At 41.9% G+C, this 64,845-nt stretch overlaps 2 protein-coding genes and 1 long non-coding RNA gene across 7 annotated transcripts in view; 1 reads left to right on the forward strand and 2 right to left on the reverse strand.

Moving 5' to 3' along the window:
- The window catches only part of dbn1 (drebrin 1), a 48,499-nt gene extending 27,740 nt beyond the window's left edge, over positions 1 to 20,759 (reverse strand). The window contains exon 1 of one of the 5 annotated variants that reach the window (XM_025008199.2): positions 20,578 to 20,759. In XM_025008199.2, coding sequence (XP_024863967.1) covers positions 20,578 to 20,660 — 83 coding nt within the window. In that variant the 5' untranslated portion in view covers positions 20,661 to 20,759. Of the gene's footprint in view, positions 1 to 1,733; positions 1,759 to 20,577 lie in introns of those variants that run through there. The other 4 variants (XM_025008201.2, XM_017426835.3, XM_025008200.2 and 1 more) reach the window with 4 other exon arrangements.
- LOC119617594 lies at positions 3,439 to 8,929 on the forward strand. Its single transcript, XR_005233929.1, has 3 exons — positions 3,439 to 5,050; positions 5,141 to 5,308; positions 6,994 to 8,929. It is a non-coding gene; the product is annotated as an uncharacterized LOC119617594 (long non-coding RNA).
- A 6,584-nt stretch (positions 20,760 to 27,343) lies between the features above and the next one.
- Positions 27,344 to 50,860, reverse strand: zgc:77151 (uncharacterized protein LOC337153 homolog). Its single transcript, XM_017426848.3, has 12 exons — positions 50,728 to 50,860; positions 41,968 to 42,120; positions 40,900 to 41,007; positions 36,648 to 36,852; positions 36,217 to 36,447; positions 35,273 to 35,379; positions 34,773 to 34,920; positions 34,163 to 34,215; positions 33,837 to 33,934; positions 33,216 to 33,435; positions 32,700 to 32,897; positions 27,344 to 32,453 (listed from the first exon to the last, which is right to left on the reverse strand). The coding sequence occupies exons 1-12, from the start codon at positions 50,746 to 50,748 to the stop codon at positions 31,278 to 31,280; spliced, it is 2,718 nt and encodes a 905-aa protein (XP_017282337.1). The 5' UTR covers positions 50,749 to 50,860; the 3' UTR covers positions 27,344 to 31,277.
- Positions 50,861 to 64,845: the final 13,985 nt, after the last annotated feature.

Genomic DNA, 64,845 nt, shown 5'->3' on the forward strand with positions numbered 1-64,845 from the left:
ACGGTCCAGAACCAGAACCAGAACCTCAGAGAGCTGAAGCAACGCTGGAAAGAAGAGTGGGCCACAACTCCTCCACAACCAGGAACCACAGAGTTCTGCTGCTGGAGGAGGTTCTACAGGAGGTGGATCAGGACTCACAGCTGAAACAGTTGAATAAATAATGACTCAGCAGAATCTGTTGAGCATTTTGTTCCCTTCAGGTCCGATTTGAATCGTTTTAGAACCTGATGACCCGATCAGTTTTATTATGTTGTGGACTTTCTTTTGTAAAAACATTTTTAAATTTAATTAAATTCTGACGTTAAATATTTGTCTTCTTTTAAAACAGATCAGTTTAAAACTCAGTGTTTTCCTCGGTGAGCCGTTCGGTTGTAAAAACCGGGCTCCCGCTGTTTGCAGCAGGACCGCACAGCGAAGGTTTAAGCGCCGACTCCTCGCCGAGATAAGAGACCCTCCTGCTGCTGCCGGAGCCGAAGAATCTGAAAACAGCTGAAAGGGTTTCCTGGTCGTTGGTTCTGAACAGAGCCGGAGGTTAACGAGGCGGCGCTGCAGGAGTCGGAGGTTTATAAAAATCCTCTGAAGGGTTTGTTATAAAATCAGGAGAAGGTCGCCAAAATAAAAGCCCCTGAGGCTCCGAGCCGACTCAAAAACTTTGGCTGCGTTTGTAGCTAAAACCCTCAGAAGTTCGGATCAGATGAGACAGAAATTGAACTTTTTGGCCACATCTGGTTTGAACCATTGAGCTGAAAACGCCACAGTGAAGCACGGCGGCGGCAGCATCATGATGAAACACAAACGGAACGTTTATCTGACAGAAGAAATCAAAACTTAAACAACAAAATAAAAATAAGAAATGTTTTTATTTTTGGTTTTATTGTGAAAGAAAATCCAGATAAAGATTTACTGAAGTTTTCCTGTTTGTTGCAGCTTCACTCCTTTAGCTGACTTTGTCCTATTTTAGCTGTTAATACATCAAAGCCTTCGGCTCGTTCAGCTGATGGCTGCGCTGACGTCTGGTTTTTGTAACTTTTACAGTTTTCAAAATATTTAACTTTATTTATAAACATTTTACCCACAAAACCACATTAACTGCCTCCGTTTTCGTCTCTTCTGCTACTTTTAGCTTTTAGCTACTGTACTGCTTCTTTAAGCTAGCATTTTAGCTCCTTTTACTGGTTCGCCACCATTTTGCTACTTTGAGCTTTAGGCTACATTTAGTTTCTTTTAGTCTGTAGGTATCACTTTGTTGCTTTTATCTAGCTTTTTTCGTCTTTCTGCTTCTTTTAGCTTTCAGCTCCGCAGACTGAGGTTCTTCGGCTGATGTCAGCCGTGCTTCAGCTGTTTTTACAGACACTTCTGTGGTTTAAATGTTCAGCAGCTCATAAAAAGCCTCAGATCGCTGAGATCTCAGGATGTTGGAACAGCAGCTAAAATCAAGCTGATACGAAGCAGAAAACAAGTTCACAGCAGCCGAAGGAAGGCAGGCGAGACTCGTTAGAGTCAAACCTCCAATCAGCAGCCAGGAAGTCTGCGAAGAACCTCCTGAAACAGCAGAACCCGAGCAGAACCAAATCAGAACGTCTCCACGGCCTCAGCTTCAACCGTAACTCAGGAAACAATCTGAGGTTTAATCTGCAGCCGAAACCATCAACACACACACACACACACACACACACACGGCCTCTCAGTTCCACAGGTTCTGAGGTTCTACAGGAGTTAATGAAGGTTCTTACCTGATCAGATGGAACGGCGTCGCAGGCAGAAACAGACATGGAAGAGAGGAGAGAAAACCAGAATGAACAGTTTATAAAAAATAATTTATTCATTATAAATTCTCAGTTTGGATCTGAAGCCGGTTTCTGTCGAGGAAGCAACAAAAATATGAAACGTCTCAGTTCCTGCTCATTATTTACAACATAAACTAGAATTATTCCTCTCTTTCATCTGTTAGAATTAGTGTCCAGCCGGTTTTATTCTTTTTATTTAATCACTTATGTAACTTCATAAAGAGTTAAAAATAAAAGAATAATTCACAGAAAGGTGGACCGTTAGTCACCACAGCTTCATCTTTTCCTCCTAATTCACCCGAAGAGAGAAGCTTAATTATGAAAGCAGCGGAGTAAAACGTAGGCGGATGATGTAGGCGGAATATCTGCCTGAAATCAGCCGAACTCATCCAGTCTGAAAAGAACGAAGGTTTTAGCAGAACTGAACCGAGACTTTTTACACCAACCGCCTGCTGATTCATAACAACTGTTAGTAAAACTGACGGCTTAAAATCAAACGTTCATGTGTGGAAAGTTCATGTTTTCATGTTTCGAAATGAACCAACTGCTGCGGCACTTAGCTACAAAACTAGCTTAAACTTTAGCTCAGAACTTGTTTGTCCGCTCCACGTATGAAACATCTAAAAAAAACTTCAGCAACGACTCAAAAATGCTTAAATTTAACAACTAATGTAAATGAAGTATTTAACGAAAAGGACTTTTTGTTTCATTAGCATCTGAGTGACGCTAACGTTAGCAAACAGCCTGTTAGCATGTTTGCTAGCTAGCAGATTTACAAGCATTTCAGTAAAATATCTTATCAAATACTGAATAAACTGTCAGAAAAAGGTTGTTTCATTACATATTCATGGTTTGAACATTAAAAACTTTGATGATTATTTTAATATAAGTCAGAGTTTGAAACAGGAAATGAAGATGTTGTTTGCTAACTGCTAACTTCCACATCTGATTAGCTGACACATTTTTAGCTAACTGCTAGTTTCAGTCTTCATTAAATGACTCTTAAGCTGCTCAGAAACATTAAAAGGATTACTGGTTGTCCGTACTTCCTGTCTTAGCTGAGTGTTTTATTATCGCCCGCCGCTGAAAGGCAAAGGGCGATAATGTTTCTGCTTTGGGCTGTTTTGGTCTGTTAGAGTTAAGATTAGCAAAATATCCCATGAACCGTTATAGGACTCTGATGAAACTTTCAGGAAGTAATTGTTGGAGGAACATCTACGAGTAATTAACTTTCGGAGTCAACCTCATTCAAGATGGCCGCCACACCCAAACCATGACCCTAACCATGGACCTGGACAGGATGATGAATTTACGCCCCACAGATCTCATGAACAGTCGAGCGGATGGTGAGCAGATCTAAAACTACATATTATGTTTTATTTTTTGGACTTCCCCTGAAGCAGGAGGACCGACACGTCGATCGACGTTCGCACCTCGGCCCGCCATACGACACCAGTATGGACATCCTCGGAGCCATCTGGCCTCAGTAAACGTGTCAAATCATTTTTCCAAAGACATTTTAGCTCAACATCGCTAAACCCGCCGTAAAACGTTCAAATCAATCGCTTTTTTCCACATTAGAGCGTCCCTTAGGTTCAGCTGCAGCTGCTGGATGTGAGGTAATAATTCATGGCCGCTGAGGGAAGGAGAAGCCCGGTTATTCCCCAGGCAGGACGGAGGACAGGAGACAGGAGCTAAGGAGGCCCGTGGCCAGAAAACGAGAGAATGTGTGTCGAGATGTTTTCAGCGGGAGCAGAAAGAATGAGTCAGCTGGGACATCACGTCTACAGACAGGAAGAGGAGGTCAACGAGAGGAGGAGGGATGTTCCCCCTCGCAGGCCGATATTCTGAAGGTGGAGGCCGTCAGCAAAAGAAAATCAGTGTTTTTGTCTGACTGCAGATTGGAAGCTGTCATCATCGCGGCTGAGCTGCGTGCCAGGACGCCACATGGGGTCCCAACATGCTGCTTCTTCTGCAGACAGACGGCAGCGCTCTGTTCCTTACAAAAGACGGAGGGACGGATCCTGTTTGTTTTCTGTCTTTACGGCTGTAATTGTTGACAGCGAGGAAGACGAAGAGCAGCTACTGGAAGGAGTCCAACGTGACGAAGTCCTGCGACGCCGGCTGCTGAATCAGAGCGCCGACAGATTTCTGTCGAAGCAGAAGAAAAAACTTGGCTGTCATAGTAAAAAAAAAAAAAAATATGGTGGAGCCGTTTCTTCATTTTGTTGTGACGTTAGTTAAGTTCATTGCAGGAACTTTAATTAAATATTGACGCTCTGTGGCCCTGCAGTGAATGTCTGTAACCATCATATTTAGTTTTTATTGCTGCTGGTCACCCATGGATCTGACGCAGTCACTGAAATCAGGATCTGAGAGGAGACTCGGGAAATCTGGAAAACATGCGACGGTTTCCAAATATCTCATTGTCATCACTCCGCTCCGTTTGTGTCATCATCACAAACCTGACAACTCTAGTCCTCCAACAAACAGACCAGCTGTCTCCTGTAGCTCCAGGAGGTACTGGAGGGTCCCAGCCTGCTGGAGTCCTGGTCCCAGCCTACTGGAGTCCTGGTCCCAGCCTACTGGAGTCCTGGTCCCAGCCTGCTGGAGTCCTGGTCCCAGCCTACTGGAGTCCTGGTCCCAGCCTACTGGAGTCCTGGTCCTAGACTCTGTCCAGTTGGTATCAGATGTAGTGATTCTAGGACTAATCTGCAGGGACTCGTCAAACATTCGTCTCCAAACGCAGGTAGCTGCTGTAGTCCAACTGTAACCTTCACTGTTGTCTCAGCCAGGGGAGGACCCACCACCTGGGTCTAGAACAGAGTCCAACTGGTCCTGGAGGAGTCCTTGGCAGCAACCGAGCAGCAAGGCACCTCGTATTTATTTACCATCAGGAGGAATTTCTTTTGGAAGAGAACCAGAATCAGGTCATATAGGACCCCAAGGAAGTGCTGAGAGATCCTCAGAGGTCTCTCTGTGACCTCTGTTGGTCTCAGGTGGTCTCCATTTGAGTCTGTTGGAGTCTGATGGTCTCTGCTGGTCTCAGTTGGACTCTGATGGTCTCTGATGGTCTTCGTTGGACTCTGTTGGTGTCTCAGAGTCCCTGTTGGTCACAGAATGTGGTCTCTGTGGTCTCTGAGGGGAGCCATGTTGACTGTTGGTTCATCAACGAGTCGTCGAGGTCAGGAGTTCCCAAAGTCGGGTCAGACCTGAATGTTGGTCACGAGTCACCTGAGGAGGTCGACAGGAATCAAACAAATGTAAGAAAATCTTTGGTAGAAACATTTTTAGCCTCAGCTGTTGTTTGTTGGACGATGTTCGTAAACGTCTCGTCTCTTTGGTTTCATCAGAGGTGGAGGTCCATCCTGAAGAGTTTCTGTATCCATCAACCAGAGACGGAGCTTCTCCACAGAAACATTTCAGAGTCCGCTGAGAAATCTGGACGAGTTTTGGTGTCCAAACGGTCTCTGTCCTCTGGAAGACGTGCATCTGGTCTCCAACTCCATCAGCAACATGAGGTTTGTCCTCTGCTGCGCTGACATAAGCTTTAACTGCCATTTAAAGCACAGAGGAAGAAGGAAAGTGGGCGGAGCCAATGTGGTTTCAGTGTTTGATGGACGCCGTTCCTTTAAGACCTTATTTGTTCAAAAACAACTTTTGGCTTTTTATGTCAAATAATTTATCCTAACAGATAAAAAAAGAGGAAAAAAGCCACTAAAGTCAAATTTCCTTAAATAATCTGATTACTCACCAATAAAACTTAAACATTTACAGGAAGTGGGCTGCCGTCACAGCGAGACGCTAATTTAAAACAACTTTTGCTTTAAGTGCTCAATTATTCCCAACAATGAAGAAGCTGAACTAAGTGAGGAACACGAGGAACGTTCTCCGGATGAGCTCATCCAGACTTTTCCAACCACACGACTCTGGGCTCAGCTGGATCCTCCCCGAGTTCAACCCATGATTTATCAGAGGAAAACTTTCCAATTAGAAACAGACGATAAACTCTGAGGAGTGTTCGGCGCTCCCCGGACGTCAGAGAGGACAGAGACGGAACATCTGGAGCTCATCGAGGCTCAGACCTGCGACCAGAACCAAACATTTCGGATCCAAACGATTTTATTCAAAGAAAGGGTCAAACAGGCTTAAAACTTCTGCACAGAAATAAAAACTCACTTTTAGGATCTGATGCATCAGAACTTTAAATATCAGGTTCTGTTGTTCCGTCGTAACGTCCAGGAGAACATGTGCAGCGTGTGTGTGTGTGTGTGTTCTGCCGGACTCTATGAGCGAGACAACGAGACAAAACCGTCCAGAACCAGCTCCGATCTGCAGCCGGACAACAAACCAAACAGCTGAAGACTGTCTTGGTGTCTCAGTGTCTCAGTGTCTCAGTGTCTCTGTGTCTCTCCCTGCTGCTCTAACATCTGCTCGTCCCGTCCTGCAGCTGGAAACGGGTTAAACCTGAGGACCGTCGGGACGCTGAGTCAGCATTTCTTCTGTTTTTCTGCTTTTTTTTAATGTCCTAACTCGTCCTTTGGACTCTGTCCTTATTCTACATCAAACCTTCGGCTCGTTCAGAGACATGGACATGTCTCCAGTTCTGTCAGAAGCTGCTGTTTCTGTCCACTCCTTTTAGCTTTTAGCTGTATTTAGCTGAAAGGAGCAAAAAGCAGCTAAAAGGAATGTTTCTGTGTATTTATGTCTTTTTCCTGTTCTTAAAAATAGCAGCTTTAGCAGTTAGCAGCTAAATGCTAGGCTAGCTGTCCGCCATGTTTTAAACTTTCTTCAGCGCAGATAAAGAAACGACCTTCGAGCTGCGGAACGTTTACAGGAGAACCGTGGAGTTGGGTGAGAACAGAACCACGAGGCCCGGTTCCTGCGGACAGGAAGTGGAGAACGTCTGCAGAACGACTCTCAGCTACTACCACCTCAGATCAGCTCAGTGTCTCCAAACAGGACTTCTGTGTTTGCTGCGATCGATTAGCTGTGGCGGCCATCTTGAATCAGTTGTAAACAAATGTCCAATGATTTCAGTCAGATCTGTTCCTGTAGTTCCTGAGATATTTTGCTAACAGGCGGAATCAGGTAAAAACATTATCGCCCGCCACCTCAGGAAGGAACGAGAAGCAGTTTGAGGTTCTGTTTGGTGTTTATTATTAAAATAAAGCTTCATTTTTAATTATTTCTCTTTTTTTCTCAGCTTCTCCTGGATTTTGAGTCGATTTTTTCATCTCTGGAACCAAAACCTCGACGGTTCCTTCCTCTAAAAACCACAGAGAACGTCCCGGTTCTCCTCAGGAGGACGAAGGAGACAACAGTGAGTCTGAACGTCCTCCTGAACAGGAAGCTGCAGGTTTTATATAACAGCCTCTTCCTGCAGGATTCCAGCTCCTTGTTTAGCCAAAAACAGGAGAAAAAAAAACAAAAAAAGCTGCTAATCCGTCTCAGCGAGGCGGGAGCTTCATGACGCGACGAGGAGACGTTAAAGGAGCCGAGGGAGACTTTCAGAGAAGTTTCACAGAGAAGCAGAGGAAACGTTTCTGTCCGAAACCAGAACTCAGGTGGGAGAAAAGAAGCTCCGAGAACAGAAAAGGTTACAAGTTTAAATTCTGATGATTCATGATTAAAATCCTGATCTTCGTCTCCTTCAACAACATGAATCAGCAGAAAGGTTTTCAGGAACGACAGCGAAGAAAAGAAAAATGGAGTTTAAAGAAGCGATAAACCGGGTCGAACACGGGAAGGAAGCGCAGATTAAAGCCGCCGTTCAGGAGTTTTAACAGACAGCAGTAGCAGCTAGCTGTTGCTTCAGAAAGGTTTATAAAATAAGGTTTGAATGAACAGATTTCTGAGACTCAAATTCAATTCAAACTTCTCTGAAGTTTCTGTTTTACAGTCGAACCATCAGAACGGAGAGGATTTACAGGGATTCAGTTTATTATTAACGTTCCTGCTGCTGCGTTTGGAACGTGACACAAACTTCACTTTCATTCTGGGGAAAAAGGACTTTTAGACATTTATATTCCAGTTTTAGGATCTCCGGCTTCGTTTGTTTTAGATAAAAAGCTCCCAGTTTTGTTTCAGGTTTTTCCTTCTTCTCATCGTTTCGCCTGAATCCAAACACGTCTCAGTTCCCCGTCCAACACAAAGGACAGGAAATGCAAATATGGACGTTAATAAATATTTATTTTTAGAACACAAACCCTCAGGAGCGCTTCAAAAGCTCCAGGTTTTATTTGGAGTGTGCCGTTTTTAACGGTTCAAACGTCCCACAGCTGCAAATCTTAGAAGTTCAGCTTTGTGTGAAAAAGGTCTACAGCGGCAGCAGCAGCTGGCTGTAGCACTTTGAATTAGATGACCATTCTTCCTGAGCTGAAGTTTATCAAAAAACGAGCTGATCTGTTGGATTCTGAAGGAAAAAAAAAAACGACTAAATTTCACAAAAAAACCAGAGAAGTTCGGCTGACAGGACAGGAGAAGTTCTGACGCTCAGCGTTTTACGGCCCGGCCCGGCCCGGCCCGAGGCCTTCGGCTGTCAGGACCCATCCTTCTCAGTCCTCGTTCAGCTCAGTTAGCGCCATCGTTTCCGATTTCCCACAAACGCCACTCGAGTCCCGACAGGAAGATCTTCCACCCGCCTTCCTCACCGATCTGCTGTTCCCGAACCGAACCGGAACAGAACGTCGGCTCTGGGTTTTTCCCCTTCGTTGGTCCGAGATCGGAGCGTGAAGATGATGATGGAGAGGAAGATGGAGGGAGCAGCAGGGTCAGCTGTTCGCCTCCAGATGGTCTGAGAACGAAGTGAGGAACAAGAACGGACCGGAGAGCCTCGAAAACACAAACTGGACTAAACCAAAGAAAATACTAAATAAATACAAAAATAAAAGCCAAATAAATATAACATGATGCCAAATTCTAACTAGGTTTCAAAATGTATTTAATCCTCTAATATTAATGTTTGCATTTCTGTTAATTTTAATTAATTTCCTCATTTATTCTGATCTTAAATTAGTTTTATTTAAATTAATCTAACTTAAGTTTCCTCCTCTTTGTTTGTGTATTTATGTCTTTATTTCCTGTTCCTATAAATCAAATCTCTTGTTTTTACATTTCTGTATGAATTCAGTTAGCATTAGCCGCTAACGCTAACTGCTAGGCTAGTAGTCCGCCATGTTTTCAACTTTAAATAAATTTATATTTATTTCTTCATGATTTATTTTTCTTTTTCATTATTTCTCTTTACTATTAAAAATCTACTATCTTGTGCTACTGCTAACCGCTGCTGCTGTTAGCATTAGCAGTTAGCTTATCTTGTATGCAGAGCAGAGGACTAAGAGTCGTCAGCTGTTTAACACATTTATTCTCTAAAAGCAGCAGAGGAGGAAATAAAATCTGAAGACAGGAGGGAAGAGCTGCTTGTTTCCAGGCAGACAGAGGAGCTGTGAGCGAATTACCCACAATGCCCCTGTGGTCTGCTGTTATCCGCCGCCCGCCCTCACGCCAATAAAGGCGAGTGCTGAACTCAGCACGCTGCGGGCCGAGCCGCCATCACTCAGGCTTTAACTGCGCCGAGGCGTCCAGAGGACACCAGGAGCTCCACACTGCAGCCGAAGAATCGGCTGAAAAACAGCCGAACATATGAACATCAGAGGCTTTACTGTCAACCAAAACCTCCTCACCGGATGAACGTCTACAACAACCTGATTAAAGATGGCTGCCGCAGCCCTGACTCTGGTGGTCGCTGACAGGCCTCCTCAGCAGAACCTCTGAGCACCAACAGGTCCGGCGGGCGATAAGCATTCCTCAGAGGAACGCTGCTTTTTAACATGTCAGCTGCAGCTGAGGGGAACAAACAGAACCAGACCAGAACCGGGCCTCAAACAGAACCACAGCTGCAACATGAACGTGCACGGCGGGCGAACATGTAAACACAGAGCAGCTCAGCTTCGCCCGTCGCCGAGCGAGCGGAGAACGTGTTCTGTATGAAATCTGGTGTCAGACACACACCCACACACACCCACACACACGCACGTCTGGGATCAGCTGTTTGGATGATGCAACGACACTCAGAACCACCGACCAAATCAGGCAGATTAACAAACTGATGTGACCCAAATACAGAACCAACAGGGTTCTGTCTGCAGGAACCAACAGGGTTCTATCTGCAGGAACCAACAGGGTTCTGTCTGCAGAACCAACAGGGTTTGATATTAGTTATCAGCAGGAGAACCTGGTTCCTGGTTCTGATCCAGTCAGATAAGAACCCTTTAAAACAAAACTCTGTTTCCTGACAGACGAGCCTCCAGAGAACCCTGAACCTGGGTCGTCAGCCCTGTGAGGAGGGTGTGTGTGTGTGTGTGTGTGTGCGTGTGTGTGTTTGTGCGTGTGTGTGTGAGGGAGGTCTGCGGCTTATTTCAGGGGATTTTGGCTCATTTTTCCACCTGGAGCTCATTTCTAAACACGTCCAGATCGACGAGGACTCAGCTCCTGATGAGGAGTCAGGACGGAGCTCCGAGGCTGATCTGAGGTCAGGAGGAGGAGGAGGAGGAGGACTGAGCTTCATCGTCACCTCTGAGTCACGAGCCGCTCCACCGCTCGCTGCGTCTCATTTAAGATCAGATGAGTGTTAAAAAAGTTAAAAAAAACAAACTTCTGACGGCCTGAAGACGCTGAGAGGACTCAAACCGACGGGATGGACGGCTGAGGAGTATTTATAGGTTGTTCCCAAAAAGAAGACGGAAGACTTTCAAAATAAAAGCCTGTTTTGATGCTGACAGCCTTGTGTCGGCTGATTTTTTCTCTACATTGTTTTGCTTTTAGCGGCTGAAGGAGGAGGAGGAGGAGGACAGCAGCTGCCTGAGTTGTTCCGTCTGAAACCAAGTTAATGTTTGTTTTGGCCGTTCCGCAGCTGAGAGCAGAACCTGTAGATGAGAGGAACATTCAGATCTCGCTCTCAGACGTTTCCACTTTGGGTCAAACGGAACCGACGGTTGGACTCGTCTCGTCTTTGATGTTTACGGCCCGATAAACGGGAAAGAACAATGATATCCATCAAGCCAGCCGTTATCTCTGCAGCCGAGATGAAACCGTCCAGAACTAATCGTTACCACGTCTTCCAGGAAGAACACCGACCCCGCTGCGATTTAACAGCCGGACACGCTGAGAGTGGGAGAGGCCGACAGAAAGAAGAAAAAACCTGGAGAACCGAGGAAACGCCGGGCCGGATCCGGATCTGGATCCGGCTCCGGCTCCGAGGACAGAAACGTCCCGACGGCGTTCATGAGCGGTCTGATGTGAGGAGCGACCCGCCGGGCTCGGACAGAGCAGAACCCGCAGTCAGACGGTTCCTCAGGTTCTTGTGAAGAACTGATAACGACCGAAGAGACTTCCTGAGGTCAAAACTCCAACAAGGAGGTGATTTTATGATGCAGCCTGTTTCTAAAAGTAACCAAATTATTAAACTGGGAGGATTTAAAGGAATAAAACAGATTTAATGTTTCTGACATCACTTCCTGTCCTTAAAAAACCCAAAGAGACATTTACTAAAACAGAGAACGGAACCAAAGTGATCTGAAGATTCAATCAAACCAGAATTTAAATCCAATTCAGTCCAAAACATTCTGGTTCCTCAGTGACTCAACATTTCAGGAGTTTATGGATGACAATAAACCACATCAAACAGGAAGTGATGCGCTCTCAGTCACCTCCATATTTGGGACTTCCTTCAACGGTGAAACGTTCGTTCTGATCCAAACATCAGAGTTCAGTTAAATTCAGAGAATTTACAGAAAACAAACCGGATGAAGCCAAAACAGCCTAAAAACAAGATGCGTTAAAAGGACTACAAACATGTCTGCTTCCTGGGGGAGGAGGTGTGACATCACAGCTGGTTTCAGTCCTTGAAACCCTGAATATAAGAGCTTTATTTTGAAACTCCACGTTAAACCTTCTTGTTTTTTTTAAATATATTTTTTGTCTTTAAACACTGAAGTCCGTCTGAACAAACAGGATCTACGCTGTCCCAGAATCTGCTGAGTCACTGGTTGCCGTGGCGATCCCGCCTTTTCCAGCAGAGCAGAAAGGGGAGGGGCATCAACAGGACCGGGTTCGGAGCTCGCTTCAACAGATTTCCATCGTTTTCTACGTGAAAACGTTCTTCGGTTTGTTTCTCGTTTCCATCCGCTGCTCCCAAAGATCCATGAATCCCGACGGAGCGCCATGTTTACGTGTTTTATCCAAGTTTTCCAAAAATAGGATGGAAAGGGAAGCAGTAAGAGTAAATGGGAGAAAGGAAGGTAAAAAGTCCAGAATGATGTGAATCTGTTCGACCGGTGAAGGAAGCGTCGTTTAACCAAAGATTTCTTCTCGTCTTCATGACTTCATGATGGTTCAAGAAGCAACAGATCGACCAATAAAACAGAAATGTGAAAGAGTTGAGGCTGGTTTGACTTCCTCCCCCTCCATTGACCTCTTTAGCTACTAGTTTCAGTTTCTATCCCCAAATCCTCATCTGCTGCGTGTAAATCTGCTCCCCTCCCCCATCGCTGCTCATCCCTGCCTGCAGTTTTTACCTCCTTTCATTTATTCATGCTGAGTCCGCAGACCGGAGCTGAAGATTGGTGAAGGGCTAAAATACAAAGATTCCCTCTGAACGATTCCTGGTTGTGGTTTTTCTCCTTGCGTGATGAAGACCGTGGCGGGAGAAGTCAAAGCCTCGCCGTCTCTCAGGGTGACTTTATGTTTCTGTCAACAGTCCGTTATCCCCTGAACGCAGCGCGGCTCTTATCAACGCGTCCATGTGGCGGCGAGTCACGATTTCCAGGATTTATCAGCTCAGCCCGAAGCCAGCGGGTCGGTCTGTTTGCTCCTCTTCATCACCAGCAGAACTCGGACCACAGATCGTGTTCCTGTCAGGAGACGCAGGTTTAACGTCACACATTTCCAAACAGAACCGAGGTCAGAAATCCAACATGGCTGCCCGTGACGTGGCTGCCTCCAGGTCCACCGACGTCCAGATAAATCGACCCGGACCGAACCGGACCAAGACAGAGTTCAGCTTTCTGAGGGAAACTGAACCCAGAACCAGGTTCTGTTTATTTCCCAGGGATCCGGTTTAGTCTTGGCCCGGTTCAGACGGGTCGTTCCGTCCATCTGTCCCTCTGTCCGCTCAGTGTTTGGACAGGATGAGGGCGAGACGACAAGAAGATGACAGAAATATAAATTTACTGGAACGACCGGAGGACAAAGGACAGGAAGAGGTGGGAGAGACTAAAAATATCTGATTTTCTGACTGACAGACTCGGCTGAAGTTTACAGAAGAAGCCGAAACAGAAAGGAGCTAAAATCTCCACCGATCAGGACCCTGATCCGGGTCAGAACCAGAATCAATCATTTCTTCTGAGAACCCGAACATTTCCTGAAAGCTTCGTCCGAATTTTTCTAGTAAAGATGGAAAACTGCCGAACAAAACCAGCTAAAAGCTAAACGGAGCAAAATGTTTGATGAAAGTGTCAAAATGCTAGCTGACAGCTAAAAAAGACACAACACTCGCTAAACACTAGCTAACAGTAGCAAAAGGCTAGCTAACAGTTAAAAGTAGCAGAATAACAGCTAAAAGGAAATACGCCGACACTGATTGATCTCCGTGTAATTCAGTGGGTCAAATATCAGTAAATAAAATTAAATATTTTGAAAAGTATAGAAGTTAGAAAAGCCAAAAGTCAGAGCAGCCGTCAGCTGAACAAGCCGAATGTTTTGCTGTTTGAACAGCTGAAGAAGACCGCCGCCCGCAGCCGCAGGAGGAACCGAAGAGACGATGACTCAGCGTTTCTACGGCTGCTGGTTCGGAGCAAACTGAAGTCATCGAGTCGAGACCTTCAGACTTCCGCTGATCTGAATGTCTCTAAACACAATCAACAGATCCTTTCATCAGGGGTCAGAGGTCAGATCAGGACAACCGAACCTCTCTGACCTCTGACCTTCAGAAACAGGAATCGGCTGCGAAGCGTCTGAACTCGATCAAAGTTTAGTCAAATAAAAACCTGTAAAAGATCAACTATTAAAGCGAACTTCAGTCACTGATTCAGTTTTCACACAAACTACCATTTTCTAGAGTCACGCAGAGGATGAGACTGTTTCACACCACAGCTTCACTTCGGCTCCTGTTTCGGCTCCTCGTTTCGGCTCTCAGTCTGCAGCGCCTGAATCGGACCGCCTCGTTTGGAGAACCCTGGGAACACCTGAACGCTCAGTTTGGGTTGATAGCTGCTATCGCCCGCCGCTGCTTGTCTTCCTGTCTGTTAGCAAAATATCTCCCAAACCACCGGGCGCATTTCAATGAAACCTTCAGGAAGTTAGAGCTGGACGAACGTCTACGACTCTTGGAGGTGTCGCGATTCAAGATGGCTGCCACAGCTAACCCAACTCGGCGTGCACAGAGCTCGACTCCGAGCACAAACTGGTTTTATTCGGCTGAACCCGAACCGAATGAAACAGGCAGTTACAAACCGGTTTGACTCTGGTTTAGACCGGCAGGTTGTTGGACGCTCAGCCGCGGGTGTGACCTAAACCAGAGTCAAACCGGTTTGTCTGACCGTCCACACTGAGCCACCGACGCCACATTCAGACGCTTCTGTCAGAAACGCCCTGGAAACAGCCGAAGGTTGAGGCCGAACGTTCTGGTTGTGGTCGAGGCGGAACTGAAGGCTCTGACTGACGGCTTCTTGCAGCGCTCACAGATTTCAGGAGAATTAAGGAATAAAAACATCACTTCTGGCTGCAGAAACACTCCAACGTGTGAAATCTAAAAATAAAAACTTTTTAACACGTTCAGGTTTTTTTCTCCTTCCTGGTGAATTTATTCTCGTCTCCAACCTGAACCGTTAAAGAAGAGCTGCTGATGAACTCCAGCCCCGGTTCTGTTCGGCTTCAATCGGACCACAGAACCGGGTCAAAGTTCAGGTTTCAGATAAAACAAAACATCCAGAATTCCATCATGATGGATGTCTGTTGGTTTTTACTTATCTAACTTCTGTAAACTTTGTCCTGTTTTAGCTGTTCGTATCAAAACATTCGGCTCGTTCAGCTGATCGCTGCTCTGACTTTGTAATTTTCAAAATATTTCACTTTATTTTTATAAAACTCCAACTGAAACACGTTTGATCTGCTTCAGCTGCTGGTTTGAACTAGTTACCTCAGCTTTTAGCTTTCAGCAGGCCTTTTGCTAAATTAGCAAGCTAACTGCTATTTTAGCTAGCATTTTTCTACTCTGTTTTGATACTTTCAGCTTTTTGCTGCATTGAGCTTTCAGCTCATCTTTTCTACTTTTAGCTAAAACGTGTTAACGTTTCGGCCACAGGAAACAGAAATGAATGGGAAGCAGGAGGACCGGGTGATCAGCTGGGAGGAACTCCATCCTGAACAGCTGAATAAATCTGTTTCTTGCTCGCCGCCTCGCAGAACGCTGCCAGAACGTCTGAACAGAGGAGGGCTGGAATCTGCATCCATCACTGGCTGAAGACGGAACTCGGGTCGGGTCCAGAACCCAACCAGGAGGTCCAGGATCAGGTTCTTCTCTGGACACAGAGAACCGTTTTAGTTCCTGAGCTGAACCTGAATGAAAACCATCTTTAATGATTTCATTCAGCCCAAAACGTCCGTCCCTGAAACCTGAATAAACGACAGACTTAGCTTGACTCACAGGCTCCGCCCCCTCCCTCTCTGCTGTGCTTTACCTCCACCTTCTAAGCCCCTCCCACTCCAGAGAGAGCTGTAACTGTTGCCTGTAACCATGGTAACTGATCTGTTTAAACAAAGAAGATTTATGTTTTTATTTTTCATTTTCCAAAACTAGAAACATTTATTTATTTTAGTCTCCAGTTTTCTGTTCCTGAAAGTAGCGTCTGCTGCTGACGCTCATTTCTGTTAAACAGAAGCTTCCAGTCGGATCTCTGAAGGTTCGATGTTTACGATGTAAAATAAAAACGGTTTCAGGTGTTTTCCTTCAGGCGCAGCAGCCGAAGGTCAGAGTTCAGGAAATGCTGAAGATCAGCTGCACTTTCGGCTCGTCTTCAGCTGGATGCTCGTGACGTCAGGGATGTGATTTATATTTAATCTGGCTGCAGAGCGGCCGTACCACACGGCGTCGGGGACAGTTCTGGATGTAAACATGAGCTCCCCGAGGAGGAGGAGGAGGAGGAGGAGGAGGTGAGGTAAGATGAAGAGCAGCGACCCGGTCAGCTGTCAAACATCACTTTTCATGATTTATTTTAGCTTTTATTTGTAAAGTTACTCCCCACACCAGCATGAACCCAAACGGTTCTCGAGCCGAGCTAAAAGCAGCAAAATGCTAGCCAAAACCTGAAAGTAGCTAGCTACAAGTAGCAAAGGGTTAGCTAAAAGTAACAACAAACTAAAAAATGAAACTAAATGTTTTTGAAGGAACAGAAGAGATCTCCATGTGTGTCTATGGGACAGCAGATATTTGTAAAAAGTATAAAAGTTACAAAAGCCTAAAGTCCCAGCAGCCGTCTCCTGAATGAGCCGAAGGTTTGGCTACAGAAACAGCTAAAATAGCACAAAGCCGACTGAAGTAAAAAACAAACAAACCAGCAGAATAAAAACTCACTTTAAAGCATCTGAACTGTCTAATAAATAAACAAGCAACAAACTTTTCAATAACTCGACAGACTCCATGTTTCTCGTTCACTCAGGGGTCAAAGGTCACCTCCCTGGAAGCTTCTGCTCAAATAAATATTTCAAAGGGAGTAAAAGAAAAAAGCTGCTTCAGAAAAACACCTTCGGGCTCCTCGTCTGAGAGCAACAACAAAAGAAACCCGAGTCCGGACTCGGCTGCTCTGCCACCATTTTGACTCGACAGGTAATGGCTTCCCCCGGCAGCTGGAGGGGTCAAAGGGTCACACCACAGCAGCCTGCAGCGACCGAGCGCCCTGCATTCCTGAGCGTCTGCAGAGGCTTTGATATCAGATAACGCTCTGTGCTCAGCATCACCCGAAGGAGCCGAAGTTCGGCTTGTTTAAACCCTCCTGCAGCTAACAGCAGAGCTGAGGTCGATTATCAGGTCGGCCATCACCTCACCGCCGACTGCAGCCGAAGTCACCCTGCAGGAACAGTCAGCATCTTACCTGCTGTAGATGGCTCTTTGACAAACACTTTAATTCTGATAAAACATCGATAAATTCCAACAACTAGACATCGGGACGGAACGTGGAAGTTGAAGCTGACAGAAAACGAGCGCCCTCTAGTGGCTGGCTGCCATCGGAGCTGAACTCCACGTAAACAAATCAAACATTTTCCTGATTAAACAACAGAAAAAACACAACATGGCTCAGGTGTTGAGTTACCGAGGTCTTTAGAATATAATTAACTGGAATTAAACAAAAACACCATGACTGCGTTTGCCAGGGAAGGCGGAGCTTATAGACCCACATTCCAAGAGCGCAAACACAACATGGCGGATATTTCCGACTTCACTTTTCATACGAGGACAGGAGGCGGAGCTAAACTTCGCCCGTCTTTCTTTAAAACAAACATCCATAAACTTTCACGTCACGTTACACAATTATTTACCTCGAATTTTACAGCTACTTGCAAATGCAAACAGCAGCAGCTAGCTGTCCAGCCTGACGACACTTCCTTTATAGATATCCTGACAATTCTGCCAGAAAAAAGTGTTTTTAATAAATAAAATAGTAATAATGAAGTTGTTTGAAGACAACAGTTGGCTCCAGTCCGACTAGCTGTTAGCTCATCTACGACAGGTAAGATATTAACTCTTCAAAAGACCTGAACTATTAAATTAATGACAGATAAAGCTACCGGATGTTTCCGCAGGTCTTCGACGAGCTCAGATGTTTAAGAGGATAAAATAAAAAGTTAAAGACGTATTTTTAACCTAAAACAAACAAACTGAGCGTCGTAGATTTGTTTTTATTTTAGGCGTAATTTTTTTTAAGTTCCAGAGTAAATATTGTGAATTTAGTTGTTTTATTCTTTAACTTCTGAATCCTGTCTGAGTAACTTTGTGAGTTAAACTTTAACATGTTGTCAATAATTAAATTTTGTCCCTGAACGTTTGAATCCATCAGTTTTTATCTTCCCTGCGGTGCTTTTGTTGCCGTTCGGTGTTTTCCTGTCCTTGTTGACGTCGTTCGAAGGTTTTTAGGATCGCTCAGGTTGTTTCTTGCTTTAATCCTGACAATCCGCTGCTAGATTTACTGTAATTGGCTTTAAAAGAGGAAGCCGGCGGGCCAGAGGGGTCGTGTTTGGGGGGAGTTTCCCGTTGTTCGGGGTCAGCGGCGTTTCGACGTCTCTGCCTTTGTTCCAAACCCGTCAAGTGTGAAAAACAGGGGCCGGCCCGAAGGCCCCCGAGCGTCGTCTGTCTCCGCTCCGCCACATCGACGGGCAAAAAGCAGGAAAAGATCTGAGGACACGAAGCGGCGCCTCGTTCACACGTTTATACTTTCAGAGCAGGGGGGGGAGCAGCATCACGATGGAGGTTCTGCCTCCATGAAGAGCTCGGCGTCAGACCGCCAGAACCAACACCTGGAAATGAGTCACGCGGCTCGATCCTCAGGCTGAAAAAAAAGGTTCTGTTTCGGTACAAAGCCTTCAAAGGTTGGTGTGGATCCTCAGCCATCGGAACGTCCTGAAGCTTGAAGACAAAAAACCCTTCAGCCCGTCTCACCGGGCTGCGGCGGCGTTCCCAACATTCCCAAACGTTTGAGACGGTTCTCAGCGTCTTCGCCGCCGTGTCGCAGGAAACTAGTCCGAGTCCTCACCCGAGACGCTCCGCTCTGATCTGACGTGTCCTCTGCGGAGGCGGGCACGTCGGACGGCAGAATAATGTGCGCGACCCAGAATACAGTTCACCGCGACGTGCGCACAAACCCAGGCTGTGATTTAAATCACAATATGGTGGAGCAGAACATGTTTGCTGGTCGCTAACGTGACAAAAACGTCCAACTTCTCTCGTCTCCAGCAGCTGGAGTCCAGTGAGATTAAACCTGATGAAGTCCCTCTCCCTCCCCTCCCTGCTGAGGGTCATTAGGGTCCTCGTAGACCTGGTCCACGAGGGAGATCTGCTTTCCATTTGAGAGAACTCCTCAGAAGAAAAGCAGAAGGCCTAAAAGACTTCCTGTTTTCCTTCGCAGGACCGACCAGCGGCAGACGGCAGCGTAACCACGGCGACTCACGGCTGATTGACAGAAGGTCCCTTTAATGCTCCCAGTCAGACCTCACCAACCTGAAGCTGCTGGAAGCACGAGGAGGACAGGAAGGACGTCCCTGAGGTCCACAGCACCACGAAGCTGGAGTCGTTGGGGGGGACGGGGGGGGACGTCCAACCGTCAGGATTTCCTGCTTTTCTGCGTCCAAACCCGTCCTGAGCCGGTTCTGGTTCTGACCTTCCTGTTCTTCAGGTTTGCTGCTTTAGCTCCCAGTTTGAGTCCAGCTGAAGGGTTTTGTTTGTTTAAGCTACTTTAACTTTGACCTCCGAGTCATTCAGGCAGAAAGAAGCTCCTGAACTCAACAGACGAGCTGAAGTTCTGTCCACACATAAAACTAAAACAAAAATTATTTTCTGTGAGCGCCGAAAAACAGCTGAAGAAGCTGAAACTGGGTTGTAACAGCTAAAAGAAGAGGAACACTGGCTGAAAGCTAAAAGGATCAAAACTCTAGTTGAAGGCTAAATGATGCAAAATGACCAAAAGAAGCAAAATATTAGCTGGAAGCTAAAAGTAGACAAACAGTAGCTAAAAGCCAAAAGTAGTAAAGGGTAGCTAAAAGTATCAAAAGACCAGCTAGAAGCTACAAAATTGGAAAAAGGCTAACCTAAAGAAGCATTGAGCTACAATACAGCTAAAGCTATCAAAAGGTTAGCTAAAAGCTAACAGCAGCTAAAAGTAGCATAAGAAGCCAATCAGCTGAAGCTGATGTCAAAAAGACCTAAGTTTTTCAAAGATTTGAAGTAATTTCCACGGAGAAAATGAAGTTAAATATTCAGAGAAGTTTAAAGGAATAAAACCTCGTCTGTCGGCTGAACGAGCCGAATGTTTTGGTGTCCGAACAGCTAAAACAGCAGAAGTGTTCAGATTAAATCAAAATAAAAGCCGTGCTGCTGAGTCAGCCTTCAGGGACCAGAACAGGAGACTCCCTGAGGGACGGGGGACCTTAGAGGACACTGAGACATCCGTCCTCTGCTGGAGACACACGTCCTCCTGAACCTGAACCTGAACAGGACCAAGAACCGGACTGGAACCGGGTCAAAAACAACCCAAAGTCCAAAGGAGAACTTCAGAGACCCCCCTGCCAGACCTGCTGATCAGAACCACGTCAGCAGGACCGGATCAGGACTTCAGGACCGGACTGGGCTCCCACATCCTGATGGAGGCCCTCCACCCCCTCTCCACCCCTCCACCCACCGGCCTCGCCCCTCTCCTCCATCAGGATCTCCGGACCGGGCCCGCCGAACCTCAGCCCTCACACAAACCAGAACCCCGAAACCGAACCGAATCCTGCGGGTCCGGACCGAGTCCAGAGACCTGGTTTGGGGGGGGATGGGGGGACAAACGGGTCAGCCCAGAACTAACTCTGTGGTTCCGGTCCGGGTGGATTAAAGCGGAGGATGCGACCCGGTTCGGTTCGGTCCGGTCCGGTCCTACGTGTCCTCACCGAGAAAAGCAGCCGAACACGGAGACGGGGACACAGAGGGACACGAGGGGACACGAGGGGACGCGGAGGGACAGAGGCCGGCGGCGGGACTCACCAGTCGGTCTCCGAGGTCTCGTCAATGACGTCCTGGTAGGCGGTGAGCAGAACCAGCCTGTTCTTGGAGAGATTGACGGCCATGTTTGTGTCCCTGCGAGCATCCAGACCGCTGCTGATGGAGAGAGACTCGGACTGAAAGACAGAGAGGACCGGGAGGAGGAGGAGGAGGAGGAAGAGGAGGAGGAGGAGGAGTAGGCTCCCAGACAAAGAGCCGAGGAGGAGGCGGCTGTCCGATGGGTCCTAGAGCCGGACCCCGAACACTCAGAGTCCAAAACAGCCAAAACAGGTTCGAGTTGTCCGCTTAAACAAGAAAAAACATCCAAATAAAACCTGCAGAGGTTCTCTGTGAGGACGCTGAACCGCCATTAGGCTTTTCTTTTCTTTTTTTCTTTTTTTTTTAAGAAAAACAAAAACAAAAAACCCCAAAACGTCACTTCCATATACTCAGAAAAGACCACGCCCTCTTTTGGAAGAACCCAAATTCTGTAAAAGTGGACAGGTCAGCAGGTTCAGTCATGCTGCAGGAGGCATTATACTTTTATATTAGTAGAATTTTAAATATGTCCAAGTGATTTTAAACGGTAGGATCACTATTTTTCAACCAATTTGATGCTAGTTATATGTAATGATGCAACTAGTTTACAGTTGTTTCTGTATAATCAGTATTATTGTTGGGTCCTTTTGATCTATAACCAGATTGGGTTATTAATATTTGACAGAAACTCCCAAATGTTTACTATGAAAAAAATAAATAAAGGTCAGAACTCTAAGAGAAGACTAAAAACAAACACATTCAAGACATAACTAATAGAAAAATAAATCTAATGAAAAAAAAACAGGAACTTATTTAGTTAGAGTTAGGCAGCACAACCTCCTGCTTTTGTTTAGGGATGGAAATATAAAGGTTAAAGGTCAAATGCATCAGATAATAATGCTCCAATTAATAAAATCACTAAAATGTGTTAAAAAATTACCCTAAAACCAACTTTTAGCCAGTTCTTTATCTGAGTTTACATTAGCAGTTATAAAGTTTCTACACACAGGAAACCATCGTCATTAAATCAAAATAAACCAGTTAAGATTTAAATTGAGGAAGTCAAGGTGAAGTCTTTGTGCAAATTAAAAGTAGGCTTTAATTTTTTTACAGAGACTTAATTCTTTGGGACTTTCAGGCTGGATTTGCAGATTAAAAAGAGTCGGTGAGATCTGCACAGCTCCGAAGTGACGGGTTAATTCTTCCGTTTAGTGTCAGCTTGCTCTGCAGGATGGGGTCTCCTTCAGAGGGCTGAACTTCCTGACCAGCTGCTCTGACTCTCAGCTCATCACGCTGCCATCAAGAATCACCCGTTTGATGAAACATTTTCATATTTCTCTACATATAAAGACAGTCATGTTGCTGTTATTTCACTGAATCTGTCTTCTGGACTTCATGGTGGGAATCTAACCAGCGTTACTCTGCTTTAAAAAGAACCCATTTGTATTTAAATAAGTAAAAACAGGCGGTTCAGAAGTAGCCAGCGAAAATCGCCAAATAAAATCTTCATTTTTGTCGACTACTTTCGGTTCATTGACGTAAAATATTCCGTAAACGTTTCCCTGATCTGCACAACAATGCAAATTAAATTTTATCTACAATAAACGGTGATTTTCTTCCTCCCAGATTTTTTGATCATTTTTGTTGATCCATGGGAGCAGCCATTTTTGAGGAAGCTAGTGTCATTGTTGTAACACCACCCCTGATTGGACAAGAGTTGTCATTTATCTGCCGAGGCTCCTGATTGGTCGACGTTGAGGGCGCTGCAGGGTTTTCCAGGCAGTGGTACAGTTGAGTTGTGTTGCGTCATCTGATAAACATTAATTTTCTTAATGTTTTGTTTTGTGGTTTCTTTGGTTCTTTGCAGATCTGGTTTCTCTCTCAGCTGAGTGGATTCTACCAACCAAGAAGAACGCCAAGACTCTTCAAACACCCAACCAGCCTTGTTCCAAATTATTTCTGATGTTCTGAATTTCACATTTTTCTGAGGAACAGCCCCAAACCCCCCCGGTCGATCGCTCAGTGGATGGTCGGCCTTCTACTTTTTCTAAAAGCCTCCCACTCCTGAAACTTTTGAACCCGCTGACAAATATTCTTCATTTGTTCTCACAGAGATCAGAAAGAGTAAAGATAACATCTCAGAGTGAAATAAAAGTGAACATTTCCTCTCAGCCGGGACACGGTGATCCTCACAAGTTGAATCAGAGACATTTCACTTCTTATCTGCTGAGCTGGACTGAAAACAAATTGTTAAAACTTTCTTGAATAAAAACAGAAGACCATATGACTTTGATTGAACTTGAAACGATTAAAACTCGACTTATTTCACTGACAGAAACACACTAAGAAGTTGTAGCTTCGCTGCTGGTTGATTAATTACAGTTTATTCAGCATCAGGTCATTTTTTTAAACCAAGTTTAAAGACATTTCCTTCAGCCTCTACCATGTAGTGTTTTCGTTAATAACAGACCAGAATATTAAACTTAAAACTGACCCAGTGTGTCAGACCTTTAAAAGCACGAGGAGTGAATTATTTCAGTGTGAGGTGGTGAATAAATACGATTTCTTGACTGAACCATGAGGAAGACCTTCAGCTTTAAGGTAGATCTGCTTTTCAGAGGAAGCCTGGGGTCAAAACAAACAAACTGTGGAGGAGTAAATGCAGCAAGATGGTGGCAATAATTGAAGCTAACCATTAGGTAAAAGGAGTTTCGGCTGCTTCGGCTGCTTCGGCTCGGGCATATTGTTGTTGTTTTTTTATTTGTGCCGATTAAAGAGCCCACCAGCATCACCTTCCCACCTCTTTTATCCTCTGGGCCCCGAGAGCCGAGGGGAAGGTATGTGGGCTCAGCGCCAGCCGCCGGGGCCCGGGAGACAAATACTGGGGCTAACGCCGCGGCAGCCTGGTTACCACGGCAACCACCAACCGCTGCCATGCGGGGGGAGAAAACCTAAATGTCAACTTTTCCGGGAAACGAGGAGAAAAGAACCTCATTTTCAGTCCATTGCTTGCGAGGCTCACAAAAGCTGGACTAAAAAGAGCCTGAAGAGGAATTCCTGGACCGTTAGGTCATCAGACGTCTTTATTTCTTCCACAAAACGCATCAAATGCTGCTTAAAACTCACATTTCAGCCTGTTAAGGTTTTGACAAAATGCTGTAAATAATTAAACTGAAACCAATTAAGTGTTAAAAAGGGTTTTCAATCCTCGTGTCTCGTGTCTAAGTAGATTTAATTACCCACAATGCAACCTGAGCGTGCTCTTAGTGCTGCAGGTAAAGTCCGATAAGTTTTAAAATGCAGATCAGTAAATAAAGTTAACGGTCAGGATTGTAGAAAGTGTGTGAGCTGTAATCTGAGCAGTTGGTTGAAGCCATGATGGGTTTGTGGGATCAGAAACAAACTGACAGATTTTAATGAAACGTTCAGAAAATAACATGGGTTGGCATCTACAACTGGTTACCTTCAGAGTCAATCCAATTAAAGATGGCCGCCACAGCCAATTTACCTCAGTAGACACAAAAATGCCAATAACTTTGCTCATTCTATAGACATTCAGCTCATTTGTGGTGTGGTAGTAGCTGAGATCACCGGAGACCTGAGGTTTGACCAGAACTGCTGTTACAGAAAACCATCTCAGCAGGAAAGGTGGCGGGCGATATGCATTCCTTGAAGGAATGCTGGGCCTGGAATTTTCTCCCTTTCTGGCTAAAACGTTGGACTCGTTCTCCTTCCTTTGTTTCTGTAGATTGGAAGCTGTCCTCGTCAGCAGATTGATTTATTGATCAGTTTCTAAAGTGGGATCCTCCGACAGATGGAGGACAAAACAAAACGTCCATTTCTCATCTGCTGTCTCTTCCTTTGTCCTAAATCTTTCAGTGTTTTTGTTCTGTTCAGTGTGACAGGTCAAATAAAAGCTTGTGTCCTCAGAGATGTTTGTTTAACCAGATTTAACAACAGTTTAATTCCTTTTTAGCCATTTTGAGGAGCTCGCCTGCAAACCCACTTCGTTTCCCTCGTCTTCATACGAGGTAAAAATAAACTCAGTGTTTCCAGCTAAGAACAGTTGTGGGCGTTGAAGCAGATGTGAAAACAGATTAGAGAAATAAAAAATAAAAAAAAAGTCTGTAGGTGTGAAACAAAGTGAGGATTAATGTGGGTTCTGCAGGCTGTAAACTAATATAACCGCAGATTATTATTCAGATGTTTAGAGAGAAATGTGACAAATAATGAATTTAAAGAAACTTTTAAAGGCGGTTCTGAAAGTGTGTTGGTCAAAAGCCAACAAATTGTAAAAATAAAATAAAATAATTGATGCTACAACGTTGTGACAAAACTACAGCTGGAAGTAAAATAAATCGTTGGATTAAATAATAAAGATTTAACAAGTTTATTATCTAAGACCAAAAATAAGATTGGAGGAAACGACCAGAGAGTGGTGCCGTTTTTAAACTTCCTATAATCTGAATTAAATGAAACAAACAAAAATAATACAGAAAATATTCCCTTTTGATTGTTTTTCAGCCTTTCCTGTGTTTCTGTGAACAAATGTAGCTTTAACTCATTCTGGAGGAAAACTGGACATAAAACCTTCTAAGATTTACAGATAAATAAAAACAAAATTATTCCAACATAAGTCCACAAGTTAGATAAAAATAGACAAACTCAGTTTAAAGTGGTGTGTTTGTTTTTAAATGTGCAATATTTGAGAAAACTTATTTCCTCAAATTTGTCAGATTTGGATTTATTTTGTTTCCTCATGAAGTCCAACTAAAGAGAATTTTATGTCAACATTCCTTGAATAATTATTTAAAATGCTGCTAAAATCAAATATCTTTAAATCTCCTGGTTATGTTGAGCATTTTTACGCAGAAAACACCTCATTGTGGTGAAGTTTGTTTTCTGAGGTGTCAAAGGTCAAACAGGACGACTCAAATTACCAAAAAAAAAAAAAAAAAAAACCCAAACCAAACCAAACAGGACCTTTAAACTCGGCGTCGGGAACAATGCTTCTGCAGAAAAGCCAGGAATGTGTTCATTTCCTCCTCGGTGAGAACGTTTTCCCAACAGGCCGAGGAGAAAAATCCTGCCGAGAAGGAATGTTCTCTGCTTTTTAACTTTCAGGGAGATTTGATCCAAAAAAGGAGAATTTAGAAAGTTGAACAAACAAACAAAAGAAAACAAAAGAGTTGCTGTGATTTTAAAACCTCAAAACAAAACCAGTTTTATGTTTTTATTAAAGATCTCTGTTTCCATCTAGTGTTTAGTTTCAGGAATCACAGACGCTCTTCGTCACAACGACCGTTTCTGGTAAAACTAGTTCTTTTATTACTATAACTTGATTTGTTTTTTTGTTAAAATTTGCTGGGGTCTGTTAGCTGTGGCGGCCATCTTGAATCAGGGTGACACCAATAGTTAAATCAGTTGTGGACGTGATCCCTGAGTTTCCCTGAAATCTGTCCTCTTGTTGATGAGATATTTTGCTAACAGAGCCACAGGGAATCACATCTGTCGAGGCGATGGGGGGATTTTAATCTGAGATGTTTTTTGGGGAAATATTTTCCTCAGAAAAGATTTAATCTGACATTTAAGAGAAGTAGTTTGTAAATCTAACATATTTTCAGTGTAGTTTAACAGAATTATTAAATCTTAACATAATTTAGATTTTTTTTTCAAACGTAAAACCCTGAAAAGCAGCAGAGGAGTTCAATTAATGCAACAGTTCAGAGATGTTTAAAATGTCATGTGGCACCTTTATTTTGATCATTTCTCATTATAAATGTCCGACCGACCACTCCGTGTCCCTTTTATCGAGTCCTGTAGGTCCAGTTTGCTCCGAAGGACGGAGCTGAGCAAAACGTCCTGCTGTCGCTGGTCCTTCCACGTCCAACCGTCCCCGCGTGAAACAAGCAAAACGTTAACGACAACGGCAGCCGTTGTTCAAGTCAATGGCATGAAGGCTGAATTTAACAAACATCAACTCCAATTTAAGTATCAGGCACTTAGAAGTTCTGTCCATAAATGAGCAGTGCCGTTCGAGACTGATGCTGGAGTAGTGTGCAAAACTCTGTATACAAGAAATCTGTTAAACATGCATAACAAAATGTAAACAAAGTTTATCAAAGAAAAAAATACCTAAAGACACTTTTACAAACTAAGCTTAAATACCCAAACAAAGAAAGATAAAAAAAAGTTATACTGGTTTAACAAGATTTTAAACAAACTTCTCGCCTTAAAATTACTCAGTGGCATCACGTCATTATCATTCAGAACAAGTCAAATATCAAGAAGCAAAATATAAGGCGATAAAAGACAGAAAACTGGTCCAGTGGAGCTGTGGTTTGACTGGGACGAGCGTTCGGGCCCAGAACTTTCAGAGGAACAGGTTTGCACTCCGAGTGTAACGGGACAGGTTGGTTCAGGGAATAATTTACATTTTTTATCTTCTAAAAAATGAAATTTATCTGAAGAATTCTAACCTAAAGAGATTCTAGTTGCAATTAAAACTGAGGACTGGAGTAAAACAACGATGTGGAGCGACCAAACCGGGCCGGACTGAAAGGTTCTGGTAGTTACAAAGTCAACGTGTTGAAGAGAAATCTGTCAGAGTTGGACAAACAGTAAAATAAACAAACAAACAAAAATTATTATTTATAATTAGTCTCACAAACGTTAGCGTGTCCAGATGATGGAAGAGATAAAGTTCCTACATGAGTGAAATTTCTTTGTGTTCCAAGGTCGACAAATGTATTGTTAAAAGTATATTTATCTTTTTGTGTTTTTTAAAAACAAACAAAACTAATCCTGACATAAGTTAGCTAAATAACTCAAGTTCCTGTATTGGTAACAAACGTTACCTTTGACTTTATTTGTGACTGCATTATGTTTAAAAAAGAAAGGAGGGAAGGAAGGAAGGAAGGAAGAGCTCAGTTTGACACAAACGGTGGATTTAAAAACGAGGCTAACGGGTTAATCACAGAACTAAGAATTTATGAGCAAACTGCAAGATAAAGGGGGAAGAGAAACTTAAAAAAAATAAAATAAAAAAACAGATCAGTCAACTGAGCCCTCAGGTAGATTACAACCCAATCAGAGTATTTCTTGTTAGCATGTCCGGCTAACGAACATTCCAACAACGGTAAACTAAAGCATTGTTACTTCCAGAAGAATGGATGAAGAAAATAAAATAAAATAATTCTTTAATGAGTGAGCTGTGCCATGAAGTAGATTACAACCCAATTAGAGTATTTCTCGTTAGCATGTCCGGCTAATGAACGTCCCAACAACTAAACTAAAATGTTGCTCCTTCCAAAATCAAATCAGTTCATCAACTAATAAATTAGTTTTAAATAAGTGGACAATTAAAACTGTAATCCTGTGATAACTTGTTTTTTTTTTACTTTAAAGGTAGAGCTGTTGTTGCTGTCTGAGGTCTGCAAGTTGCACTTTTTTTTTTTTTAAATTTCTCACAATCATTTTGGTCTCTTCCTCGTGAAATTCTTGACGTACAAACGTGTTCCTTCAAAGTTTCACTGGGCCGTTCACTCAGAAATCACCTCCCCAACAATAAATACAGGTTCAAGACGAAGCAGAGCCAGACAACAGTTGCGTACAGTAGATATACCCTGCTGTGAAACAAATTACTGCATTCATGAAAATATAACTCTGTTGGATTTGCAATTAAGTGACGGAAAAAAAATACCAAGCAAACGAAACAAATGAGATAAAGCAAAATTCTGAAATCCCATCAATAACAGAAGTCATGGAGTTTAGTGGAGCACTTTGGTGCATCGGCAACAACTCATGCATTCATTCACAAATAATTCTGTTTAACAATAAACCAAGTCAAATTATTCTGACTTTTTTATGCTTAGGTCTTTCTTAAAAATATTTTCTCTCTAGACAAATCCTCTGCTTGGCGTTTTTCATTCTTAAAAGGTTTACTGACTTTTAATGTGACGAGTGTTTCAGGCTTTAATCAGCCAACAAGAAGGAGAAAAAATAAAATAAAATAATAATATGGCCATAAGCTACATATTTGAAAAATAAACAGCACCTTTGTGTTATTGATTTCAAAGTTTGGGTCAAATAAAATACAACAAATTGACAAACAGGAGATCAAACATGGTCGTTTTAAATATAAAAGCGTAATGGTACAGTAGGTGTGCAAATCTGAAACATCTGCGGCATAAAAGCAAACAGGAAAGGCTGATTTAAAGGGATACCTCAATGTTTTACAGTTAAATATGGAGATGGTGTTGGCACTAAGGCCCCCGTACACTACTCCGAATATTTTAAACAATCTCCATTTAAAATAAAAAAATAAAAAATTCTGTCTATGAGTTTAACAAAAACACTGAAATACCCACGTCGCACCACTAGGTGGCGAGAACGTCCACATCAACAAAACCTCAAAAACACAGAAAGAAGATTCTTATCCTGGCTAAAAACGATTCTCTTCCCTTTGGTAACATTTACACTTCAGGTTATTTACCTTTAAAACAGAATCTAAGTTTGATGGTGAAAAGATCGGGATAAAACGAGTCAGACGTAGAAAACAAACAGTAAAAACGGCTTCGTTGTTATTTTGGTTTTTAGGGCACAAAGGCTGCTACATTATCGTTTCTAAAAAGCTCCAAAACACTAAAACAGTCTAAAAATTACTTTGGAAAACATTTTAAAAATCAACATTTTTGTCATCGAAACTGTCTTTAAACAGGTTAATTTATCGTATTTTATTTCAGGTGGGAGGCAACATCTAATTTTAAATGTCAATAATCGATTGGTCAATAATATTTGTTTTTTTAACATCTCAATTATTTTACTTCATTAATGAGAAACAATAAAGGTTACTGTGAACTCTTTAGTAGGCGAGGAAATAAATCAGTGTTTATGTAAAACAGGCCAGTTTTATCGTTTTATCACCACCTCCTGAATCGTTACTGAATCCTGAGGGGCATAAAAGTCTGAACTTATAAAAATATCTGGAGTAGTGTGGACAGGGATTATGGAGACATTCTTTGGTGAAGTGAACGCTGTAAGTTTTGTTACTCGTTTTCATGTTGAATCGAAAACAAACAGAAACGGCCTCAGATTTGTTCACGAGTCGTCGTTTAGCTTCAGAATAAGGGACTAAATTAATTTAGGGCTGCCATGATTATTCGGCGCAGTTTCCATTTGGTAGAGATCATTTTTCCGACTCTTAATTTGGACCAAGTTCTGTGGTTTAAACTGTCATGGCGGACGAAGCGGACTCCGCCGTGTTCAGAGGGAACGGGTTATTAAAGGTTTTCGAAGGCAGCAGGGGTGTAAAGCGATGGTTTGTTCGCTCTGTAAGGTTTCCTCGGCTCGCCACAAGATGGCGCACAGAGCTGCTGATGAGACGCCAGGAAACAATAACCTCAAATAACCCACTGAAAGTGAACGCATCACATTTAAACATACAGCAGCAAGGCATGAACTACATACCCATTGGTTTACATGGAGGGGGCGGGGCTTAAAACTTGTACTGCAGTTGGCCACTAGAGGGCGCTTCAACTTCTGGCTCCTGGTCCCCTCTCTAGTTCCATAAGTCTCGATCGGCAACCCTAAATTTGAACGTTTAGAAACTCGGCAACATCCTAAAAGTCTGTTTTTAGTCCCGGTTCATACAGAAATATGATTCTAGGTGAGATTTTACTTTGTTTCTTTTTTTTGGCTGGTAAAGGCAGAATCTAATAAACGTGCAAACTGCTTTACTTGCTGTTTGTGTGAAAGAGAAATGTGTTTGGATCACTGGGAGCAGAAGTTCTACCAGAACACAGGTTAGTCAGCTGTGGGGGGGGAGAAGAAGAACCTGAGGTAGTTTAACTGTTTGAGCTACATGTAGGATATGAACAGTGGTGATGAAGAAGGATGCAGACTAACATGAGGAGGAAGAGGAGGAGGAGTGTGGAACCTAACTGCTGGTTCAGGCGCTGAACTAAATGCAATCCAAGCTCAGATCTTTGTTTGGAGAAAAGCAGGGATGATAAAAACATGAAGGTATCCCTTTAAGCGGATGTATCTGAAGCCAACGATGAGGCAGATCGCGGGCCCTTTAAGGCACGTTTGTGTAAAAAAGTTCTTTTAATTTCAGCTAACAAGCAGGACTATAGAAACGCTTCACTTAACAAGCTAGTAAGGTGAAGACTGAGCTTTCCATTTAGAGCCCTAGGTTACATTTAAACACTTTATCAGAAAATAACTATACCTCTACAGAAGTAGAGTAGAATTTAACATGAAACTAGCAGACTACAGTACACTCTGGATGCTATTTAATGAAGTCTTGATGCATAGCATCACCCATAGATGTGAGATTTTCATTCGAACGTGGAACTTATTCAACGTTTCAGCAGAACGATGAATGAAGCTGATAGTGTTATGGAGAGTTATGGCAGTGTTCGTTAAAAACTTTCACCTCAAAGGGAACAGAAAGGAAAACCATCCGTGATTGTCAGGAGTCTCTGCGTTGAGATTTCCAATCCAAGGAAAAACCTCCGGATAACCGGAAACGACACGAGATGAAAGCGTGAGAGCTCAGGAGTTCTTGAAGAACGTTCCTGCTTTAACAGCAACACAGAACCTGGTGATGGACTCATCCAGAACCCTGGGGTCAGATCCCAGGAAGTGAACAGAGGCTGATGCTAAAAACAGTGTGTGTCAGCGTTGGAGGGCCCGGCTCCGGTCAGCTCCACAGGACCCGAACACGGAGTCAGATCCCTCTCCTCCAGTTTCTGTAATTTATTAACTGTTAGCTCCTCCTCCTCCTTCTTCACCTCTGCGGTGCCCCCGCCCTCCTTGGCCTCGGTCCTCTGGGTTTCAGGCTCTGAAGGAGGAAATTTCCCGAACCTCGTCCCGTTCAGGTCTTCCTCCAGTTTCACCTGGAAGGGCGGCAGGCCGAGCAGGAAGGCCCGGATCCTGCTGGGGGAGCTTAGGTCCGCGGGTTCCTCCTGGCTCCTCAGCTCCATGTTTGGCCCCCCGGCTCTGACTCCGGAGCCGGACCGGCCCCCCAGGCTGAAGTCCTGCGCCTGCTCCTGGAAGCTGGTTCTGGAGTTCTTGGCCCCCGGCGGGTCTGTGTTCCCGTTGACGGTCTGCCGGCTCGGATCCGGCCCCTCGGTGCTGGTTCTTTTGGGCGCGAAGCGTTTGCTGAGGTTGAGGGGCAGCGCCTGCTCGGGGGGAGGCGTGATGGGGGAGCAGGCAGGTTTCATGCTCAGGTCCTGGGACAGGGCCTCCGAGAGCCGGCGGGTGAAGGTCTGCAGCTGAGACGAGTCCAGATGACGAGTCCTCATCAGCTGGCTCACCTGAACGTCGCAGTCCAGGTTCAGGGGCAGGACGCGGAGTGGGGGCAGGGGAGGCCGGCTCCTGGGGTCCCGGCTGGCCCCTCTCTGGCCCCCGTCCTCCATGTTGCAGCCCGAGCAGTGGTTCTGGTGCTGGTGGAGCAGGTGAGGCTGAGACTGGTCCCCGCTGGGGTGAGGGGGGTCCGGGCTTCCGCTCTTGGGCTGGAGGGTGTAGATGGCCGGGCGGTGATGCGTCGGGTCCTGGGGGGTCAGGGCCGGGCTGTCGGGGGCCCTCTGAAGGCTGATGCGGCTCCTGAAGACGTCCAGAGGACAAACGCCTTTGATGGGGCTGAACCCGCCCAGCGGGCCTTCGACGAAGCGAGGCAGAGCGGAGAGGAGCACAGCGGAGGACGGCGCCGCCGACTCCCCTCGGTCCGGTTTCAGCTCCTTGGGTTTGGTGTGGAAGGAGAATAAGGGGGGGGACATGGGGGACAGGTCGGGGGTGAGGGGCATGCTGAAGGGCAGGATGGCCGGCTGGATGGGCTGGAAACAGAAGAAGGTCACAGATTATAAAGTGAAATCATACAGAAAGATGCAGAAACAAACATTCAGCCTGTTTTTTAAAATGGCCGCAGCAACGATTCTCCAGGATTTCTGAGGGTCAAAGGTCAAATCTTAAACTGACACAGATTCATCCCTTTAGTTTGGGACAGTTCACATCTTCCATGTTAAAATTCAAACTTGGATGTATTTGTGGCGCTGACACATCTGTAAATGTCGGCCCGTTACCCTGTGCGCGCTGCTGCTCGCCGGTCCTCCTCTGCCTTTCTCCACCGCTGACACTTTAGCTTTCGCCTGCTGCTGAGCCAGAAGCTTGGCCTCGGCAATCAGAGTGGACTTGTTCCGAGTGCCCGGCGGCCGTCCTCTGCCTCGCTTCACCATCAGGGGACTATTTGGGGACACCGGCTGTCCAGGGTGGTCCACAACCTGTCCAGGAGTTTTAACATCTTCAAGCTTTCATCCACTGCAGTGAATCGTTTGTTGTGTTAACATGATTCTAGTTATAAAGACAACTTTAAACTAAAACCCAATACTTTGATTTGTTGTTGACATTTCAGAGGAATAAAGATAATTAGAAGTGTATTTCTGTTTATCAAACTTAATCATAGTGGATTTTTTTCAAAATAAAAGCTCATAGCAGTTTTATTTCATATTTGCCCAGCAGCTCGTCCAGATGTTTTGGGGGCTTTTGAGATGTTTGTCTCTCCTCGATCAGAACCAGGAGAGCTGAGTGTGGTTACTCACAGCCGGAGGAGGAGGAGGAGGAGGCGGGGGAGGAGGAAGAGCAGGAGGTGCAGGAGGTGCAGGCAGGACCTTCTTCTCCTTGGGCTTCGGTCCGGGTTTCCTGCCTCTGTGGAGAGGTTTCCGTCCTCGGATGCCTCTGGGTTTTGGAGGAACAGGGGACTCTGGGACTTTGAACTCTACTCCTCCCGCTTTGAGGTGTTCTTCGTATGGCAGCAGCAGCCTGAAAGACATTTAGAAACATTTACAGGGTCGGCTTCTCCGGACGGATCCTGACTGAGACCTTCAGGATCCAGGTTTTCCTTGTGTCAGTGAGGGTCCGCGACGGTCTCTGCCCCTGTCCAAAAGTGCCATCGTCCCCTGTCCAAGAGTGCCATCGTCCCCTGTCTGCAGGTGTTTCTGTCCCTGTCCATGTCTGTCCCTGTCTGTGTCCATTTCTGTCCCTGCTTGTGGGTGTTTCTGTCCCTGTCCTTGTCTGTTTCTGTCCCTGTCCATGTCTGTTTCTGTCCCTGTCCATGTCTGTTTCTGTCCTTGTCCGTGTCCGTTTCTGTCCCCGTCTGTGTCCGTTTCTGTCCCCGTCTGCGGATGTGTTTGTCTTGTGTCTGTCTCTGTTTTTGTCCACACCTCTCGTAGTGTCTCCGGGTGCAGGTGGCAGCGCTGGTGCTGCCGGGACATCCTCCCAGCTCGTTATAAACCACCTTCCACAGACGGTCCATCGTCACCTGCGCCACACAAACACGCACAGCATGAGCTTTTATTTCTTACAATTTTTCAAAATAAAAGTCTGAATTCTGTCATATTTGGTTTTTCAGCTTTGGTTTGTTTCTTTGTTGGATTTTGACAAATTAGAAATAATCTGCTGCATAAAATCCACATTTCTGTTCAAGGTTCTGATGCAACTTTTACGTTTTTTGTTGTTTTTCTTCTAATAATAAAAAGACAAAACGGACCTTTTTGTATCCTCCGAGCCGTCTGACCACCGAGTACATGAGGAAGAGGTCGACTGTTGAGCCAGCAGCGCAGCACGGCGAACAAACGAGAGAAACAGAAAACAGAGTCAGTCGGACATAAAAACAGACGTGAAGACGATCTGATTCTGTCCAGATTAAAGGACAACTTGTCTTCTCGTCTTCTGTCTTTTTGTTTTTTAAACTTTTAGGATTTGCAGGAACCTGATGACCAGAACATCACATAAAGATGAACCAACTTAACTTTTATATTCTAACAAATCAGGACAATTTGAGAAATATACTGGAAATGAAAAATAAAAAAATCACACACAAGAGGAGGAAATTAGAGTAAAAGTGGTTGTTTTAAAAATGAAGGGCTGATGATTAAAACAAGGAATAAAACATTTAAAAAGAAAACCAATAAAAGAAATCCCTAAAATAAAAAAATAAGACAAAATTATATGAAATTAATTAGGACCAACTCTTCTGAAACCTCATTTGGAATCTTTAAAAACAATAAAACAGAATAAATAAAAAGACTCCAAAGACAAAACTGGAGCAGAACCTCGGAGGAACCTCGGTTCTAACGGACAGAAAACGGGTTCCTCACTCTTCTTGAAGCCCAGGTTGGGGACCTTGTGGATGGGTGTCCCGTGGTTCTCCATGAAGACGTAGAGCTGATCCAGGAACAGCTGCTCCTCAGGGTGGGGGAGCCAGCTGCCCTCACAGCCGACCTCCACGCTGCCCATCACGTTCTCCTGAGGAGGAGGAACACCGCATTTAGAACCTGAACTGAGAGGTGGTCCTCAGGCAGAACCTGTTCCCAGATTATAACCTGATCTAACGGGTACTCAGTCATTATCTTTACAGCTCAACACAGAGGACAAGAAAAATGATTTTATTTCTTTTTTTTGTCCTTTTTCCAAATAAAGTTCAGCTGCAGCTTTCTGAGGTGAACTGAAGATCCTGACAGAAACTCTTTGATACACTGACCCACAGCTGACCTACAGCTGACCCACGGCTGACCTACGGCTGACCTACGGCTGACCTACGGCTGACCCACGGCTGACCCACGGCTGACCTACGGCTGACCCCCCCGGAGGCACAAACCTTCATCCTGTCGATCCAGGACTCGGTCTGGCCCGAGTTCTGGGAGTCCTTGCCATCGCGGCCTCTCCTCTTGCGAGGACGTCCTCGCAGACTGAGAGACGGACATCCTGCAGGAAAAACAACAAATAAAAGGTTTTAAAGAGACGATTAAAGACCGACATGAAGACGAGCTGCAGGACGGGAGCCTCAGAGGATCCAGCAGGGGGCAGAATTTCACTGGAAGGAAGGAAATTAGCTTCTCATGTAAAACAAACTGCTTCGTAAACACAGGTCAACAAAATAAAAGGTTGTTTGACACAATAAAAGAATTAATCTCAATAAAAGTAAACAAAGTCCTGCTGAACCGATTCAGGTTTCTGTGATTCAAGGATTGTTTGTTTACAGACGAGAAGCAAACAAAGTCTGTAAAACGTTCAGTTCTCATAAATACGGTCGGCGGCGTGAAAACCCAGAACTTTATTCTTCCCTGAAGGGAGAACACTGACTGTTATTATGGTCTGTAGAACAAAACCTGGGAATTATTCTTTCTTTATCAGTTTAAAGTGTCTCGAGTCGCGCTGAGAGACCTGAAGACGCAGCGTTTCAAACCGGCGCTGCAGCTCGAGGAAACGGTTCGAGAAATCATCGTTCAGATGGTTTTATTCCTGAGAAATCAGCTGAAATCAAACCGAAGTCAGGCTAAACTAGAAATTTACTCAAGGAGCTGAGACGGAAACAGGAATAACAGCTAAAAGGGAGAACAGAAGCTAGAAAGGAGAACAAAACTAGCAAAATACTAAAAGCTAAAAGAAGAAAAAGGGAAAAGATAAAAGTACCAAAAGTAGAAAAAAAAAGGTAAACGTTTAAAAAAAAATAAGGCAAAAAGGCTAATCAAATGTAGCAAAGCGCTAGCCAAAAGAAGCTTTAAAAAGGTGAAAGTAGCTAAATGCTAGCCGAACACTCACTGAACTGCCAGGAGAAGCAGGCGCTGCTCTCCAGCGCCGGGTGGTTGAAGGTGTCCCTGCAGTACAGGACCCGGGCGCTGGGCAGGACCTTGATGCCCCCCAGGGCCAGCAGGTGGGGGTCCTGCAGCGCCGGGTCCCTGGCGCCGCCCTGGATGCGCCTCTGCAGCGAGCGGAAGCGGCAGTACTGCGGGTAGCTGAGCACTCTGATGCCCGGGTGCTGCGAGGCGCCGTCTGAGGGGAGGAAAGAGACCAAAACCGATCCGGGGTGAACCAAACGTTTCCTGACGTTCGCCGTCTGAGGCGCCCCCTGCTGGAGGGAGCAGCCGAAGCAAGGAAGCTACTTCTAGCCTTCAGCTTTCTGCTACGTTCAGCTTCTTTTAGCTTTAACAGCTCAGCCTCTTCAGCTGTCACTCAGGTAAACATGAATTTACCCTCAGCTTTGACTTCCAGGAGCTCCTCGCTCTCCTCCGGCGGGTCCTCGGGGCCGTTGCTGCTCGGCGGGGGTTGGTGGAGGCCGTTGCTGCCGCCAGGCGGCGTCTTCGGGTCTCTGCTCCAACCTGACGGCTCTGAACACGACCACTGCACCAGGTCCTCCACCCGCACCACCATCTTCCTGGACACGGCCACCACCTCGTCCTGATGAAGCACAGAGACAAACTCGTCTTCAGTCAACCGTTAATGGAGGAGGGATGAAGATCTCCACCGAACTCTCAGATTCACCTGAATTCACCTGTTGAGCTTCAGGGAAGAAACACAGAAACAGTTTATTTATTTTCTGTTGAATTAAAAGATTTAAGTGGCATAAAAAAACAGATTTATGTGAATAACATTTATAATCAATATAAAATAATAATTGCAGCTCTTTTTATTTTATTTGGTAGTTTGAGGTTTTAGTTCATGTATTTATTTGTCTGAATTGTGGAGAAATAATAAAAAAAAAGTTTAATTTGTGAATCAGTCAGAAAATTAAATTCTAAACTGTTCCTCTGAAAACAAACGGCACCAAAGGTTCTTTATTTAGCATTTTTATCACTTATTTTCAAAAATAACAGCATTCGGTCCGGAGATTAAAGAAAAAGAAACCCTTCCTGGGCGCCTGAAGAAGCCCCGCCCCCTCCTCCTGCAGTTTACCTGCGCAGGTGTGACCCCGGAGCGGGGAACGTCCGGATGTCTGCATGGGAACAGGAAAAGAACCTTGCTCCGTTTAAACAGAACAATTCTGTTTCAAAGATTCCAGCCTTCGGTCTGTTTTTGTTCCACGCCGCGCTGCTCGGCAACAGATGATGTTCGACTCGCCGCCAGCTGCTGCCAAACAGGAAGTGACAACGCGTCTGCTTCCTCCTCTTCGGTTTTCAACAAAATTAAAAACCTTAAAGCAGAATCTGAGCCCAACGTTTAATCAGCTGCTGCTCGTTTTAGATTCTAACATTTTACATAAAAACTAAAACCTAATAATCTCATCTACAGTTTTATTTTCAGAATTAAAACTTTATTTTAAATATAATCAGAATAAAAATGTTTAGAATCATCATAAAATATTTCAGGAAATTGTCAGTGATTAAAGCAGAACTCACATCTGTCATACTTTAAATATTTTATTATTTATTGTTATTAAAAACTCCTAAAATATAAAATAACTTGATGTTACCATGAAGCTGGACCTCAAACTGACTCAGAGCTGGAGATTAACAGAATAAAATCAGCCGACTGATTTTAAAATCATCAGCAGCAGCTGCTACAGCCAGCTGACTGTAGTTATTTAAGAGACAACGATCTTTTATGTTTCATTTTTAAGAGTACAACTTCTTCAAGGCTCCTAAAGTGATTATCTGTTATACTTTGTTAAATCAAGAATAAATAATTAAATAGGTGTTGGATATCAACCTTCAGCTGACCTGATTTCTATAAACTGCCAACATTAACATCAAAAATACAAAAATAACTAAGATATTTGGGGAGAAAATAAACAGTAGACAATTTATTTGGAATTAAAGGAATAAAATTAGAATGATCTTTGATCTTTAGCTGTAAATAAACTAAAACATTTTTATCTGTTTATAATCATTAAACTATAATGAATTATAATCATTATAATCATCGTTCAGATCATAAAATTATAAAAAGTTTTCTTATTCTTTATTTCTACTCATCTCCTTTTCAAAGGAGCAGTTCAGACATCTTGAAGTGAGTTTCTGTCAGGGCGGGCGATCATGTGTTTGCCTGTCTGTTAGCAAAATATCTCACATCCCACTGGACAGAACTTAAGAAACCATCAGGAAACGATCACCGAATGGACTTCTGCAACCTTTGGAGTCGATCCGATTCAAGATGGCTGCCACAGCTAATTGATTTTAACCAGCAGCAGAATAGCTCCAACTCAGGCTGCATCTGTTTCAGGCCTTCAGTTATTTAAAGAAGTGGATTTGTTTTAACTGCTCTAAAGTTTCTGATATTAATCTGATTAATAATCAGGCCAGATTTATTCTAACATCTTTTAAAAACCCTAAAACTGTCCGTCGTCTCTGATAACGTCGTTGTTTTTAAAATCATCCAACGCTCCGAACAGCTGAGGCGGATTTAAAACGTTCAGAACATTTTTGTTGTTGCTCAACCTGCTGGGTGCAGCCGGAGCCGTCGCCCTGAAGGCAGCAACAAGAACGTTCCACGTTCTCCTGCAGAACGTTGAACTGAACCTGAGGAGATGGAACCTGAAACTGCAGCATTTTGGAGTTTATCTGCGGTTCAGACGAGGAGCTTCACAGCTGAGAAGAACCTGAATCAGGTCTCAGAAACTGTCCAGGGTTTTCACTCAAACTCTAAAAAATAACTTCAAGGATTTATTTCAAGTTTTACTGCCTTTTACTTCAATTCAATCTAAGTAATTTAAAAAAAACTCCAATACAACAGTTTCAGGAGATGAGAGACAGAAAATGAAGCATTTGTAGATAACTTCCTGTGACAGAGCTGTTGCATGATGGGAGCTGTAGTTCTGCTGAAAGCCTCACAACAAACAATCAAATTTAAGACAAAACTGAAACTTTTTAGGACCAAAAATTGGTCTAAGACTTCAGACGCCATAGACAGCAGAGTCCCGCCGCTCTCATTAAAGGAAAACGAACCTCCCAGTTTCCTCAGGTTTGTGTGAAATTAACGGGACAAACGTGAGGCAGAACCAGGACCCAGAACCTGTCAGTTCTTCAGGTTTTATTAATTTTCATGTAAAGATTGAAACAGATCTTTTCTGTCTCTGCAGAGTTCAGGTCATCCTGCTGAAGCAGCCGCCGGCCGACAGAAACAAATATTTCTCACAGACGTCCTAAACTTTCAAACCTCTGAACACCGACTTCCTGCTCAGGTCGGACCGCTCGGCACCGGAACAACCAGCAGCTCGATTAGGAAAGGCGGAAACTTTATTATCCCAACACAAAAAAAAAACAACCAAGTTTCATCGAACACAGAATTAGGAGAAATGTTTCTCGGGAGCTTAAAAATGGAGGATTTAAAGGTTCAAATGTTTCAGTTTGTTCATCATTCAGACCTTCTGTTTTGGTTAAAAGCTTTATCTGTTTGCCCTCAGACTGCACGCCGGGATGACTCTCAGCTACCACCACCCGGAGTTCGGCTGAGCGTCTGAACTGGACCGTTAACGAGCCTCTCAGCAGCGGGTGGCAACGAGAAGATGAGATTAGCTTCAGGTCTTTAAATAAAAATAAAACACGACTTCCAGAGAACAAAACAAACTGATTTCTTTGAAAACAGAAAAAAAAAAGCCCGAGAGTTGCAGCTGAGAAGAAATGTGGAAAATGTGGCTTCAGACGAGTCATAAGATTTACATTTGGGTCGTTTATTCGTTTCTGTCCCAGAGGCTCTCATGTGAGCTGCAGACCGACTGATAACGTTTATAAATCAGCTGCTGACACCTTCAACGAGGCTGGATAAATACCGCCAGACTCAGACGGAGTAAAAACAGATTATAATCCTGATTCAAAGACGTCTTCATTAAAGGTGAAACAATCAGAGTTTTTATTTTCATTTGTTTTATATAAAGAGTTGATTCCTTCACATTTCATTATTTACAGATTTTACAGCTGATTTATTTTAAACTTCAAAAACTTGTCCTGTAAATTTACATTAAAGTCTAAACTGAGCAAAAGTCTGTTTACTGCCTGTGTTTGTCTGTTAGCAAAATATCTCACGAACCACTGGAGGGATTTAGACTCTCAGAAAAGAATCACTGGATGGACGTCTACGGCTGATGAACCGTTGGAGTCAACCCGATTCAAGATGGCCGCCACAGCTAATCAACATGACACAGAAATGGCCACAAGTCCGAGCTGAACTCTGGGGTGGTAGTAGCTGAGAGTCGCTCACAGCTCACAGAAATATGCTTTCCTTCATACAGAGTTTATCATTTTAAAAACTCAAATGTTTGATCCTGGAAAACTGGAAGCAAACCCCAGAATAAGAACCCTGAAATGATTCAATGTGATGGATTTCATCAGGACTTTTTAAATGAAGTCCAGAGTTTGTCTGGAATTTATTCTCTAAATAAAAAGGAATCAGCTGTCAGAAATAAGATTTTTCTTTTAAAACATTTTAGATAAAACCAGCAGCAATAAGCAGCTGAACCACCCTGGAAGGAGGTCTCAGATGATCCCAGGACCCGGTTTTTGTCAGTCCTACCTCTCCGTGCTCTCTGGTCCGGCCCTTCGGCGTGTCCTCCGGCAGGAAGTAGAGTCTGGCGCTGGCCAGCAGGTGGCGCCGTGTCTGATCTTCCCATAGTAAGGTCACCTGCAGGGGATGGAGGGAAACCCAGTTTTTATTAATTACCTCTGAATCTGAGCTGCTGGTTGGAGGAGAAAAAACAGCTTCGTTCAGGAGAGCTGACCGCCAGGGTCAAAGGTCAATCACATCCTCCAGAGCGATTTTTCACTGAGCCGACTGTTGGAGGGTAACTGGATCGTTTTAATCTAGTCAAATTTTATTGAAATATTAAAATCTGCTCGTACAGAAGCAACGGATCGGAGACATCCAACAATCTGCTGGGATCAGGAGCCGAAGTTTAAACTTTTATGAGTTTAACGTAAAATAAAACGTGAATAAAAGGAGGTTTCATTGATTGATTTGACCGTATCCTGACTCCAGACCGAACCGTGGATCACCGGGGCTCAGGACCACTCTGTTCGGTTCTGTAAACGCTGTGAAAGCGACTCAGATGAAGTTTTAATCTTTTTGTTTCTCACGTTCGACAGCAACGAGTTTAATTTATCCGACAGCAACGATCACAAATATTAGAGGCGGGCTTTCGTTGAAGGAATGCATATCGCCCGCCGCCTCTCTTACGTTGAGTCGGACGGCGTTGCAGCCGCTTCGATCCGGTGACATTCTGGATGAGACTCTCAGCTCCTACCACCCCGGATTCAAGCTCCTCGTCTGTAAAATGACCTGAGTTACAAACATCTTTGTGTTTTAATGAAGCTGCTTGGAGAGTTTTATTAAAATCCACTCTCTGCTTCATGAGATATTTTGCTAACGCTACAGTCTGTGTTTTAACTTTTCTTCTGGAGGCGAAGCTGAATTTTAACGCCGCCCTCCGTTGCTCCACGTTCTGATGAGCCTGAAGGCGAAACGTTGCCGGCGTTTATTTTCTCAGCGATCTGAGATCGACAGGAACATCTTAAAGCGCCACCTGCTGAGGAAACCGTTTCACTGCGGCTCCATGTGAATAAATAAGTGGGTCCGGACGCTCACCTCAGCGATGCAGACGGGATCCTGCGGTCCACACCGGACGAAGTAGAACTCCCCGAGCCGCCACACCTGGACCGGTCCGTCCGGCCCGGTTCTGCTGCTCACAGACTTGTAGAAGGCGTAGCTGCCTCGCTGGCAGGAGGGAGCACCGACCCACTGAGGAGGAGGAGGAGGAAGAGTTCATGTCACATATGTGAAGATTTCCTGTAAGAAGATCTGAGGAAAACGAGCCGAGAAGTTTCACTTCAACATATTTAACATTCGTCTCCAACTTCCATTAAAGATTAAAACCTGTAATCTGTAAGAGCTTCATGAACGGCACAGAGGGGGGAATAAAATTTAATTATTAGAGACGAGAAGTAGTTTCTATCAGACTGAGGCTGAAGAAAATAAACATTTTCAATGTTTGAACGTAAATCTGTTGGACTTTAAGAGTTGCCTGAGCACAAAGGATGAACGCTTCAATAAAAAGACCTTTAATCAGCAACAGGAGTTCATAATAAGTCTGAAATATCACAACCTTACTGCTGTTTAAATAAACAGTTTTCTTCTGAATCCCAAACACACAGAGGTTCAGCATCAATATTTCTAATTTAATTACAGTATTAGGATTACTGAACCCGCAGAGGCCCGACCTGCAGCACGAAACATGTTTTAAATGTGTTTCTGGCAGAAAAATACCAAAGTGATGAGAGCTGTGACACGAGAACCTAAACAGAAATTTAAGAATAAAGTTGCACAATCCTGCAGAACTTTAACACGTATAATCCTCCCCCGGGCGCAAGATTTGTAATATATTAATCAATTCTCTGGGGAAAACGTTAAAAATTAACCTTTCGGGCCGCAGCCCCAGCTCAGCTCAGGAAGACTGAATCAGTTTATCAGGAGGCGGCGGCGAGCAGCCTGACGGCGAGGACGTGTAGAAACCTGCAGGACCCGAACCTCCGGAGCGCCTGTTTCCAGATCATTTCTAAGGATTTCACCTGAAGTTTCAGCTCGACGTGAAGGCCACAGAAACATCATTTTCACTTTCTGAAGGTTTAAAGAGATTTCAGCCCTTTAAAAGGGGTTCTGCGTGAGTTTAAAGAGAACGCTACTTCCTGCTTTGGTGCCAGAAAACCTTCAAATCTTTATTTCTGTAACAAATAAATCCCTTTTTAGTCTCCTTTCTGACTCGGACTTCAGGAGGCAGACCTGCGTTTATCTGGATCACACGTTGCGATCTACGCCCGTTTAATTAAAGATGGCCGCCGCAGCCAAGTTACCGTAGCAAACACATGAATGTCTTTAACTCCAGCAAATCATCAAACATACTTTGAGCACATTATGTAATATTTTTACTTCAGTTAATAAATAAATAAAATAGTATTTAATAAATATGAGTTGATCAGATCTTTCTGAATGTTTCGACTGCAGAGACGAAGGAGAACCAACTGATGGTTAAATTAATCAAAGCCTTAAATGTTAAAAATAATAAATGACTGAATTCAGGTTGAGAACCTTAAACGGACTTAATTTGGACTCTTTTGGAACCGGCTGCGAGAAAACTAAAATGTTTTTAACTTTACAAGAATCTCAACTTTCCACAACTTTTTATACTAATTAGTTTTAAAGAATTAAAGTTCTCTTTATCAGAGTGAATGTTTTTATCACCGGCTGACGAAGGCAAAAAAAGGAACGTTTCGTCTGTTAGCAAAATATCTGGACAGATTTTAACAAAACTCAAAATAATCTCTGGATATTTATCTACAACTGATCACTCTTTGCTGTCAATCCAATTCAAGATGGCCGCCACAGCTACCTTAACACACAAGCCAGCCATTTTTAAAGACACTGAATTCAGGTTTATGGTGGTGGTAGCTGAGAGTCGTCCTCTTAAAGAAACGCTTTAATTCATTAAACGACTTAAAGAGCTCGTTCTGCTGTCGGCTCGGATCGCGCCGAGCTTCCTGAGCGTTGACACCCCGAGAACAATGAGGGGACATTTGATTCGAGGCTCAGGCGTCTGGAACAATAAATCAAATGCACCTCGAGCGGGCGGATAAACCCGCAGCTTTGATTTCACCCGTTTCTGTCAGGAAGTGCTTCAGCTGAGAGGAACTGAACGTCTTCACACGTTCAGCCCCAAATCTAAGGAGAAATATGACCCAGCAGCCATTTTGGATCCACAGCTTCAAATATTCAAAAAGTCTGTTTATAATTTAAACACGTTTCCCTAAAATCTGTCAATTATTAAACAATATCTAATCATTTCTGCCACTTGCTGCTGCTGGAGAGAAAAGTGGGCAATCATGTAAAAGCCAATTAGTGTCGATTTCTCTGCCTGCTAGCAAAATATCTCATGAACCAGTGGATGGATTTTAACGAAGCTCCCAGAACCCGATCACTGGACGTCCGTTTACAACTTCAAGATGGCCGCCACAGCCAACAGAAACTCACAGATTGTGCCTCAGTTAGGCGTGGTAGTAGCTGAGAGTCGTCCCCAGCAGCACAAACAGATAAAACTTCATAAACGAGGCGATAAGTTTGTTTTTAAGGCTTTAATTTGATCCAAAACGGGACAAACGTTTCAGTTTTCTTTTCTTTTTTAAATATTTTTTAAAAGTGACATTTTGTTTCGTTCAGATTTATTAAATTCTCAGAATAGGATGACCTTTGACCCATAAAAACATCCTTCATTACCACCAAATTACTCTCGTTAGAAGCTCCGTTTTGTCGAATATTTATTAACAAATGTTAAGATATCAGTTTATTAACACAGACAGATAATAAATAATCACATGTGAGCAGCTAACAGGAGCAGAAAGTTGTCCTGGCAGAAGAAAAGCTCATATTTACTGTTTACATGTTATTAGTTTGGGCAGAGACCGGCTTTATTTACACACTAAATATCCCAAAATGCTAAATATCTCTGCAGGAGAAAAATAACAGATTAAAGCAAAAAGACTTTGTTTGGTTGGGTTCTGCAGATTTTTCTCTCAGCTGCTGGAAAACAGCTTCAAACTGACAGAAATTATCTAATTATTCTGCAGAAAACTCGTCAGAGTCGAAGCAAAGTTTCATATTTAAGTTAAAGATGTTTTTCAAACCCGACCTGACTCCTGATAAACGGGTCGGTGACGCGTTCGAGCTGCAGATTGGCTGAATTTCTGTCCCCATTGTTCGAAGATCTTTGTTTACGGACTTAAAAAAAAAAAGAGAAGAAAAGAAAAGAAAAGAAAACGTAACTGGCTGAAAATGTTGCAACGAGCCGAATAAACCGAGGCCTTTTCCTTCCAAGAGGATTGTAAAAAAAAATAAAACAAGGACTCTTTATTTCCTCTGCTGACTGCGGCTGCACAAGAAAACCAACTTCCTGTTATTTTATATGAAAATAAAAAGAAAAACAGCAGAAATAAAGAGCTGAATAAGTCTTGATGCTGAACATAAATCTGAAGTTTTTAATTTAGATTCTGAGTGTTAAAATATAAAAACTAATTTAAAAAATGTCTAAATATTCTCTTCTTTTGTTAAAATATCTAATTTTCTCAATCTGAGACACAAAACATTGAAGGGGAGATAACTAAAACTATAAACTTTATAACTAAAAGTTCTTTTTTTTTGTTTCCACAAAGTGACCAGAACACAAACCAAAATAAAAGCCCATTGCCAGTCATATTTCACAATAGGAGCATTATGTTGGGAAATAATTTGAGTCGTTTCATAAAAAAAAAAAAACTCGTGTTATGCTTAAAGTTGGATGCCACCCTTGGAGGGTCTGTTGTGAACGACTCTCAGCTACTACCCAACACCCGTTAGCCTCGGCGGCCATCTTGAACTGGAAAGCCCTGCAGTCACAGTTTCATTAAAACCCGTCGAGTCGCTCATGGTGTCTCTTTGTTGTAACCGGGTAACCATGGTAACGACGCCCACATCCCATCACGCAACACGCTGTGACGTCACTTCCTCATCTTCGCTCGAGGAAAATCCGCTTAAAGGACGACTAAAATAAAAACAAAACCGTCTGCTGAGGACAGATTATTATTCATGAGTTCACGTTCCCCAACAAACAGACGATTATTTTACTGACATTAACGAGTAAATAAAGAGTTAAAACATTTTGTTTTAATGAAACTGTTTAAACTTAAACGTTTAAACAATAAAAAGCTAAAATAAAGCCGTTCTAGTTTTAAAAAAGATAATTTACATTAAAGCTCAAATTCCTGAATTATTTCCTTTTAAACTTTAAATGTTTGCCAACAAGGAAGCAGAAAAACTGACTTTGATTCAGGAAAATAAACTTTGATGAGCAGCCAAACTAAATAAAATAAAATAAAATGATTTGACTTTCTCAGCCGGTTGTTTCAGTTTCGTGTTTGCAGTTTATTAAAGTTTATTACTTTAATGTTGAGGAAGAACAAAGAAAAGAGAAAACTTTAGATCTGATGATGTTTGTCTCGATCTGACCAGAGGAGCTGCGGCTGAGTTTATCAGATAAAATACATTTAATTTATTTCCACTGCAGAAATATCCAGCACGTATATGTGTGTGTGTGTCTCTGTGTGTGTGTGTGTGTGTGTGTGTGTGTGTATATGTGTATGTTCCTCAACAACAACCAGTCCTTCCTGTTCGTCTTGTCGCTGCTGCGACGCCCGATTGTTGCCCTTCAGCTCCCGGCTGCTTATGTGCTAAATATTCTTTAATTTTCCCCTCACTCCCGTGTCTCCGGAGCGCCGGGATCAGATTTAGGAAAAGATAAAAGGAATAACCGCCGCAGCAGGACACGCCGTTCGTCCGTCAAGCCGCCGAGGGAAAAAGGCCAAACAGTGAAATTATTATATCTTTTTAAAATTGCGTCGATGACCTCCGCTCGCTCGCCGCCACAGAAACATTATTACGACACAACTGCAGCGAAGCAAACGAGGTCAAACTGAGCCTATATTCAGCTGCAGAAACTGAAATTATGAAACCGCAGGAGATTAAATTAAACGCAGAGTCCCAGTGGAAACTTTATACATGATTACAGCGACGGGCTGACAATACGACACGATTAAACCTTATTTACTCTGAAATACAGATTTGTTGTTTAACTAAAGACTACAAATTAATAAATGAGACATCGGTTCTAATTTCTGAGTAAAAAAAAACTTGATCTTGTTGTTGAAGTTTTTACTTCACTGTAAATAAAGTTTTAGTTTTAGTTTTTAACTGGAAATAACTGATATTGATCTGCTGCTGAAAGACTTACGGCGAGCATCTGGAATGCATATCGTCCGCCGGCGTGCTCAGCATCTGTCTGGGATCGGTTCGATTAGCTGTGGCAGCCATGTTGAAACATTCAGTACTTTAATTAAAATCCAGCGGTGGGTGATCAGATATTTTACTAACAGACGAACTCAGACGACGGGCGATCACACATTTCAGTCACAGTTTCTGTCCGATTCAAACAGATTGTTAAAATATTAAAATCCAGTAACAGTAGCAGCTGAGAGTCATCCTCAGACCGCTCGTCATGGCAGCGGGTTAAAAGCTAAACTTTTGTATTTTTAATATTTATCCTATTTTATTTTGTTCTTTTTATTTCATGTCACGAGTTAAAGGTCGATGTGTGACAATAATAAACTTTTGACAAACTAAACAGAAAATATATTTTTTTTTATTTCACAGATAAATAGTTTGTAAATATAACTTTTTACTGTAGAAAACTTAAAAGAAAAGCTTCTCAGAGGAGCAGAAAACTAAATTCAACTTAAAACTAAAGATTCTTGTTTGACGGTTTATTCATTTCTGGTAAATTTTCAGGACAAAAAATCCAAATAATCAGATAAATCTTCATTTTAGCATCAATGCAAGACAAGAAATCAGCTGTTCTGCACAAATATTAAAAGTCAAAACTAAGAAATTTAGAGTTTCTCCCATAATTTCCTTTCCTGAACTGCCGACAATCATGAATTTCTGATCCTGACTCAAACTTTTTATTACAAAAAAGGAAAAAACTGAAAAATAAACAAGTTAAAAGAACCATTTATAGTTTAAAATGTCTGCAGACTTCTTTTTCAATCAGCTGATCCATAAATTCATGCAACTCAACAACAGTGGATGAAATATTTCTCCAAATGGCTCCAAACTAAACTTATTAATCCTATTAGAATATCTTGAAAGCTGAAAAGTTTGATTCAAAATTCTTGATTTTCTGGCAAAGTTCCAATGTAATTAAATCAATTAATCCTTTTTATAGCACATATCTGACATAAGAAATCAACAGTTTGGTTAAAAAGAGAAATTTTGTTGTTTTAGTTCGTTAAACTTGATGCTGATTCACTTCCTGTCCACCGTCTGAACGAATCAGCTTTAAGATTAACTATAAAAGTAAAGAAAATGACTAATTTCCTGAAAATGTTTACTGACTCTTCAGTTGTTTGATAAATTAAAGCAGCCAATTAGGAACATGAGCAGAGAGATTTTATAAAGTGACAAAGATGCTTCTTAAAATGGCCGCTGATTTATTCAGCTGTTTGAATATTTTAAATATTCTTCCTGTTGATGATCTGACGGGAAACAAAGAAAAAGACTAAAACAAGCTGATTTTTGTGCAGCATTCAGTCCGTTTGGTGTCCTTTAACTCCTAATGTTTACATTTAGTTTAATGACAGTGAGAATATGGGATAAATGCCACCGTAAAGCGGAGGTAAACCTGTTATTTGTCAGTATGGATACTTCAGGGCTCCAGCTTGTTCCTGTCGACAGAAACATGAGATTAGAAATCAACAGTTTAGCTCAAATTTAACAAAACAGATATGAGAAGTTGATTTTTTTTTAAATCAGGTTTGCTCCTTAAACTCAACGCTGATTCACTTCCTGTCCGCCGTCTCAACAATTTATCAGCAAAACTCAAAACTTCTCCTAAAAAAGAAAACTACAAGCTCCAAAAACAAACTTTTAACCTAAAGCTCTTCCACTTACAGGTCGCCGAATTCTTCAAAACGCATCTTTGAATCAACCGATCAGCTATTTTTTTTTTTTTACCAACATGAGCTAAAATCAATCCACCTTTCCCAAAAAAGACAAATATGCTTCTTAAAATGGCCGCCTATTCATCTTTTTTTATGTTTGAATATTTTAAATCTTCTTCCTGTAGATGATCTGACAGGTAACTCTCGCTGTGAGCCTAGAAACAAAGAAAAAGACTAAAACAAGCTGATTTTTGTGCAGCATTCAGTCCTCCTGGTGTCCTTTAAGTCCTAATGTTTACATTTAGTTTAATGACAGTGAGAATATGGGATAAATGCCACCCTAAAGCGGAGGTAAACGTGTTATTTGGCAGTATGGCGGCTGCGTATGGATACCTCAGCCTTTTCTTTTTTCCTGTTTTGAGCCTGGGGGAGGGAGGCTGAAGCACTGCTCCAGCCTAGCGGCAGGCAGGAAAATAAAAGCCACATAACATAATCTGAGAGAGGCAGCCCTCTGTCTAAAATGTGAACACACAGGAATTTAAGATGGAAACCCTTAATCTGCACCATGCCTGCGTCAGTTCTCGTGATACTTCTGACAATAATGCAGTGAGATTTAAAAAAAAAAACTGTTTTCAGCAAATGGGGAGGAAGAGGAAACTGAATATTAATAGTAAAATGTCTCCTGCTTTACACAATAAATAAACAAATAATACATAAACACCCCTGACCTTGGCTGTATCCTGTTTTTCATAAAGCTTACAAGTTCACCTCTGGTGGAAACAATATATACAAAATAAATATATATAAAAAAATGTTATTTAAAGAGATATACAGCCAAATAAAAGGCATGTTCCGCCACATGTGGAGGGCTTTTATCAAAATAAACGAGTTTATTTCGAGTATTTTGTCTATCTTTTAGGTTTAGGACAAAAAACAAGGCTAATCTTCGACATTTTAAGTGCAGAAAAAGTCCACATTTCCCCTTCCTTTCTCACAATATTAACATTCCTCCTTAAACAGTTGGAGACAAAATGTCGGGGAGGATTTGATAATAATATCAATGTTCTTCCTTTAATGAGCAGCTCAACTCCGCCTGTTCGCGTCGACACACAAAAAACAGCCTTTTATTTAAAAATATGTCGCTGAAATTATATTATATTTTATTATTATTTAAAAAAAAATCATGGCGACGAGGCGAGCTGGCTGCTTCTTCTTTTCGCTGAGAGAGAAAAAAATGAGCACGAGCCGAAAAGTTTCCTGATTTCTTTTTTTTTTAATTATTTCTTTTCAGGCGGGCGAAGGGGCAGAAATTTTTAATTTTATTTGGGGGTAATGTGGCGCTGCGGGGTGGGGGTTGGTAGCCGGAGACCCGTCGACACGACACACGAAGTCAAAACACAAAGAAATTAATCATTAACGCGGAAAAATATCGATATTAAACTGAAATTTAACGGCCGGCGCGAGCTCCGAGGTGGCCGATTTTTTTTGTTTTGGCCCCCAGCAGAAACCCTCGAAAAACGACCGTTTTTATGTCGCCGAAGAAGAAGGAGAAGAAGAAGAAGAAGAAGAAGAAGAAGAAGAAGAAGAAGAAGAAGAAGAAAAAAGTTGAGCCCCGGCTGAATAAAGTTGTAATTGCAGCAACTCTCGGTTGCCTGATATGGGAAAACAAATCAATACGACACGGCTGAGCTGAATGAAACCAGACGCCGAATTTGAGTCCGATTCGCGGCGACGTTCGGCGAAAATGTCCCCCCGTCAGCGAGCGACGTTAGCGGCGACATTAACGCCGCAAACCGACATTAATTCCTCCGTGAATGACATCGGCCTTTACCTGTATTGCATTGTGCTCCATTGCGGTCCTGCATTCCCTCTCAGCGAGGCCCCCTCTCTCCGGTTACACCGCCGGGACGCGCCGACACGCAAACAAGCGCACCACAAAGAGGAGGGTTTTAATTATATATAAAAAATAACCCCTTTTTTTTTTTTTTTTTTTTAATGGTACAGGATCTAGGTGTGGCCAAAAGTTTGCCACACAGCGCAACTTATTGCTAAAGTCGCATTAAATAAGGGGGAGTTTAAGCATCTTTTCGCTCCCGGTACGTGACGTACTTCCGGCCGAAACTCAACACGAGGGCGGGGCTTAGCTCCGGCAGGAGTTAAAATCAAACACAAACAAATAAAATTAGACATTCTGTTATAAAATTACAAACAAATATAATTTTTAAAAAACTCAACAACTTCTATCCAAACAGATACTTCATGTAAAAACGAGATCTGGGCAACAATAAAAACAAACAAACTCTGAAATTATCTTTTTCTACCAATGCTAAACACCCCAAAACACATTTAATACTCAGTAAATGATTAATAATACTCAGTAAATGATTAAACTATTAATGTTTAAAGAATATATAAAATATTTAAATAAATAAAGTAAAGTTAATCTGGATACGAAGCAAATTAAAGCTGGATTATTTTTTTATTTTTTATTCTCATGACTTCAGAAGAGAGGACTCATGTATGTGTTGAGGACAACTCTCAGCTACTACCATAAAACATTTCTGTGTTGGGTAATAACGACCAGCCATGGCGGCCATCTTGAATCAGGTCCACCTTCAGTCCTGCAGGTTCAGAAACGTTCGAACGCAGACGCAGGCAGAAACATTATCGTCCACCTTTCGATGGTGGGTGATAACATTCTGTTGGACTGAACCGGGTCTCGGGACAGAACCGGGTTATTTTAATGTTTTAGCAAACTTATCTCCCCTCTGAGCTCCGTCTCGATATCGCCCGCTGAGGTCAAGGATGGGCGATGATGTTTGGAAACACAAAAATGTCTCCAACTCAGCCAGTTTTACGGATAACGAGCTGAAACCCAGTGTGGTAGTAGCTGGGAGTGGTCCACAACACACGCTCTGAGGGCGAGCGGATCACGTGAGATGGCGTCACAGTCGAGACTGGACCAATATGGCGTCAACGGCGGGAGATAAGCATTCTTGTTCTTTCCTGTGAGAACGAGTCTCATCTTAACTGTAAAAATAAAGGTTAAATTAATAAAAGGCTTTAATTTAAAGACTAATTCACTATAAAGTGTGTTTGTTAGTAACAGGTTGATAAAAATGCAGATTTAAATCGTCAAATCTGTCGAGGTGAAGACAAAAAGACGACAGCAGATGAAAAATGTGAACAAGCTGGAAATCTGCTGAAATCTGTGCCTCAGTTTATTAAATAAAGGCTTTCAGATACACTCAGGGGTGTTTTTACTTTATTTGGAATCATGCAGTGATTTTCTAAGTCAGTATGAAGTATTGAAGAGGAATCCAGGATAAATAGAGTGAAAAGATATTTTTAAATGTTTGGTCTGATTTATAAAAAAATGATCCTACAGTGTTTGCATAAAGTGTCATCCTAAATTTATAATACAGAATGTCTGCATTCAAAAGCTTAATTATAAATTAATTATTCCTGCTTAAAACTCTAAAATTTAATCTTTATTTTCCAAATAAAACCAACATTAATGTCAGCACAGGGAAATGCTGCCGCCCTGTGGCCATTTATGGTAGTACATGCAAAATCCCATGCAAAACTTTTATTTTACATAAATAAAAAACATCTTCTAAGGGGCCATTTTAACTGTATATAAGGTCAGTTTTATTTATCCTAAATAAGAAGGTTCAATTAATAAAGAGTTCATATTTCTAAAACGTTTAGAGTATATCATGATGTTTTATTTTACACCATCTTCTTGATGAATACACAGGATATTCAGCCAATCTCTGGATTAATTCTTTCATTCAGGCTGATTTAAAGGTTTAAGTGTATTTGTCAGATTTTTTTTGAAACTATAAAGATATTCTTTCTGCTGTCGGCTCGTTTTTCAGAATCTCAGCAACAAACTCGAAACACACAAAGTAAAAAGCTGGAAATGTCTGAAAAACGTCGCATTCTCCTCACCCTGACACACCATTAACTCAGAAAAACTGCTTTCACGTAGATAAAATCAGAAAATAGAACAACCACCAGTGACTGTCCAGGAGAGCAGTTTTTCACTGCAATAAAACAAAACTCATCTAGTATTGATGAATTTTACCTGCAGTACCATCTGTAACCACGAGGCGGCAGGTACTTTCACGTTTAAGGTGTGCCCCCTGGTGGTTACAGACAGAAATGCAGGGTAAATTTATCACTATTTAGATTCCTTTAAAACGACCAATAAAATAAAATAAAATAAAATAAAATAACAATAATATTAAGAGAAAGCAGGTTTATTTGAACAGCACATTTCAGCAACAGGGCAACTTGAAGTGCTTTACAGAAACTAATTGACAAAAGAACATTAAAATTACAGAAATATAAAAGTTTAAAATTACAGTTGCTTAAAGAAAAAAATCATGAAATTAAAAAGTAAAAGCAAGCTTAAAACGGCAAGTAGAATAAAAAAAAAAAACAACAGTTATTGTTGTTTATTGTATAACATTTATTTAAACATACAGTCGTTCAGTGTCCGCAGTACCAGCTGTGACCACGAGAGAGCAGCAGAGAGGAGGAGGCGCCTAGTGCGGTTACAATCTTTAATTATAAATTTGTTGATTGTATCTGCAGAGAGAATATAAATATTTATATTAGGATTATAAACTCATTCAACAGTTCAACCTTCATTTAATTAGGAAATAAATGCCCAGTTTCAGTTTTTATTACATTTTTACCTTAAATTTAAGTTATCGTCACTTCAACCTGCAGTACCAGTGGTGTCCGAGGCGGGGGACATCCTGGACAGGTCTCCAGTCCATCGCAGGGACACATAGAGACAAATGAGACAAACAACCATTCACACCTAGGGACAATTAGGAGTTACCAGTAAACCTAACATGCTTTAACAAACGTGTAAAATCAAATTAAATGAACCTCTGGTGGTTACAGCTGATACTGCAGTTTGCAGCGATCTTTACTGGAATCTTCTTTTTTTTCCAGCTGTTTCCTTTAACCTCGTCTTCCTCCATCTAACTCTGTCTTCTGCGTCCCCTGTCCTCACTCCATCTACCTCCATGTCCTCTCTAACTGCATCCATAAATGTCCTCTTTGTCTTTTTCCTGGACAGTGGAGTTTAAGTTATTGAAGTCCTGCACATTTGTGACTTCACTGTTCCACCTGCAATTTAAAAATTCACCTCTGCAGTACCAGCTGTGACGGCAGCACGAGACGCCGCCTCTTCTCTGCTGCTGTCTGGTGGTTACAGCTAGTACTGCAGACACAGAACATTTGTGCTTTAATATGTTATACAATAAACAACAATAACTGTTTTTTATCCTACCTGCCGATTTAAGGTTTTTTTTCTTTAAGCAACTGTAATTTTAAACTTTTATCTTTCTGTTATTTTGATGTTCTTTTGTGATTTTGTTTCTGTAAAGCACTTCGAGTTGCCCTGTTGCTGAAATGTGCTGTTCAAATAAAGCTACCTTGCCTTATTATTATTATTAATTTAATTCATTTTATTTTGAGGGTAAAAGCAGTGTTTCTGGGTTAAAGAAAATTCTAAATAATGATAAATTTACCCTGCATTTCCAGCTGTAACCACCAGGGAGCAGCACAGCTTAAACTTGACAGTACTCGGTGCTGCCGCCTGGTGGTCACAGCTGGTACTGCAGACACTGAACATTTGTATCTTTACATAATTGTTATACAATAAACAACAATAACTGATTTTTTTTTTTTTTTTTTTACCTACATAAAAATAAAACAGTCCAGTTTGAATAATGAGCTCAACGATTCCACTCAGAGGTTTAGGTGTAAATTAATAAAATAAAATAAAATCTGACAGCTGAATCAGATCATTACTCATTAATCTTTATTAATAAAAATGTAGCTTTTATATCCAGAGATATTATGAAGGATGAACCGATGAAAGCGTCTGTTTATGATCATAATTTATTCAGAAACAAGACATAAATGCAGCTCAGATCCTGAACAGGAGGCTTTATGTGAAGCCTTTCGGTAGTGCTGCTGTTTGAAGGGATCATTTTAAAGCTTTCACCCCTCGTCTTTTAACCTTTGCATTTGTTCTGCTTGCTTAAAATTTAATCCGCAATTAAAAAATTCACCTCTGCAGTACCAGCTGTGACCACAAGAGCACAAAGCGCCGCCTTCTCTCTGATGCCGTCTGGTGGTCACAGCTGGTACTACAGACACAGAACATTTGTGTTTTAACCCTCCTGTAGCCTTCGGGTCAAATTGACCCAAAGGTACAAGGGCTTTTCTTCCTCTCTTCAGTTACGAGGGTTTCAGGAGTGTTAATAAACATAGACATACATTTGTATGTTTACTGGTAACTCTTAATTGTCCCTAGGTGTGAATGGTTGTTTGTCTCATTTGTCTCTATGTGTCCCTGCGATGGACTGGAGACCTGTCCAGGATGTCCCCCGCCTCTCACACAGTGATGGCTGGAGACAGGCAGAAAGCGGCCATCTTAAAAAAGGTTAGCTTTAAAAAGTAATCAGTTGTAGATGTACAACCAATGATTATTTCCTGAAAGTTTCATTAAAATCCGTCCAATGGCTCATGAGATATTTTGCTAACAGACATACAGAGTTTAGGCCAAATAGTTATTGGCAGCATTTTAAAGAAAGATCTTATTTGATCAGTCAGCGCTCAAAATATGTGTTACGGATGACTCTCAGCTACTACCACACGAAACTTTAGGTTAATATGTGTGAAACTGACTGAATTATAAACATTTTTGTGTTTGCTAAGGTTGGTTAGGTGCGGCGGCCGTCTTGCACGGAGTTGACTCCAAACGTTAATCAGTTGTATATGTACATTCGGTGATCAATTTCTGAGAGTTTCATTAAAATTTGTCCAGTAAATCACGAGATATTTTGCTAACAGACTTTGCTTTTTATTAGAGCGTATTCACGCCGCAGTACCAGCGGTGGCCACCAGACGGCAGCATATGTTAACAGGCTGCCGCTGTGCTGCCCTCTGGCGGACACCACTGGTACTGCAGGTTGAAGTGAAGATAACTTAAATTTAAGGTAAAAATGTAATAAAAAACTGAAACTGGGCATTTATTTCCTAATTAAATGAAGGTTGAACTGTTAAATGAGTTTATAATCCTAATATAAACATTCATATTCTCTCTGCAGATACAATCAGCAAATTTATAATTAAAGATTATAACCTGAGGGGATTTATTGAGCTCAGTCACACTCACGGTTCAACTAGTTAAACTAGTTCCTGTTGCTGATGTGACTCCTGTTCAGATTTTAGCAGGATGGTGCACCGGGCCGCAGACTTTTAAACCTTTTCAAATCAGTTTTATTAACTTTATGAACTGTCGTCCAACAGGAACATTTAAAATGTGTCTATCACCTGTTTAAAGTCAACCCTGTTCGTCTGTTAGCAAAATATCTCATGAACTATTAGATGGATCCTAATGAAACTTTCAGGAAATAATCATTGGATGAACATCTGCAGCTGATTAACTTTTACAGCTAATACAATTCAAAATGGCCGCAGCAGCCAACTGACCTTAGAATAAACATAAATGGTTATAACTCAGTTGTTTTTACAAATATTGAGGTAAAGTTTGATGTGGTAGTAGCTAAGAATGATCCACAACACATACTCAGAGAGTGCAACTACAACCCAGCATAAAATGATTTTAAAGGCTACGGGCGGTATGAATTCCTTCAAGAAATTGAGTCTATTATTATATTTTTATTTATTTTAATCTTGTCTGCTTTCTGTGCTGTAATTACTGTTTCTTTTGTTTGGTATTTTATTAGTTTGTTAAAACTGATCTGAAGTTTATGAATAAAATCTATAAAGCAAACTGAATTTTGATTAGAATTAGCTTTGAAATGAAGGACTGACTCGGCCCAAATCCAGAATAAATAAATATGTATAAACAGTTCAATGAATCTATTAATATGTAAACAAAGTTCATTAAGCAATTAAAATCTATTTGTTAAGTCCTGTTTATTTCACCAAACGTGTTTATTTCTTATTAGTATTATAAATTTCTTTTATTATCTTCCCCCTCCTTTAACAAATATGTTCCCACAGGTATTTACTTCTTTGTTTCCAGGTTCCTCCCTTTTGTGTTGCCTTATTTTAATGACTGAATGCATCACTGCTCGTCGTGTGGCGGGTGGGGCGTTGCTGTGAGGCAGGAAACAAATAAATACACCAACAAAGAGAATATATATAACAATTTAATTAAAAGAAAATCCTTCTAAAATGAGGATAAAATACAGTTCAGGAAAATAAACAGAGAGGAAACAGTAAGAAAATAATAAAATATGAACTAATACAATACAAAACCCAACAGGAAATGAGGACTTTTATTTTTTTAGAGCTCCAAACAGGACTGGATTTTATTAGTCTTTCATCAGATCTCCTTCATTATATACGGTGAAAGTTTTTAGTTTTTTTTGGCATTTATTTTCTCTACAGAGCTCAATGTACCTCGACCAAAACTTCTAGCAAAGTATTTTTGTGTGGTGTTTTTCTAAAAAAAAAAAGATGTTCGACAGATTTTATTTATGAGACTTTTTTGTTTTTCCTGATTCCAGTTTATATCAGAATACAAACCATCGATTTGTTGAAACATTTACGCTGTTCAATATGATTTCATTCCGGTTCAGGTGAGGTCTTCGTTAAGCAGATAAATCAGTCACCTGTCTGCAGAAAAACAAGAACCTTCCTTTCAGAGCAGAACAAATGTGTCAGATCCAGACTCAGGAACGTCAGCCTGGAGCGTTTTCAGGTGGGGGGACAGGGGACAGAACGTGAGAAAAAAGTAAAACCCTCACCTGGAATGTGTTTATTTAAAATAAACTGAACAAAAGATTTGGGTTTGTTACCTGCAGGCCTTTTGTAATTTTATACCTAATAGAAATTCTTCTTTAGATTTCATAATAAGATGCTAAAGGTAGAAATAAGATGCGGTTTGTTCTGCATCACCGCGGCTGACGGTCATCCTGAGCAGATTCACAGCTCAGGTTTTCTGTATCGCTCGACTTCACGCTAAGAAAAGAGTTTGAGAAGAGAAAGAAACTGTTTTCAAGTGAAAGGAGTCAAAAACTTTATCAGTACTGGAGGTCAAAGTAATACCAAACAGAGGAAATGACGTGTTGTCCCTTTAGTTTGGACAGAAAAGGAAACTAAAACACAAAAACACTGGAGTGTCTAATTATATTTGGTCTAATGGTTGATTATCCCTAAAAAGAATAAAAAACAAAAGTAAAAATGAAGTTGTATTACTCTGTTAGATATTTTAATGACACAACAAACATTTTAACGTCTAGTTTGATGTTTTTGCATCATCGCCCGCTGCTCAGGGTGAAGGCAGAGCAATAATGTATCTCTGTGTTTGTCTGACCTGTTAGCAAAATATCTCATGAGCCACACAGAGGACGGATTCTGATGAAAGAAATCATTTACAGCTGATTAACTTTTCAACCTGAATCATGATGGCCGCCGCAGCCAAGTGTGAAATCTTCATCTAAACCCTTCCCACGCGAGGCAGGATGTTAAATTAATTTAAATATTTCGATGGGTTTGTTCTTGTCATATAAAAATGATTAAGTCGTAGGGAAAGTGTCCCTTGTTTGGAAATGGTTTTCAGGTGTTTCAGGTTTTTCAGCATTCCTCTGTGAATCACAGCAGGTTGTATTCAGGCTCCGGGTGGATCTTTGAAGCACGGCTCTTATGTTGTTGTTTTAGGATCTCAGATGATGACAGATAATTCCTTCCTTGGAATCACAATGTTTGGCTGTCTGTCAGCAAAATATCTCGTAAATAACTGCACGTATTTTGACAAAACTCTTAGAAAGTAACCACTGGACGGACTGTTTAACTTTCGGAGTCAACCCAATTCAAGATGGCCACCGCAGCTAGTTAACCTTAGCAAACAGAAAAAAGGCTCCAACACAGCCAAATTTACAGATATTGAGCCAAAATTTGGTGTGGTAGTAGCCGAGAATCATCCCCAACACGTACTGTGAGCGCTAACTGATCACACAAGATCTTTGCAGCGGGCGATATGCATTCCTCGAAGAAATTTTATTTTCATTGCTAAATGTTTTGTTATAAATTCTTAACGTCACAACATTTCAACTGGTTTCATCTTAAGATGCCCGGCCATTTTTAGGGTGCATCAAATAATAATACAGTTCATATATTTTCCCCGGTCCACACCTCTCATCCCTTTTATTTAACTCCTTTTAGCTTCAAGTTGAAGTTCAAGTGGATTTTGTTGTCATTTCAGGGATACACAGCGTGCACAGTTCACAGTGAAACGAAACAACGCTCCTCCGAGGCCAACGTGCTACGAGAAAAATATAAAAATAATGACAAATAAAACACAAGATGATTGGCAACACTATACAACATTAAGGACCATGTGTGCAAAGTGCCTGTCCAGTTGTGAAGACGCTCCAGAGCGAGTCCTGTGCTCCAAACCCCCTCGTCACTTTCATCCTTCATCCCAACCACCCACTAATCCAAAACTGGGCAGAACCCACTCTGAGTCTCCTTCGTCCTCACATGAGATCACCTTCAGGTCGACTCTCATCCTCACTGTTTTGACTTTGGATAAACCTGTAAACCGGTGGAACAGTGGAACAGTGGAACAGTGGTTAGAACTGTTGCCTCCCAGCAAGGCGGTTGCAGGATCTCATCCCGGCCTGGGGTCTTTCTGGGTGGAGCTTACACATGTGGGTTTACTCCGGTTTCCTCTCACCATGTGAACATGTTAGGTTCATTGGTAACTCTAAGGTATGAGAGAGAGTTTGAATGGCTGTTTGTCTCTATGTGTCCCTGTGATGGACTCAGACCTGTCCAGGGTGTCCCCCGCCTCTCGGACAGTGACTGCTGGAGACAGACACCAGCTCCCTGCGACCCAGAATGGAGAAGCGGGTAAAGAAAATGGATGAATGGATGGATAAACCTGTAAACTCCCCTCGTGACGAGGTTCCTGCTGGTGCCTCAAACATCCCAGCATAAACACACAATGATTTATTGTCTTTAAATCCGAGCTGACAAGTTCTTTCTGTTCTATTCATTTAATTTCAGCTACGCCTGTGACACTCGTGCATCAGAATGTGCTTGACTCTGGTGAATTTCTTCACACTTTATCCCATCTTTCTATTTATATTAACTTCAACGCCCTCACTGAAGAATGGCATGCTAATTCTTTTGTTTCTTTTGTTTGTTTTATAAACAGGTGCTGCAAATCCAGTCAATGCAGAATTAAGCACCATATTTATCTAGAGCAAATTAAAGAAAATTTTTTTCTCTGCGCGCTGACTCGCGCTCTCAGGCATTCTAATGATCAAAAGATTTTAGTCTGAAGGGTTAAAGAGCAACGATGCCATCATTAATTTTCAGTTTTGAATTGAAATGTGAGTCTGTATGACGCACGGCCAGGAAACTATTTACCTCAGAGGTATTTATGTAAGAGTGTGACTAAATACAGAACTACGTTTTTTTCTCTGTCAGTAATAAATAAATAAACAAATAAAAAATATTCACACGCTCAGCTGAAGGAATGCATATCACCAACTGCAGAGTTTTAATTCAAAATGGCTGCAGCAGCACCATGTTGTGAGATGTGATAGTGCTCGGAGCACGTGTCGAGGATGACCCTCAGCTACTACCACACAAACTTTTACTCATTATCTGTAATTTAGAGTAAGTTATGGACATTTATGTGTTGGCAAAGGTAGAGTAGCTGTGGCAGCCATCTTGATTTGACACGAAATGTCAGTCAGTTGTACGTTCAGTGACGAGGGTACAGACAAATGAACACAAAGAAAAGGGCAAAACCATCATCACTCAGCCTTCACAACCCCTTCAATTTATATTTTCCAGTCTTTGTAACCATCGTAGGCAAAATCAATAAAAATAATCCCTCTGGCTGCTTTTCAACGTTTATTTTCAGGGCTCCAGATCAGTTTTTTGCACGAGGAGGAAGATCGACACATCTGCAAACGAATTGTGAAAATATCGTTGATTGCATGAATAGGAATTGTTCAACCAGTCATACCTGCTGTAAGGACACCACATCAACTTCTTCAGAAAGGCACAAACTGTTCTGTGCAAAGATTGTTTAATTTGAGCCTCGTAACAATAAACCTGGTCTCTTTTAATAAAGTGACAGGTTCCGAAAGGTGCGGCCCTGATTTCACAAGAATGGGCGTAAATCAAAGTAACATAACACGGCATCATTTAATTATCATACCTCGGATTTCATTAAACAAAAGCATCGTTCCACAGTGTTGATCATGCATGCTTGACCTTCTGCAAACAAAACAAGAAGTATAAACAGAACAAAAGGGACAGTTCAGATCTTTTGAATTGTGGTTTTGTGGAAAGGTTATTAACAGTCGTTGGTGTGAATGTCTCTCAACACCAAACTTGGTCTCATTTTCTGTATAAAATCTTTAGTTTCATCGATATTCTGAATAGCTACTGTGTGTAATTATATTTCTTATGATGGAAACTGCTTTCATTTGTTTTTCTGGTATTATTAAATGTCATTTCAATCATTTTTATATATCTATTTAATACTTTGTGCTATTTAACACATTCAAAACATTTCTGACAGATTGGATCAGATACAAATAAGTGTCTTGAAATTATTGTTAGTTTTGAAACGATATTAAAAATGTCCTCCAGGTAATTTCTTGGTCAAGTTTCTCAACATTCCTCTATGAATCATCTTTATATTTAGACCTCGGGTGTGTCTCTGAGGACTTTGGACAAACTTTATGTTTTAAGTTTTGGAATCTCAGAGATAAAGAAGGATAATTTATTCCTAATTTATCCTGAGAGGGATTCAGGTCCAAAACAGATCTCTGCTGTCTTCAGAAGTTTCAAAATACTTCACGCAAAGGTTTTTTCTTTTCTTAAACCTTCAGATTTGCCATGCTAGATGATATTTCCTCCATTGCTTAGCCAGGGAAAACATTGCTAGTGATGTGGATGAGGTGCAGTGGCCAGTCCCAAACAGAAGAGAGGATGCAGCAGAGTTTGTTTTTTTTACTGTAACTTTATACAGAAAATTCTTGTTTTGTATGTAGACCACTGTATGTGCAACTTTGTGTTGGTTAAGATGTACAGTGTGTACATTGTTTTTGTGGAGAAAATAAAATATATTTGTTACTGTGTACTTGTGTGTTCTGAATATAAAAACAATATTTTACAACACTTCTGTATGTACTGTCTGTAGTAAGTGTAACACTGAACAAAAAAAGGCCTGAGCGTCATGATCGGTGGAGAAAGAGATGAACCCAGAGCTCAGACTCTTTTCCAAAAAGGAAAAGAAATTTACTTACAATAAACCCAAAACAAAGGCTGACGTGGCAGCAAACCTAAACATAACAGAACCCAGGAATGAGACACAAGACGAGAGAGACTACCAGACAGCGCATGAAGCGACAACAGACAAGCGAGTAAGTGGAGGAGATGACCGGGTTTTAAAGACAGGAGGTAATTAGGGGAAGTGGGCACAGGTGAGATGATTACAAAGCTTGGGGCAGGTGTAGATGGGCGTGGCAGGCAGACAAGAGAGACTGAGGAGAAGTGAATGATGACAGAGGCATAGAGAACAAGACAACAATAAACCCAAACCAGAATCAAACTCTAAATACAAAAAGAAACACAGTAAAACCGAATCCTGACACTGAGTCATTCTGATGAATGGAGAAGAAGTGTTTTCCATTGATCACAGTGTTTTACATCAAGCACATCAGTGTTCAACTGGTTCTTATAAATGTTTATTCATATGATGGTTTGTGTGTGACATCTGACAACAAAATACAGTTTAAGAAGAGATAACATTGTTTTGAATGTAAAGTTTCATTTTGCAGGAGAATTGAAGGGTTTTGTCCATTGTGTGTGTGTTTTTTTATTTGTGTGGAGTTCTGAGAGTATGAGGCATGCTTTCAGAAAATGTGTGTAAATAATCAAGAAAAACTGTAAAGATGAATGACCTGTTACAAAACGATCCTACATTGGCATGGTTTAGGTTTTTCCATACCTACAATTTTCAGATTTGTTAAAGTCTTGACAGATAAAATGCTTGAATAAAGCTTGTTGCTGTTTTACATAAAAGGGGCAAACTCTGAGTGTTACTAAAAGACTTACAGAGTTAGGAAAACATGTTATAGCCTCTGTGTCATCTCTTTTTTACTTGTAGTAACTGATGTAAAGGTATTAAACGCAGTTACCTGTGCTGGGGAGCACACAGATGAGAGTCAGATAAAAGATCAGATTCAACTTTTTGATCAGCTGAGTTCCTTCGGTTCTCTTGGATTCAGATAATAAAACTCATGAACTTCTCTAAACATTTTAAACTGCACAGGTGACCTCACTAACTGGGCGTGTCCTCATGTTCATGACTTCTTGACATCACACATTTTTAAGCATGTTCACAGCTATCTGGATATAACAATTCACAAAAACTATTTTTTTCAGATGCTTGCATGCAGCACCTCCAGAACAGGCTTTCCAAAGATTAATCTTGGCGTTTTTAAATTTTTTCTGTTACTGTATCATTCTTGGTCATTCCTCCTATCAGGATTTGTGTTGGTTGAGGTATTATTTGGTACTTTTGTGTTAGGTATTATGATTATGTTCTGCTTTATGAGAGTTGTAGTTCTGTTTTCATTCTTGTGTTCAGTTCTGTTCCATGTGTTTTTGTTGTGATGTTTCTTGTTTGACCTTCCTCCCTGTGTTTTCTGCCACCTTCTCCCTCAATAAGTTATTGTGTTTTTTTTTCTTGGACAAAAATCTACAAAATGAAACAGCCAATAAAAACGTACACAAAATATAGATTAAATAATTTACTTTAATAAAGCATTGAAACAATAATTCAAAAGAAAAAATAGACTCAACAAAGAATGCATAAACCTTAGATAAATAAAATTTGTTTTGTAATATATATATATTTAAATAAATGTCAACTAAACATTTAAACAAGAGGACAAAATACAAAGTATATGACATCAATGATATATAAACCCCTTCAATATGATCAATTCCCAAATTCTCTTATATATCCTCTCAGTAACAAATATTCAGTTGTCAGGTTTGAGAATTATTTCCACAATCATTTTATTATCAAACTGAAGATATCTCTGTGAAAATTAAAGCAGAAAAGCAAAGAGTCCAAGCAGCAAATGGAGCATGCCCAGCCTAACACTGGATGCATCACTGGTGGTTGTTGTAGTTGTTTTAGTGGTAGTGGTGCGCATTGTAGTAGTTGGAGTTTTAGTTGAAGTAGCTGGTGTTGTGGTTGTAGTGATTGGCTTTGTGGTTGTAGTTAATGGTGTAGTAGTAGTAGTGGTTCGCATTGTGCTTGTAGTAGCTGCTGTTGTGGTTGAAGTACTTGGATTTTTGGTTGCAGTTATTGGTGTTGTAGTCCTAGTGGTTGGAGTTGTGGTTGAAGTAGCTGCTGTTGTGGTTGTAGTAGTTGGCGTTGTGGTTGAAGTTATTGCTGTTGTAGAAGTAGTTATTGGTGTTGTGGTTGTAGTGGTTGGTGTTGGGGTTGGGGTGGTTGTTGTGGTTTTAGATGTGGTAAACGGTGGTGGTGTTGTGGCTGTAGTAGTAGTAGTAATAACAGTTTCTGTTGAAGGGAAAATAGTTGTAGTTGTCTTTGAGGGAAATGTATTTAACCTTGCTGTACTTTCGATAGCAAGTATGGTTGGTGCTGCAGTTTTGGTAAAAGTCAGTGCAGTTGTGCTGATTGGTGTTATAGTTGTGGTTGTTTGATCTGCACGTGTGGCAAGGTCAGATGTAGTTGCTTGTGCTGTCATTGTAGTGTCTGTTTCAGAGGTTTTAGTATATGTTCCAGACATTGTGGTATTTGCTGCTGATGTTGGGGTGGTTGGTTCAATGGTTGTGACTGTTGCTGCAAATTCTGTAGTCATTAGTGAAGCAGTTGTGG

Source organism: Kryptolebias marmoratus, linkage group LG13 (assembly GCF_001649575.2).
Source record: "Kryptolebias marmoratus isolate JLee-2015 linkage group LG13, ASM164957v2, whole genome shotgun sequence".
NCBI classification, from domain to species: domain Eukaryota; kingdom Metazoa; phylum Chordata; class Actinopteri; order Cyprinodontiformes; family Rivulidae; genus Kryptolebias; species Kryptolebias marmoratus.

Bases quoted from the DNA above. Each gene is read 5' to 3' on its own strand.
- zgc:77151 (XM_017426848.3), bottom strand. From the start codon at position 50,748: ATGGAGCACAATGCAATACAG. The intron at 34,921-35,272 runs GTTTGTGCCTCC...CCTCCTCCTCAG, and splicing joins CCTGGATCGACAGGATGAAG to GAGAACGTGATGGGCAGCGT. The intron at 32,454-32,699 runs GTAACGGGCCGA...TTCTGTTTCCAG, and splicing joins CGAGCAGCAGCGCGCACAGG to CCCATCCAGCCGGCCATCCT.